General features: G+C 38.6%; 1 long non-coding RNA gene across 1 annotated transcript; it reads left to right on the plus strand.

The window, feature by feature from the left end:
- Positions 1 to 17897: 17897 nt before the first annotated feature.
- LOC122175614 lies at positions 17898 to 27500 on the plus strand. The gene is made up of 3 exons (XR_006177453.1): positions 17898 to 17960; positions 24391 to 24528; positions 26988 to 27500. It is a non-coding gene; the product is annotated as an uncharacterized LOC122175614 (long non-coding RNA).
- The last annotated feature ends 44589 nt before the right edge of the window (positions 27501 to 72089 follow it).

Here is a 72089-nt window from a genome sequence, read left to right on the forward strand (position 1 = left end):
AACCATCCTTCAATCCTTTTCCCTTTCTCCATGTCCTCTTTTTTCATCCTGAAGCTAAATGAACTGCTTTCAGTGTCGTATTGTTGATACTCTCCAGTTGATCCTTATTGTCAAACTGAACTGCCTTTACCAGAGACAGACCTTTGCTGGAGAGTTAACTAAATTTTCTTTTATTTTTTCCTGTAATGTGCTATCTCCGGAAATATCTGTGGGCTCAGATTCAGTGATGATGCAGTTAGCAAATATAAGCAAATATTGTAACGTTTTGGACAGCACTGTTGAAGATACAGTTTAAAAATAAACAAATCAATCTCTTACCCTTTTCTCACTAAAGGGCAATTCCTCCAATTTTTCCTGCAGACCATGAAGATCACTATCTTTGCTTTGGCTTAAACTGTGATGTAAGGGTTGTTTTGGCATCCCTTCATCCTCACATCCTTTGTCCAGGAGGTCTGTACTCTGCTGTTTCATTCCGTGCAGCATCTTTGTGTCTGTACAACTCAAATTCTTATGTTTCCTTACCTGTTCAGAATTACCAAGGAGAACACTCATATTAATATGTGTTTAAAAGATTCTTACCAAGATTTAGTTCTAGCATTGTTAATTTAAGCATTTTATCACCATGTAGTTCTCCACAGGCTTACTTTTTTCTCTCCTACATGCTGTAATTCTTCACTCAATAGGACCCTTCTAGGCCAGCCCCATGAGGCTAAGAAGCTGTTGGCTCCTGTTTCTGCCCTGACAATGTTGCCAGTCCTCCCAGCCTTTCTGTTTGACTTTTTGTTACGTTGCTTGTCAGGGGTAACTGCATGAGGACAGGTCTTGGGTTCCTCCTGGGTACCCTGAAGTTCCCCTTGGCAGTAATGCCTGTATGAATTTTGACAGCAGAGACCACAGTTTACTGCCTTGTTTGGGTTTGTACACACGCCCCAGTGCTGATATTTTGCAGCCAGTGATATTTGAGGGGACAGTCCACCTTGTCCTTGCTAACTAAGAATGACGCCTTGGTAGCAGTATAGTTCTACAATGTGAGTAATGTAGCCTGCTTCCTGTGAAGACCCTGTGATATGTGTGCACAAGCTCCCCCCATGCAAGTTGTTTAGACTGAAAGTATCTACATTTTATAAATGTAAATCTATAAATCAAATCAACTTCAGATCGCACTTTCCTTTTTTTGCTCTTTGTTATTTGAGGGCATATGGTAGCTTTCTGTAAAACGTTTCCTTAATTGCCTTCTGGATATACCCTATAAATCCTGACAAATGCATTTAAAAGTGGAAACAAAGGCGTATTTTTCTTCTATTAGAGCTTGCTCAACAAACTGTCTGTAATTTTTCCGTGGGGCCTTGCAAAGTGTTGTTATGTCAAGAAGAATAATGCTCTTTAATTTATGAACCATTAATATTTATTGCACATGCAGTCACTGGCATTTTGTGTGTGAGAGCTGGGCAGCAGCTAATGAAATTGGGAAGAGGTTGTATATTTACCAGTGCTACTCAAATGATTCATACAGAATAGTTTTTTGATAAATTTATTTCCTCATACTGACAAATTCCCTGGTAGTAACTGAGTTTTTTTGTTTATTATATTTTTTAAATTTTCTTTGCCATCTCATGCATGAGGAATTACTCAATAATTACTACAAATAATTAACAAATAATTAAAGCCCTTTATTGTTAGGGATTTATGAGGTTCTAGGAAGATGTGCTTTTTCCACCATATAATCGAGCAATCAGATTTTAGTCTTCTTTCTGAGTTCACATCTGGATTTGTCTTACAAAGACCCAGACTGGGGATTCATTATACTGGATTTTGTCTAAGCACATCCAGAAACTGATGTGTACGATGCTGTTGCCTCAAATCACGCATCTGATTTCTCAGTGTGAGGAGTTGGTATTGCAGAACTTGTACCAGCATTAAGTTTTATGCTGAGTTCCACTACAGAACACCTGTGAAATACTGGCCCAAGACGAAGGTCTGATTTTGCAATATCTGCTTGGAAACATAGGGATTAATTTCAGGGTATTAATTAGGTGCATCTGTTTGTAGAACAGGTTGCCTGAAAATAACCTGTTGCAATGCTCTCAGTATCAGATTGTGTTGATCTCTTTTGATATGTTCTTTTTGGTTGCTGGTAGTGAATAACATTATTTTATTGCATCGGGTTCTGGTTGCAATATAGGTTTTACTTCCCTAAGTATGATGTGTAGTTCAGTTAGAATTAGCTGCTTCTGAGGATGTGTCAGCCAATAAATTAATCTGGGGGACGTTCACGGAAGTGCAAGAGTACGGCTGTTAGCTGCAAACAAAAGATGGGGATTCTGGGCAGTTTTGATTGTTTTCTTTTTAATACTGTAACATTTACTTCTCTAGCAACATGGAGTCTGTGAAGGTGATTGCTATATTGCAATTGTATTGTATTGTGCCTAATGCACCACTACAAACACAATTTTTTTTCCACTACAAATTGGAAACCTAGGAAGCAGCAGTACTGCAACCAATTAACACTCAGAGTTAGCAGTGAGGTAGTCGGAGCTGAAGTGCTGCAGCAGAACAGCTCCAGCTGATGCTAATGTAAGGACACAGAGATAATGGAAGATTTCACTGCATGCTTGTGTTATAAAAGGGATTAATTGTGATTGGATCTGTGGTATTATTCAGATGAATTATTCCCAGTAAGATATTCACGGAACAAGAGGAACTTCAAGAATGATGAAGTACAACAGAGTGCTTGTATTAGCCGGTTTTGAGAAGGTATAATTTAGCTTTGTCTTCTAATTTAGTCACTGGAGTCTAGGAGGGTATAAATTGCTGCTCAGGCCATGGTCTGGAAGCAAGCAGTCATGTTGGGCACAGTGTATGTAAGCAAAGGGCTGCTCCAAGGCTGTGCTCTACCTCCCCAGTGTGGGTGTCATGGGTGGCTGAGATCCTTATGTAGAACACTGGAAGCAGTCACCTGAATGCATAGAAAGGAGATGGGCATACAAGGAAGCGATTGGATTTTGGCTACCTTTTGGACTACAAATGTATTGCCCTACACAGAACTCTGAAGCACACTAGGATAAAGCCTCTTGCAGTTTTTCTTCTAGTGGAGCTGGAGAACGTTGGGGAAAAGGCGCTGTTGCTAACAATAGTAATCTTAAGCATGTTTAGCACATCAGATTCCCTCTGATTTAGAACTTGCACTGAAATGACAGTAGTTATGAACTCTGTGTGGTCACTCTTTGTGACAAGAAAGTCAGAGCTTTTAAATACTGGCTGATGTATGTACAAGATACGTCATCTTTTTACTACCAGAAGACATGGTTTTTTTTTTTTTTTTTTTTTTTTTTTTTTTATGCTGTGGAGCTGGTAGGTATTCATTGTCAAGTCTGAATAGGTAAAGCAATGCAATGTAGTTATTGGCCTTTTTCATGAGCTGATTTTTCTTATGTGGGTAAGCAGAAGCATCAGCACCATTTTATTTGTTTTCATAATGGTGCATCAAGAGCTGTGCCTTTGAGTTATAGAGAAAGGCGAGCATAAATAAACAGGCAGGTCAAGAAACCCCACAATACAAAATTTTTGTTATTCCTTCAACATTTGTCATTCAGTGTTAACCCCCCCAATAAATCTTGCTTTGAGAAATAATTTTCAAGTCTTATTTAAGTCTGACAGCAGTAAAAGTCCCCTGTGAACTCTGAAAAGGGTCTCAATCTAGTTGCTGATGTTTAGAGCTAAGCAAGATGAAAAATGCTGTAAATGACAGAATCTTTCTTGTAACAGATTTGACAAACACGGAGGCTGAACCTGTGAACGATGGAAGCTTTTTTTACTGACTAGACAAAAGCAATGGCTTTTGCAACTTGTGCAACTGAAATGAATAGTAAAAACACATCATGATGCAAGTTGCTGAATAGTCACGTATCCTTCCAGTAAGTAGAAAATACATTTTTGCTAACTAAACACTATGTTCACAAAAAACGAACTGTAGAGAAGATGTACTTACAGACTTACTTTTAAGTAAGTCTGCTGTCCGGGTATTCAGCACCTGCAATCACTGTGCGATTTTGGGTGGACTGCCTACCTCAGGTGCCTTGGTTTCTTCATTCAAAGCAGGTGGTTCATAAGATCCTGAAGATCACTGTGTGAGGGATTATTACTCATCTTTGTGTATTTTCAGGAACTTGCTAGTTATTGTTGTATTAATAGGGTGATCTCTCTACTTGCTCACTAAAATAACTTTCTGCTTTCCTAGAAATCCTTAGTAGAAGGCAGGTGCTTGTCAGTCAGCACTAGTAGTTTTTTCTGTGGTAAATGTTTTTTGGTTTGTTTTTAATTTTCTCAAAGTGACCAGCTCTCTTAATCAGCGTTTTGGGAACAGTGCTATTCAGGTAGTATAGTTTACCATTACTGTCACCAGCATTTCATCTCCTTGAGAAGCAATCCTCAATGAATTTATTGAAGTGTAATCAGTTGAAAACGGAAATTCTCACGCTATCTGATTTTCATCAGAAACCCCTGATACCAGAGAGTATTGCAGGGCTGTAGCACACCCAAAGATCCCAGACAGATTGCATTGCCCAGCAGTGGCTGAGTAAGCACTGCATTGATGGAGAATTGGATTCTGTTCGGATACGGGAAGTTTGGTGGCATCTGCTGCTTTACTCGCTGTGTACCACAAGACATCCACTCTCTCATCATGCTTAAGGGTCTGGACCACCTGTGTGGGGACACTGGGGATAGCCATGCAGCTGCTGCCTGGAAAACCCTAGTGTTAAAACTATAATTTATAGATTAAGGTAGGATTAAAGTGTGGGGAGATGGACGGCAAATGTAGTGGTAAAGGTGTATGGGAGATAACTGGTCACTTTTAACAAGTGCTGATCATCATGAGAGATTGCTTACTGCTTTCTGTAATCCTTTATTTTGACTATTTTGAATAAGGTTTGAACAGTTAAGGTTGTAGATGAAACAAGCAGCCTTGACTTATATATCTCTGGTAGCTGCCTGAGGCTGCCCACCTGGCCAACAGCACAACTCCCTGAGCAGCATCTTCCTGGGCCCTGGTCCCTAATGTGTTCCAGCTGACAAGGAGGGCCCAGCTTCTCACTGCTATGCCCTGGTCCAGCTTCTTTCTGGTGCAGAGGAGTTGAAGTTGTCCCTGGGGATGAGGGGAACACCCCAGCTGCCTCAGTGTCTTCCTCAGGAGCTCAAGTTGGCAGCAGCAGGGGAAAAGGGAGAAGAGGGCTGATGCAAGCCCTCCTGTGCATCACAGCAAGTGAACTTCAGTAAAGCAGCAAAGACTCAAGATGAGGAACAGAAAAAGTCCTCGGGCAAACATTAATCTTTCAAGGGCACGCTCTATTGGAAGCCACACAGAGAAATCCCCCTTTCCTCTAGCAAAATAAATCCATTTCAAAAAAATAAAACCTGTACTTAAACCTTGATAACAAAATCCACAGGGCTTTTTGAAAAAGCCAGTTGCTCCCCCACATGTCTTTCTAGCCAGAACTGTGGCACTAAAAAGATGAAATCTTGTCAGTCTGCAAATCTCTAAATAAATTCACTGGTTGCAATACATTGACATTAGGTCAATGTATTGAAAGCAAAACAAATAGAAACAGTAGTGTCCCCTTTTCAGCAGATACCAATGGCTGATTATCTGACAAAAAGATCTCAGTCACTGACAGGCATGTTTAACTCCAGCTGAAGCACAAACTGCCTCTTGCATTCACCCCACAAAGGTCCCAGTGATACACAGTCTTAATAATGAATCTGTGCCCTTGATGCAGTGTATTGTTTCCACTACAAGTTTTGGTATAAATTGCTATCTACATAAACGTAATTTGCATTCACTTTCTTTCCATATTTTTTTTTCTTTTAGTTCTTCATGCCTTTAAAAAAAATAAAATCTCCTTTAGTATTTTTCCCTGCTAGTTCAGAATTCTGCAGCAGCAGAGAAAAGATTTTGTTTTAGTGATTGTGAAGAGTCTTTTCTGTATAGGCGTCACTGAATGTAATGGCACCATCCAAGCTGTACTTTATTTTCTAGATGATCTTAGATACTCTTAGGTCTCTCTGCTCAGTAGTACATCTGAGATCCTGCAGCAGAGAGTTGGAGGAAAAGCGTAGTATGGACAATTCAGCAGACAAGGAAACTTTGGGGTTAAATGCTGTAGCTTGTTCCGCTGTGGGCAGATAGAATTAATTGCCCAGCTGTAGTGGGGCACACAGGGATAGTGTGACTATTTGCAGGAAAAAAAGATGGGATCCTTCGGAACATGCCCATCCTCACACATTCAACTATGGCAGTGAACTGCTGTTCCAAGAGTGCTTCTACTTGACTGGCTTAGCTGTCCCAGCTGGTTAGTACCCACTGCTGGGCAGAAAATCAGTGTGCAAACAGCACCTACTGGGTAGGGCCCTAGGATTCCTTCTGATGACTCTTACAAGGCACTAAGTAAAAATGTGTGAAGAATTAGTATATATTACTTCTGCTGTTATTGGTATATGCGATCACAGATTTTTCAGAAGTTGTTTTCGTTTGCAAAGTTGGCCCCTCAACATACTTGTGCAACCTTAATAAAGCCCTCTATGTGCATGGCATTGAGAAATTGCTCTTAATTACATAACCACAGACCAGAGGGAAGTACAGAGTGGGAAGAATAAAGGATAGAAGTGGACTGAAAGCCGTTTCTTGAGCAGATATTGGAAAACCAAGGAATAAATGTTAAGTCAAAAGAGAAAAATGTGTCGAGTGGACTAGTAGCCTGGGTAGTGTACATGGCCCAAGACTGCAGGCCAAAGAGATGTCTTACTGCTACAGGATCACCTGAATGGTGCACTGGTGTGCTGCTTTGCACAGTACCTTTGTCAGCATATTCTTCTGGAGGAGTTCTGGAGGAACTAAGCCCTTTTCTTATGGTTGCTTCTGTGATCTTTCATCATTATGGACCCTGGGGTTTGATTTGCTGCAGAAGTGCTGAGTTGTAGCTGTGCATCAGATCAGTAGTAAATGTTCTTTGAATGGATGACAACAGGGTTGCATTATTTGGTTCAGTAAAGCTAAGCGTGAGATACTCTGTGTGGGCACACTCAATTCCTGTGCAGTACTGGCATAATCTTCCCCTAGTCCTGGTTCTTTGCCTAGAAGAGTCTGTAGTGAGGAAAGTCATTCCTTCTTGAGAAAATGGCATTTATTTCACAGCGCCTCTAATATTTATGAAGTACTAATATCATCCTGGCAGGTGCTATAGAAAACCCCGAGGAAATTAATAATTCTATCTTGAGGGCAAACTGAGCAGTGTGCAGTAAATTATGGCTTGGTGGACAAGAAGGATAGGGGTACAGTGAGAGCATAAATAGAAGTTGGACTGAAATGGACACTGCAGTGATATTAAAACAAAGAGTGTAAGGCTGTTTAGGTTTAGTTAAAACAACAACAACAAAAAAAGTGGACTGCTATAGAGAAAGAGGGGAGCAAGTTATATGTTGATTGATGTGTGGTCCCAGGCTAAATAGGTCCTTCCCCACAGTTTGTCAGTTAAGAGATTAACATTGTAGAAGGGAAAAAGGGCCCAATGGGTTGTGGAAGTGAATGCATGGAGATGAGAACAGCAGAGCAGACATGGAAGCTGTGAGGAAAGTAAAGATTTGGCAGCTTTTAAACACTGCTCTGCTGATCAATCATGTAACTGATGTTCTGATCTTGGAGGAAGGATTTACTCCAGAGTTGTGAAGGCTGATCAGGTGCTCTGTGGCTTCAAAGTGGTTAAGAACAAAAAGCAAAAGCAAAACGCAACAAAACTACTGGGAAGAAGGAGAGAGGAAGGTAAGCACAGCCAGCAGCCACAGGTGTCCAGCAAGCCTGAGTACAGGAGTGCGCTGGGAGAGTGAGGAGGCCAGTTGTGGTCATGGTCAGCTCTTGGAGCATTAAGGACAGTGCTGAGACCCTGGAGTTAACTACAGTTTCCTGTGGCCGTGACCTGGGTTTGGATTAAGAAGTCAAACTGATCTTGTGCTGATCTGTTGTGGAGGGGTTAGAATTTGCTTCTGGCTATGGAAGCAAACAGATATGCTACAGAAATGTCTAATCCTTTCTTGTAGGCACTTTCCACTATTACTGGCAATACTTTGCAAGAGTCCTATGCTGTCCTTTTAAGTTGAGCAGAATTTTTATTTTTTTAATCATTAAGAGGTATGTTTCTCAGTTTTAATGCTTGATTGCTTGTTTTGCATCACAGGAGGATTAATTGGAGCAGTTGGCTTAACTTCTTTATGCTGTGCACTCATTTGTATCCAGCATGTCCCTTCTAATTCATATTCTTACTAGAATAAGCAATCCCTATTGTTCTTTATCTTTTTTCTGGCAGTTTCACTAGATGAGCCATGGACCCTTATGAGACTCCTGGGATTGTTCAGGTAAATAGTACTTTATATACAGATCACTTTCTGGGACTTCAGTCATGTTTTTTTTGGAGAATAGGTTCTATTACTAGATAAAGTTTCATAAAGTTACTACTTAAAATTTTAAGGTGTGAAAAAGAGAAAGGAAAATGACATATGTGGTAAAATTTTTGAGTGGTTAACCTCAGCCCCAGGAAATGTTCTGGGGAAAGTTATTTATCAGACAGTTTATCAGCTGCAGAAGATGAGGAAGTTATTAAAAACAAACAAACAAACAACTAAGGACTGAACCACAAAACCATCCACTGTATGGATTTGTGAAAAACAAATTGTGTCAAACTAACCTGATTTAGACTAGATATTAGGAAGAAATTCTTTACTGTGAGGGTAGCAAGACTCGAACAGATTGCCTAGAGAGGTTGTGGATGCCTCCTCTCTGGAGGTGTACAAAACCAGGCTTGATGGGGCTGTGAGCAACCTGGTCCAGTGGGAGGTGTCCCTGCCTATAGCAGGGGCTTGGAGCTTAGATGATCATAAAGGTCTTTTCCAACCCAAATCATTCTGATTTCTTTTTCGGGCAGGACAATGGACACCGTGTGTGTATATGTATGTATACATGTAATTTGACAATTTGACTTCTGTAAAGCTTTTGACATTTTTCACATCTTTATATACAGCACAGGGAAATATATCCAGCATGAAAACACTGCACACAGTGAATTAAAACCTACTCACATGTGGTTGTAGTTTAGTGACAGAGTGAAAGATTATTTAAAGTAAGGCTGAACCTCCACTTCTATTAAGTATTTTCATTAAGGACTCAGATAATGAAATAGAGGTTGAATTGGTCAAATGTAGAGAAGACGTCAGGCTGTTATGCTGTAGGGACAAGAGAAGACAAAATTGGAATTCATAATGGACATCTTACTTTGAAGGTAAGCCCTAAATCAACAAGACCAAGTTCAGCTTTTCAAAGCTCTATACCTAGGGAGGGATAAGGGATGAGCAGGAGTGAAAAATGGAGAGTAATAACTGCTTGCACACTGTGAACATTGAACCAAGATTTTGGAGTGGACGGTGACTGAATATAGGTCAACAATGTGGTATTCTTATAAAACCACCTGTTCTGTCATGTAATAAGAATGTGCATAAGTTAGAGGAAGTCAGAGAAAGAATGACAAGGGAGATAAGAATTTACAAAACATAGAATATAAATGATGTTGAAAGAATTAGTAATGTTTAATATAGAAGAAAAAATAGACAACATAATTGTACCCCTATTTGCAACATTTTTCATGCAGATGGTGATAGCAAACTGTTCTTTATACTTTGGGCAGAATAACAAAACATTTTGATGTGGAAGAAAATCCAGGTTGAAGGTTAGAAAAACCTTGTAACAAGTTATGTGAAAAGGAAGCTTCTCTTTTCTGGAGATGTTTACGAGAAGACTGGCCAGATATTTGTTAGAAATGGGAGTTAGGATGCACATAACCACACAAGACTGAAAAGTAGTGCCTTGATACTACCAGTCTGACACAATTTTTCTGTGATTGATTTCTTCCCTTGCTCCATTAGGAAAATAGACTCTATTTTTCTTTTAAAATCTTTTGTATAAAATCACTTAGCAGTCTGAACTCCCTATACGGATTTAAGTCTACATTAGTGTCTCCCTTTCCAGAACTGTTATTCTTCTGGTGCTCTGATAGCTTTTCTTCACTTGAGGTCTTTCATCTGTGGGGTGGCTGTTCCAGCTAGAACACTGAAAAAGTACTCAGGGAGAGGATTTGAAGAGTTTGATCCTATACAATGCTCATCACAGTTTTTAACTGAAGGGTAGGCCACACCTTGATGAAGCCAGGGTGAGCTACTCTGCCATGTGAAGTGCTTTGTGGGGTGAATGGTAGAAAATCCCAGCAGACTTCACCCAGAAGGAAAGACTTCAGTTATGCAGTCCAAGGAGCTTTGTTTTAATGTTAGCATATCACAATTAAGGGAAAGGAAGGGACTGTACTGAAATAACATCTGAGAAGAGCAGTAAGGTACCATCATAGTACTGGAGCATTCTAAGGAGCAAAAACTAGAGGGGTGTTCGGTTCCAAACAAATAAGCAATCCGCTACCCTTTTTCTGCTTTAATTTATGTGACCTGATACAAGTAAGACAAAAGACACATGCAATCTTTTTCTTGGGGGTCTGAATATTTCTTGCATTTCACTTACATTTCCAACTGATAAGGAATTAGAAAACTGAAATATTTTCAGTCTTGTAAAGTGCTGTAATGGAGGAGTGCAAAGTTATTTTTTTCTCCCTTTATTATGAAAAGGAGCATAATATTCTTATAATTGAAGGAGCAGAAAGATTTCACTTTGATTTTATGCACTGGCATGTATTCTTCAAGAACACATTAAAAGCATGATTTTTCAGTTACATTTAGAATTCCATTTCTACTTCTTGATTTTTTACAACAGCTTTCTTGTGGGCAGGTCAGTCCGTAACATTAACCAGTGCCTTTTCTTCGACCATAAATGGCAACATTCTTGTTTTTCAGTGAAAAACTGGACGTTGTTTTTTTTTTTCAGCAGTAGCTAAGTCTTGTTTTGTGCATTGCATGAGAGAATCAAGCACATGCAGTGTTTTGAGAAGGTGATTTTTGAACTGTTGTTGTGTTTGAAAGACCACAGAGCCATCCAAATATTGTCACTGCACTGTGGCGTCTTCTAAGTGAGGGATTTTTAATTGTAGAAAAAGGTAAAAGGCATCAAATTTCCTCTGTAGTAACACCTGCATGCCAAACATGTCCTGACATTAGTGAAGTGGTTGCCCTGCTCTTTCAGAAATAGTGTAGAGAACAAAAAGCAGGAAAACCTGACCTTTTGCCTATGATAATGCATTTGCAGGTCTGTTTGTACAGCTTAAAACGTGGGTCCTTTATGAAATTCTTTCATATGAGTGACATATGTCAGATGATGCTCTTAAGGGATGTTTGGCTTCATATATACAATGATTACATTTTTGATTGCACATAGTATAGTATGAAATGATGCCATCAGCACCTATTAGCTTTGAAAGATAAAAACAAGCTCAATCCCAAGCATATTTTAGAAATTTGTTAGAGCTGTAATTCTATAATATTCTAAGTCTTTGTCTTGGTTCATTTTCTGACTAATATAAATGTTTCTTTTAGCTTCAGCTGAAAAGTGTTTTCAATTTGCATAGTGGATATTAAGTTAGAAACCTCTGTATGTGATTCCCATATAGGTCAGTAACCTCTCAAGCTGCCATATTCAACTTACAGTTACTTAGAGCTGACTTTCACACTTCTGTAGCAGCTGCCAGTCACAGGCAATGAACAACAGTACCTTCATATCCCACCAGGCAATGCAGTACTGGTTATTCTCATGTGTGCCATAAGGAGTTATCGACACCAGAATTCATGTGACCTGTCAGCAACTTCTCTGTGATGTGGGTTTTCCTTTCAGCCTAGAAACCATGAAGTTGCTTAATAATTTTGGCAAGGCCAAAAACCAGTTTGCTGTAGAGTGACAATTATTAGCGTAAGAGGAAATGATTATGGAACTAGAATGTAATCCAAGAACATACTTACTGATGTTCGAGGGAAAAATGTGTGTGTGCACCTTTATGTCTGTATGTTAGAAGATAAAGCAATCCTTCACAGAGTTGCTTATGTTTGCTTCGTTTTCTGTCGTGCTAATTATTTATATATTACAAAATTGTAGAAGCATTTTTCATATTCTAGTATTCCAGTATGGTGAGAAATACAAGCAGTCAACAAGCAAGAGTGAAATAGAATATTGGGCTTGTTTAAGGAAAAGCATCAAGCCCTCAGCGTGCAAAAATCTAGAAAAAAATGGAATATCCCAATAATGCATTTGAAAAAACAAATCCCACAGTCTACTCTAATTGCTTATTCCTTAACCTTATGATTTGGTATCAGGTTCTAACTAGTGATGATTTTATTTTTTCCAGCATTAAAGAATTCCTTCAGCCTTGAAGGAAAGCTTTCAAAATACTTCTGTTATGTTATACCATATAATGTTTTGGGGATCTCAGATTGTTTTATTTTCTGAACAGGAAACTTCATTCAGTTCTCACTCAAGGCAAGTACCCAGACAACTTGTTTTTGTTTCTTAGCAGCCTGACAGCAATATATGCTTCCAAGGCTTCAGTTAGATTGACATTCATGAGCAGAAGGTATACATTTCACCTTCACCATGCCCTCCTGAAAATCAGCATGATGTTGTGCCATATAGCTAATTTATCTCTCATCCCATGACAGTAAAACTACACAAGGATGTCTCTAGAGCTATTCAGGGTGACAAGCAGATTAATTTTTTCTGTCACTATTTCCATCACGCTCCTTATCACTATGCAGACACTTTGTCCATGAAAATCTCCTGACCTGTTTGATAACCTTCTGCAGAATGTTAACCAGACACCTTAAGGGGTTTTTTAGAGCACAGTTTTGTGATATCCTTCATCTCAACTTGCTAATAACTTCACTGTATCAAATGACAGACACCCATGCAAAGAGGTATCGCTTACTTGGTATAAATTCATTTTTAAAATTCATTTTTAATCCCCAGAACGTGATCATGAGAGGCAGGACACAATCCTACTTCCTCTGAAGTCAAAGGGACGATGCTTTATTGACTTTCTGGCCTCTCCTTTTCTCCCAAAAGCAGAGATGAAATGTACTCGCGTATGTCAAACCATTCTTGTGACACATCTGGAGGATTTTGGAAACTGTCTCTCCTTTCTGCTGCACTGCAGCACCTGTATAGAGCTTTGAAATTTTGAAATTAGTTTTTCGGAGAAGGGAAAATGAACAATGTAAGTTTGGTGTGCAAGTGTTGTTTGTTTTACTTAAAAATATATACCTGGCCTGGAAGAGATGGGGTTGTAAACAGCCATGCTGTTTTCTGTGCTTTCATAGCCAGGGCTTGCAAACCAACTCCTGTTTCCCAGGAAACTATTGAGTCACAGTAATTACCTAATTATTTCTGGATAGTAGATAGGTGTGTAAAACTCCTGTGCTCTGTCTGTCCCCTAAAAGGGCTGTCACATAAGAAGCAAAGATGTCGTATTAGGGTTTTCTTCAAAGATGAAAACATCCATCTTTTAAACACAGTTTGTGAATAAGATTATTTCAATCCAAAGAATTCAATCTGAGTAGCTTATTTTGTGTTTTTTTTTTTTTTTAACCAAAATAAAATTGGAGAAAATACATAATTTTTGGTTAAAACACTTTTAACTTCAGTTAGGCAGTTTTTATGAAAACACAGCCAAATAGAAAGTTTATATAAAACAAACATAGAAATATATTTTAGAAATTAGTTCCTGAAATCATTATCTATCTATCTATCTATCTATCTATCTATCTATCTATATATTATTCTGGATTTCCTTTTTGTCCTTGTTTTCTGTTGTGAATGAAATAGCTTGACAAACTCATATTCTTTTGTATGACTGAACCACGCGATTTTAAATACAAGACAGTGTACCATTTTTTCCTGCACATTGCTCTTTGCCTAATTGAATGTAACATTGTTTTTCAGTGGCACTTGCTCTCAGAATTCAAAAAGATATTTCCTCTTAACAGTGTCTCACATTTAGATGGCTATTAGATTATTATGTCACCTTGGAAATTTCTGTGTTTCTCTGTAAAAGAAAGAAAAATTAATGTTTTTGTAACTGGCAAATAAAGTGATCTTTTAAAGTAAGTTCTTAAAGCAAGTTCTCACAGAGGTTAAAAAGAGTTGTATTTATCTGCAAAGTAATTAAGAAAAATAAGAATACCTCCATTATTAACAAAAGTTTGCTTAGTGTATGAGTCAATTATTATTAGCCAGTACTAGAGAGAGCTTTTCAAGTTGAGTTACGTTAAATAATTTTATGATGACTTTATAAACCATAGTAACATCACCGATCACTGTGTAAGAAATGACATTGCTGGGAAAGTAAATACATAGTTATGCCTCAGCAGCTGCTAAATGTCTCTGTACTAAGACCAACAATCTCCATATCTTGGAGTTCACATAGTTAAGCCTGTGTTGTCTGTGATGTAGAGAGGAAAATGTCCCTAATGTCACTTCCATCCTGTGCCATTAAAGAGGAGGCCTATGAAAACAGATTAAGCATGGTACTTAAATTGCAAAGGCATCACTGTGAAGTGTATTGACAGTGAAAATATCTTTTGGTCCACATTCAAGGACCGATATACCAGTTGATATGTACTTTTCTGTTTAGAAATCTTCTGCAGATTATCATGGTAGGATGACCTGTTTCAACTTAATTTGTAGTTGTTAAGTAAGCACTCTGAATATTATTTACTGAACACTGGCAAACTGGAGAACCAGAGCAATTTTTCCATTGATGTATCCAAAATTTTTAACTACGTTTCAGTTGGCATAAATTATGAGGAATTCACCAAGGTGCTTGGTGGTGATCTGTGGTATGCTCATGCCGTGGGGTTTGCTCTGCAGCAGCACTGGCACCAATTGAGACCCATCTTGATCTGATAGGGATGCTGTGAGGCAGCTGGCAAGGTGCCCCTTCATGGGAGCCTGGGCCATCTGTGCACATGACTCAACAGAGGTTGTTCCTAGAAGAAAGGAGCTCTCAGGAGGTGGTTCCTGGGGCTTGAGAGTCCAAGGAGAGGTGTGTAATTGGGGATTCCCATGGCAAGAGGCTTGGGGGAGCTGCCAAGGCAAAAGGGGAAGGTGAATGCAAGGTGAAGGACAGAAAATGCCTGGGAGAGGTGGCAGGAGGAGGCACCAGCTGCAGCCCACATCTCCTCAGGAACTAGTCCTGGGAATGGTGAGTCTCTTGATATTTCTTGGATGGAAAACTTCAATTTTACTTGGGGAAAAGACTGCCCTTTAGCCACAAGTTTACATATAAAGGGTAAAGCAGCCCAGTGCATCACTTGGTTGTAAGTGGTGGAGCTGCTCTTTTAAGAGTGCTAGGAATTTTATTAATGCGGAAGATAATTTTTACCTGCTGTTAATTATTTAAAAAGCACTGATGGAAAGAACAAAAAAGATTGAGTGCAGTAGGGGAGTTAAAGATTTCCCTGGGAAGACTTTAATATTTTATGCTGAGATTTGTTTTTATGAGCCAACTTACAGTCACAGCAGGTATTAACTAAAATGTCCTGAGAAAGGACTGAGATTTCCTCCTGTTCCCCCTTGTCCTTGGAGCTGGTGCTTCTTGTTTGAAGTTACATTGAACAGCTGTGGAAGTACACAGTGCTGTTGGCTCTCTCCTTTTAGATGTGGGTTATGTTTCCCTCTGGTCACCATGGCTGTGGGTTCAGCCTCTGGGATTGGAGTTGATCTCCACAATTTATCTCTTAGTTTCCAGTTTACACTGTGGGTTTGCAGGAACAGGGGTGGCTTGTTTCAGGCTTGCTGATGTAGGCCTCAAGGCAATTGGAAGGCAGTGATGCTGTTAGAACCAGGAGCCTACCAGAGAAGCCTGTGTGTGGGGAGCCCTCTGCCCATGCTGCAGAGAGGTCATTTGCAGAGTTAGCCTGGACCTGGCCTGGAAGCCAAGTCTTGCCATACTGATGGGAAAGGAAACCTCCCTCTTTTGGGCTGGCTGATTTAATTGTGTCTGCAACCTGTGATACTGCAGGGCACCTGGGCACAGATGGGTGCACATTCAAACTGCTGTTTGCCTGAGGCAGTTGCTGGCCAGTGATTTCTCCTGCATGGGGCCATTTGGCTGAGGGTCTTGATGTGTGGCAGCCAATTGTCTGAGGTGGCCATTTGCAAAGGCCAGGCTATTCTTGCATTGATAACAGTTTCATAGACTATCATGCCTTTGTTGAACTACTGAGCAGAAATGCAGTATGAAGAAGAGGAAGGCTGAAGAGGCAGCTGGAGTAGCTGGCACAATCTGTCTGACGGAGAGAAATAATGGGAGATCTTGAAGGGAAAAAATTCCCTCTAAAATGTACCTTTAAGTCCAGGGTATGATGTAGCTAGGCCCCCAAAAACATAAGAAATGTCAAACCGTTGTTTCTTTTATTTTTATTTAAGGGAAGGAAATGAACTGCTCTGAAGCGGTTTTCCAACGTGCTTGTACTTAATTTGACAAGGTAGACTTGAATCAAGATAATTTCCAGTGTGAGAAAGAATTGAGGACTATCTCATAATAGTAAAATCATTACCAACTTTTAAGAAGAGTAAAGTGATTTAGAATAAAAGACATAAAGTTAAACACAGTTCAAGAGTAAACACTGAAATACGTTTTGGAAGCACTGATTTCTACAACTAAATCACATATTTCTTGGTATCTGAAGATAAACAGGGGTTCTGTTGAATAGAGATATGGTTGTCATTTGCAACCATTTGGGTTAATCTAAATTTCAATCACCTGCAGAAATAAGTTATAAATCAATATCTGTGCAGCCTCATTTTTTGATCTTTTAAAAACCTTGGGCCAGGCAGCATTAAAACCCTTTGAATGCACATGGAGGGAAGAGATCACTGAGGAGGGTAGAGAGAATAAAGTATGAGGCTTCAGTAAATAAGACAGAGGGGGAAGGAATAAAGGCACATGTCCATAAGGCAAATTAATCAACAAGAAGTTGAGAATGGATAGCAGTATAAGAAGAAAGATATTATCAAATAGGAAATCACTGAAGTAAAAAGTCAGCTAAGGAATGGTGCTGAGCCATTACTAAGGAATGGTAGCTATGTCACATGTGAGTCAGACTGCCTTGTGGTGGGTGAGAGAGTTGAATGCAGGTGCTCCCAAGAAGGCAACTACAATTGCCTGCCATGCTGTCTTCACTTCTTTGCTCAGCACAATATTTATGATTGATTTGTTGCAGTACTTGCCTCTGTTATCTAGGATTGAGATGTGTTCACTCAACTAGTCCAGCTTTGCTTGTATGTGAGACTGCTTTTGAAGACTTCTAAACTGCTGCAAAACATGATGATGATTGGCTACCAGTTATTCTATATCACTGGTTTGGAGAGTATGACATACAGTTGTGTCTGACACACAGCCTAAGTGCTTTTGCTATACTTACTATTGTGAGCAACCTAAAAAATAACTGATCTGTTTGGACAGTGTGAAATTCTTATCCTTGTCTGGTGTAAGGCTTATTTTGTAAACATAAATAGTATCTCAGAGCTATTCATGGTGCAAAGGCTGCCTCCCAACCTTTTTCCAAGAGAGAGAGATAGCAAGAATCCCATTGGGACAGGAGAAAATGGTGCTCTTCTGCCCTCTGGGAAATCCTTCAGTGTTCTCAGCTGGCAATGGACTTCCGCAGCTGTGACTGGGACCTGCCTCTTCCATCTCTAAGGAAGAAATATGAAAGCTTGTCTGTAAGAGCCCTGTTATGTCATGGCCTGAAATGGTGATTGAGCACCTGGTGAAGGGGGTGGCTGGCCCCAGGGAGCACAGGTGCAAGCTATTCACCTGGGCTTCCCACATGACTTGAGGGAACTCACTGGGTATAACCTTCCAAGGGAGATTGGTTGAAGCCTGCTTACTGAGAAGGTGTGTTCTGTAGCTAGAGACCCTAAAGTTAGTTGGGTGAGTAAACTTTTTAAATATATGATTGTTGATAATCTTAAGAACACTTTGCCTGGCATTGCAAATAGCCTATCAGAAACAATTGCATCGTTTCCAAGGACCAACACTTTATTCAGAAAGTAAGTAAGGTTAGCTGAGGGGAAGAAGGAGAAAAAAAAAAAAAAAAAAGGCAAGTAAAGTCATCAGGTAGGAAAAAAAACTCATCTTACTCTTTCAGACACATGATTTTCTCTAATACCCAGGCAGCTTTATCTGAGCTTATGTGACATTTTTGGAAAAATCTCCTGAATAAGCTACTGTTTTTGAGTGTTTGGGTAGTTTATCTCTAGAGTTACCTAACTTTGTGGATGCTTCTGGGAGGGAGAAAAAAATCCTTTCAGATCACAGCAGCAGTAGTTACACAATTATAATTTTGTTTATGTAGTAATTGCAAATGCTATATTGAAACGAGGTGTTTCTTTCACTACAATAAGCTCCAAAGCCAACTTCTGTTATCCAGATTTATAACAGTGTTAGTTCTATACTACTGGTGCGCAATCACGTGGAAAAAAAAAAAGAAGTAGAACAATAAGAATTGGGTGATTATTGGCTGGTTTGAGACAACCTTGGTCTCAGCTTGAAACAAAGAGTGCCTTCTTTTGTACTTCAGTGTTTTCAGATACCTATGCAGGTTACTGTTGTCATCTTTTCTAATTTTACTGTCTAAAGAATCATGAAAGGGTTTAAAGAATGCTGCATTACATTTTTCCTAGCTTCATATATATATATATTCATACATATTTGTGTGTGTGTGTGTAAAAAAAAAAAAAAAAAAAAAAAAAAAAAAGGTGTGAGGTTTTTTCCCCCTATATTCTGCAGCACAAAGTAATTCAAGCAATTTGGGAGGCTGAGAGCAGTCATAAGGTAGCTTTTCTCATGTCTGCATATCTATTTGATATAGAGGTTAGACCAACACAAATTCTAAATCCATCATCTTTCTTGTGCCCCAAGAAATTAGTGGAGATTTAAGACTTCCAAATAAAATTACTGTGTATGTGAAAAGTGAGTAGTAGCTATTTTTCTCTTTCTTTTGCACATCTTTGTGTAATTTACTGATTTATTTCTTGTTTTTGCTCCTTGCTTTTACATGGCTTATTTTTCTACCCACAGCAGTAAGTAGCTATAATGCTACTATCGGTTATTTTTTTGCACATGGAATACTTTCTCTTAAGATGAAAGCACGCTTCAGTTATCTATCAAAGGAGCATATGATGCTATCCCCATTGTGTAGTGGAAATCATCTATTTCAATATCTTCTTCCATGTTTACCAGGGCTTGGTTAAATTACACTGAAATTAGGTTATTCCTAGGCAGTCTGAAACTTCAGCATCAGAATAATGAGATACGAAGTGAGGATCACAGAATGGTTTAGAGTGGAAGGGACTTCAAAGATCACCTAGTTCCAACCACCCACCAGATGAGGCTGCCCAGAGCCCCCCCCAGCCAGGCCTTGAGTGCCTCAAGGGATGGGACATGCACACATTCTCTTGGCAGCCTATGCCAGTGCCTCGCTGCCACTGAGTAAAGAATTTCCTCCTGGTATCTAATCTGAATCTTCCCTCTCTTAGTTTTAAACCCTTTCCCCTTGTCCTAGAACTTTCAGACTATGTAAAAGGTTGATCTTCCTCGTGTTAATAAGCTCCCTTTTAGAACTGCAAGTCTGATATTAGGTCTCCCTGAAGCCTTCTCCTCTGCAGGCTAAATGAGCCAGGCTGCTTCAGCCTTTCTATGTAGAGGAGAGGCTTCAGCTCCCCAGTCATCTTTGTGGCCTTCCTCTGAACCCACTCCAACAGCTCCGTGCCTTTTTTGGGCTGGGAGCCCCAGTCCTAGACACAATACACTAAATGAGGCCTCAAGACAGTGGAGTAGGGGAGGACAGTCTGCTCTCTCTCCTTGCTACCCACCCCTCTTTTGATGCAATACAGGACGCAGTTGGCCTTCTGGGCTGCAGGAGTACACTGCTCTCTCATATCCAGCTTTTCATCCACCAGGACCCTGAAGTTCTTCTGCACAGGGCTGCCCTCAAAGCGTTCTTCTCCCAGTCTGTGCACATATTTGGGATTGCTCTGTCTCAAGTGCATCACCTTGTTCTTGGCCTTATTGAACTTCATGTAGGTCTACTCAAACTTGTAAGTGGGAAAAGGAATTGGCATACAAGCTGTTCATCTCTAACGTCTAGAAATGTAATAACTTCTATTTCTTCTTTATAAAAGTTTTCTTTTAGAAAACTAATCATATAGAGAATCAGTGGTAAAAAATTTTCAGTTTATAATACTAAAAGTATGGTCAAGAAAAGATCACTTCCAACCCTTAGAAAAGCCTTTTTCCTGTAGCGTGAATTCTCTGTGATACATAAGAGCAAATATTTAGTCTTGTATATGTTTGTATACATTTCTGGTTTGCCAGAAAAGAACAAGAGAAGAGGAAAACATCTAAGTGAACTCTAGAATTTACTTTATCACAAAATCAGCTAAATATGAAATAGCTCCTGTTTAAATTCTGTTTCTTGCCATATGCTAGGTCTCTAAATGTCATTCTTGATTCTGCACAATCTTGAAAACTGTATTTTCTACCCAGCACTTAAGCACACACTTAAATCTTAGCAATTATATGCTTTTGTTGAGGTCTATGAGGAATATTCGTTAACTTCGAGAAATGACAGATGTGCTTTTTTAGTTCAAGGATAGAATATTTGTAACTATGCAGGATCAAGTCTTTGTCTCATTTTGTGCTTTTTCTTTTTTGAATTTAGCCATTATAGTGTAGACTTTGATAATCTCTCATGGGACTCTAGGATTAAAACCAAAAAGATTATTTTCCTTTCTAGAGAAAAAGTGATGCTTTCCCCTATGTATTGTTACAGTAACTTTCCAGGAAGAGGTGGACGTCAAGTTATTAGTCTGTAGCTTAATGTCTGCTTGCCACCACTGGTTTTTTTTAATGCATTCTAGTCTGTGTTTTTTGACCATGCTTTAGATGCAATTGTTTCTCGGTGACTGTGTGACATTGCAGTTGAAGCCTCACTCATGCTTTGTAGACAAACGCTTATTTCTTTTCAAAGCTCCTGTTCTAAAGATTATAGGTGTATTATTGTACTAGATGTGAGAGGACTATCCATTATCTAAATTAGATGGCAGACTGCTGATGTGCCTAGTAGTATAATGATATCTCAGTATGGCAAAATATGGCATTGACAAGAAACGTCGTATTAATGTAGTCACATAATTTCTGGTGATAGGCAAGCCCTGTGAAGAGTATAGTGGAGTGGGATGAAGCAAGGACTGGTCTTCCCATTTCACATTCTGAGATGCTGGAAAAATCAGCCCAGTGCAACAAAGAATGTCAGTTGTAGATCAGAGAATAGAAGAGAGAATTGTGAGTCACAGGTTATCGTCTTAGCCACTGCCTTTATTTTTGCATTGGAGAGTATATATGTCTTCTGCCACACAGCCGGAGTGAGTTTTTGCACCCACCTGACCACATCTTTCTGAACTTAAATGAGCCACTGCTCTTAGCGGGGCTTCACAAAGCTGCAGGTAGGTTGAATTACTAAAGAATTGCATCTGGAAAAGTTTGGTCAGAAATGACTTTGGATTTATTATAGAATAGCACAAAAGGTAAACTGTCTCTACAAAGTGGCTCAGCGTTTCTCTGGTTAAGTTGTTAAGAGAAGGCAGTGTTTATTGCTGACTCTGGAGATGGCCTGATTCTCCTGCTGTTTAGTAACAAGTGGACATGAAGAAAATCTAGTGACATGAGTCAAATATCTGCTAATAGTGTTCCACTGCATTTGACAAATGTTCTTAGGAAACAAAGCAAGCATGTATTTTGAGGTTGAGATCACACAATTACTTTGGGATTGTCAGAATGGACTTCACATTAGTTGTCTGTGCACATCATATCTGTTTCATAGATTACAATGTCAGTGTTCTATAATTCTGATTCTTATCAGTAAAAAGAGACTAATAAGAGTAAGTGATCCCTGTATTGCTTTACGAAAGGGACTTCAGAAAGTTTATAAGGTGTTAGAGGCTGAGATTTGGAAAAGATCTTGAATCAGAAGTTCAGAGGCTTCTTCAGCCCCTGTAATAAGCACATGTTATTTCAGGTAGGAGGAAATAAACTGGAGGAAAAGGAGAAAAGAGATCAGAACACGTTGTTAGCTGCCTTCTATCAGTGCTTGTTCAGATAACCATCTCAGTTAATATAGGTACATCAGCCAAAGACCACTGGAGCTAGCAAAAGAATTCAGACCCCTGTGGCTTCAGGCTTATATTTGGAAATGGGAAATTTAGTCTTTACAATCAGTTGTTTTTCCTTTCAACTTCTGTTGAATTCAGGATGATTTATGATTATTTGACAAAAATATTTTAAAGCAATTCTAAGAAGAAAAACTGAGATGTGACTAATGTCTCAGCATGTGCTTAACTTAGCATATGGTTTATGTTTCCTTTGGGTTTCTTTATTAGCCCATAAAGGAAGATACTGGTAGTTCTGTGGATACACATTTCAGGAGGTTTAAATTCAGTCTTTTTTGAAGTCAAAGTACAGAATAGTTCATTTAGTAGTGTTTTCCTAAAAAGATGGTAAGACTGCTTTGTTTGTTTTTTTTTCTTCAAGTCACTGAAAACTGAAATAGGCTGTGGCGTGAGCCAAACTATAAAACATGTATGGACGTTTATTGATAGCAGTCTCTGTGCTCTATTCAGTCACAAAGATAATGGAAGTGCTTCACAATATAACCCGAATTTTTTTTCTGACCCTTTGCCATTTAGGAATTGCCCAGCCTCTGTGGTAGATGTTCATTTATCTTTCCCATTCCTCTGTAGGTTTTATATTACCTTTTTTTTTTCTTTTCTTTTTTTTGCTGTATAACATAGTACCCTTTATGTGTATAATAGAGATTTTTGACAGTTTCATATATATTGAAATCTTTCTGTGGGGAAATGATTTAGTATAATGGATTTTATGTTGTTAGGATAAAAATCGAGCATATACTTCTGCTCTGTTTTGAAACCAGACCCATGAAAAGAATTCTCCCAAAAATGTCAAGAACTCATTTTGGAAGTTCTATATTTTCTTACTTCTTTAATTTTGAACACAAATTTTTCACTGTAAGAGGGAACTAAAAAATTCTATTACTTCCAGCATCTTTTTAGAGGTTGACATTTAACTCTTAACTATTAGGAGTTGTGTAATGTTCCAATTAGGAACAGAATATAGGAGAGGGAAACTCCAAGGTGGGTGAATGTGTTGTTACCCAAGGCTGTGCTGTGGAGGGCTGTTGTTGTTATGAGCTTGTTGTTTATTGAGAACACCACAATCATTTTGTTATGTCTGTGTGGGTTCAAGCTGACCTTGCTGCAAACACATGTAGATATAAGTTGTTTGTTTTGGTTGTGTTTTTTTTTTTTTTTGTGCCCCCCTTCCAAATACTTCCACTCTTTGCTCTTGCATTCTCTATTGCATGCAATGAAGAAAGGATCCAGAAGGAAAAGTAAGACTCCTCCAGAGTTTGTCCAGGATAGTGCAAAATGGGGAAAAAGAGCTGGATTTTGTCACAATGCTTTTACCACTTACTGTGCTCTGGGTCTGTCAGAGATCTAAACTGTCTGACTGATCTTGCTGGTTATGCATTGCTAGAATAAATGAAAATTCTTGTTGTGCTTCACATACAAAACCTTGGAAAGATCAGGGAAAATGCGAGCTATTTCAGCAAAGAAATGGCAGGGTAAATTGAATGAAAAGTCAGAATTTATTTCCTTTTTTTTTCAGTTTTTCCACTGGTCACTATGGAGGGAAGCAGTTGTGTGAATTGAATTGGCCACTAAAACAAATTTTTAGTTTGCTTGCTTTTTACTATCTGCCTCCACAAATGCAGCTGTTAATTCTGTGCTTGAGGCCCTTTGGTTTTCTTTTAGCAATAACAAATGGTATTTTCAGTATTTGTTTGTACTTTTACCACACAGCTGCTTTATTTCTGATAGAGAAATTTTGGAAGCCTATTTAGTTCTTTCCAGGCATCTTCTGCCATGAAATAACTGAAATGCCTATTACTATTGTGAAGCAGTAAGGATGCATGACTGAGGATCTGTGAAAGGACAGGACCCTGAGGAACACTAGGACACAGTTCTGCCTTGTTGACCTGATGGAGAGCATTAGTTCTGTCCTTCTGCTTGACTATGTGCTAACAGCAAAAAACCTGAAGTGTATTCTTAGCAGCAGTATGATACAAATGCTGCAGTGAGGCAAAGTTGGAACAGAAATGGAATGAAGGTGGAGTTCAGCTGAAGCTTTTGAAGTATGTATATAGCACTTGAGTAACTGTTTGCAGGAATATATGTTGTTGGGTGTTTAAAATGATATGCTTCCCTCCCGCTCCATGTACCAGCTCTGGCTCTGCAGCCATGCACTGGGAGTAGTGTCCCTCTGCCAGACAGGGACTGATGGAATGCTGCTCAGCAGTGATTCAGAAGAGGGACAGAAGCACTCGGCAGTCCACACCTATAGGCATCATTGTGTAACAGAGGTGAGTTTAAAACTAGGTCATCTCCTTCTGTCTGATTTAATCCTCTTTGTCTTCTAAACTGCGCTCACAGTCACTTGTCACTGTATGACAGAGCGTAGTAATTAGGTGGTAGGTGGATTTAACTTGGGGTAAGGACTAGAACCATTTGAGAGCTGAATTCTTCTTTATAAATCACAGCCTTAAGAACTGATAGCAATATTCCTCAGTGGAGTGATAAGATGTGGAAACAGAAACAAAAAATCCTGGATCATGGCACAGATTACTCAGTGGTGATGGACATCTTGAAGCAGAACTTAACATCAACTTCCCCAACCAAAAAAAGCCGTAGAATGAACAATGTGAGTGATCATAACATATGGTATAAAGTTACTTTTGGCTGCTGAGGTGCCCTAAATGTTTTATTTATGTTAGTGCTTTGTAGGTAACAGTGTAGATGTGCCAGAAAATATTTTGAAGGGGTGCCAGATTGCCATGTTACCTTTGGGTTTGTATTTTTCTTGTTAAAGTTTGTGTAGCTGAATACCCCAGTGTTGCCAGTGCTTAAACAAATTTGATTCTGTATGGAGATCTAGTTGCATATCTCTTTGCAGTACCAGGCCTTCAATACCTGTCAGCTTTTCATGCACTGACTCTCCTTTCAGTGCTTCACAGAGTAAGGTATCCTGTGGTGAATTTTAACCTCTTTGCTCTTTGGCTTCTAGTTATTGGAAGTAAAAGGGAAAAGAGATTTTGCCTATTGAGATAAAAAAGAGATAAGGATAGCATGAGAGAATGGAGAAAAACAGAAAAGGCATTTCAGGAAGCAGAAATACTGTACGTGGTCAGACTTACCACTTTAAAGAAAAAAAAACGCCTGTAAAACATTAAGTATTTTGTGATCAGATTTAGAACTGGGAGGGATAAGATAATGTGATAAAGGAAAAAAGGCAAAATCAGCCATTGGAGTATGAAGAAGACCTATCAAATATTAATTCACTGATGGTCTGAAGTGTGAATCTAGTCTTATTTTCTGTCATCAGAACAAAAATGGTTTTGATGCTGGTTATTTTGGTATGATAAAGGAACAAGCTTAATGGAAAGATGGAGATCTCTCTCCTTTCTCTTTTTTTCCCTTCCTGAAATACTGATATATCAATACCAGTAAAAAACCACACTTCTGGATTTTCCCTGGGTTCCTTTGTGTACTACAACCTAAGAAGTAGTTACTTGCCCTGTGTGGAATTATAGTAAATTGTGACACTGTGCAAACATTTAAATCTTGAATTTTGTTGCAATACATGAACAACCTAGAGATTATACAGTGAGAAAAGTGAGAAAAACAGTAAGTGGTCTTGGGCTTGGAAATACTCCCAAGGAATGCCGTGTCGGTTGCTTCTGCTAAGGAAACCTCCAGAAGGTGGGGTGTACACCTTGTCAGTGATGAGGATTTAGGATTCTACCTGTAAGAGTCAATCTGTATCAGAGAATCTGATCTAAAACTTGTCAGACTTGTTTGTAATGGCAAAAAAATTCCATTTCATGTGGTTGACTTTTCATTACTTCTGTGTCACAAGAATAGTTCACTTCAAATCTCCTATATTACTGAGCCGAATTAAATCAGCTGAGTTACAATATGATGTAGTATTTACTCTCTGTTTGTTACATGGATCCAAACTGCTGCTGTCTTTTATCTTTTAAAGGAGCTTAAAGTGAAAAAGTAACTGAATGTGCTTTTTGATAATGACAGAGAAGAAATTCATGCTGCATGACAACAGAAAGCAATCACAGGAAAGAGCAAATTCTCCCTACTCAAAGAAACTGGAAGAAAAATAAAAAGGGGGGGAATGTTTTCAGTAAAGGGAGAATCATGCAGAATCACAGAATTGTAGGGGTTGGAAAGGACTTTGGGTGATGGTCTAGTCCAACCTCTTGACAAAGCATGTTCCCTAGAGCTGGTTGCTCAGGAAAGCATCCAGGTGGGCTTTGAATATCTCCAGAGAAGGGGACTGCACAACCTCTCTGGGCAGTGTGTTTCCCCTAAAGAGGATTGGTGCATGAAGTAGGTTGAAGGGGCCCAGGTTTATTATGTAAGCAGCTGCTGGACATGGAATACTAAATTCTAGATTTCTGTCAGGCTAAGGTACAATGGGCTGAACTTGTTATTTATCTGTTTTCAGTTACAGAACAGGCAAAATTGCCTAACTTCATTGGTAAAATTCAATAATGGTAATGTTATCTTGGAAAGCTGCATGAGCTCTTATGGATTTTTAGGAGCATGTCAGATGAGCACCTGGTGATGTAGACTTATTTGATCCTCTATTAGTGATGGAGTCTCAAGAAGTCATTTGGAGCCATGTTCCTGTGATTTAGATTGCTTGCAATCCAAAAAGTGGAAAAGTATGAGTAATGTGAAACACAAATCTGATTTTTGGAGAGGCTACGACTTTAATGCTCTCTTTCGTCTTCTGTTTTTTTTTCAGAGCCCATGGCTGCTTCTAATGAGAATTCTACTAATTTTGTGGAAGAAATTAACCTACATTAGGGCCAAAGTTGTTGATGTTCTGTTTAGTCCCTCCTTAATCCCTTGGTGTTTTTAGATGTGAGAGAACTTTTTAAATTGGCAGAAAGTTTTTAGTGTCTTGAGCCTCATCTCTTCTCCCTCCAAACTGATGAAGGAACAAAAGACAACCTTATACAGGTTCCACACCCAAACAAAATTTATCATAGTTCGACTGACAGGTGTATGCCAAGAAAGTCTTTCTATTCTTTTAATTCAGAAATTGTTTATTGTTTAGTGGTTCAGTAATTAACTGAGAAAAGTCACGAAAATATTGTTTTCTGATTCAAAAATTGGGTGCTCTGGACCACTTGTGCCCTGAAGGCTAGTAGGAACCTGAATTCTAAGGAGGTATCTGTGACTTTCAAGACAAGATACTTTTAAACTTAATGCCAAGGTATTAAAACTTCCCTGCATTGGCCTTCTCTGATCTCTCTCTCTCTCTCTCTATATAAGTCCACCTTTATTCTCACGACTTTTGTCTAAAATTTGTCCTTCTAGTCTTTACAAGAACATTATCCCACTTACCTGAAAAAACAGAAACCTGTCTTATGAGATTTTCATGCATAACTTGAAGCAATTTACATAGAAATGTCAAGGTAAAGCTTGCAATTGCTTTACCTTGGGGGCTCACATATGGTAAACAAGATACAATAGGAGTTGGGTTGTAAAATATGAACTTTTGTGAGCTCAAATAAGGATTTTTTTCTATCTCACTAGTACAAGTAAAAAGCTTTTTTTAAATTAATAATTTTATGAACTGTTATCTGCCGTGAAATGGAAGCTGTAATATGTGTTGAGAATTGAAGATAATGTATGTGATCTATTGTAAAGCAAATTAATATTATCAATCTGTTTATTTTTCCATGTAATTAAGCAGTGGTGATCAAAATTCAACAGTTTCCTTGGAGATTAAATGTAGCTTTGGAAATAAACAGCGAGGACTGTTAGCCATAACAAATTGTTAAGAATCCAGAAAACACACTAAATTGAGTCCTTCTCATTTTTCTCATGATTATTTTGTATACTGCTTTTTCTTTATTATTTTTTTAGAAGACAAATTGATATTCATACATGCTAAATAGTCTTCTAGATAGGATATTTTGATAGTACACAGCAAAATAAATATTAAGGTTCAGGTTCCAGCTGTGGTCAGCCTTTGAGAACAACCATAATGACTGTTTCTGTCTCTGACACCTGAAGCCTCTGCTTCTCATTCTTTCCACCGTATGGATTTCAGTATTCACTTGTGATGCTTAGTCATGCTGTTCTTGCTCATGAAATTAGCCCTACTAGGTGATTAAAGGAAATCTACCTTGTGGTGTTTGCTGGATTAAATCTCGTACATTGCCTTTTGAGTGCCTGGTGAAAGAAACACACCAGTCCTTTCACTCTGCTTATGCACAGTGGGTGAGACGTTTCTGACATAATTAATTTTCTTTTTGAGAACTGACCTTAGATAGTTAATAATTCTTTCAGCTCAAACAATGGACAGCAAATACGTCTCAGCAGAAGCAGGTCACTCGGGTCTTTGCTTTAAGGGAGCTGCAATAGGATTTAGTAGATCTTCTTAAGACTCTGAGTTGAATTTGGCACTCACTGCGGTCTGAATTGCTATTGAGTTCTCCAACCCAAAACCAAGATGAAAGCTCTTATTTCTGTCTCACTTTTTTTTTCTTACAATAGCACAATCAGAACTGATTTAGTTGAAACCAATGAAATTACATCTCAGAGAAAGGTGACTCAAATCTGAACTATTGATGATTCACATCTCCTTCATGCTACACTTTCCCGCGGGAATATTTGTTTTGATTACGCATGCTCTAGGAGAAATTTTTTATGAAGACTTTTGAAATGGTGGAAATAAGTGAGACTTTGAAAATGCTTTCATAATATTTTACAGAAGTTTTAGTAGGCAGACATCCTTTGCTTCTTAATTTATTGTGTAGGTAGTAAGTGGACACACTTGGCAGCACTTGCACTAGCCTTACTTTTAGATATACCCTTGTACTTATAGCTGGAAACACTTCTAATAACCCAATAATAGCCAGAAAAATCAACTGTATGGCTCTAGTACAAAAATGTAGAAGTATTGCTAGAATTAAAAGATGTGCTTTTTGCTTAAAAATGCTGAACTCATATATCCTGCTTATTTCTGCTGTGAGCAGATGAAGTTTTGTTTCTAAATGTTTGAGAAATTAAAGAGAAGCCTGTTGATCCACTCTGCTGCTTTAAAACTATTATTCAGCTAGAAGGTCAGAGTAAATCATTAAAGTCATGTCTAACAGTGCCCTCCATAACAAGCAGCCAAGCACTCTGCAAAGCCAGATGGGTGGATTGGAGAGGTTTTTTTCTCCTTGAATGAGTGTTTCATTGTAATTTCTATTTCTGTATATTCTGGTTGGAGATTGAGACAATGGAAACAGTCTGTAATTTTCTCACTGAAAACCAGCTGACAAACCCAAACTTTTATTATCTTGATAAATTTTAACTTTTGCTGATCTTTTATGTATTAGTGGAACAGAATGCAGGTTTTGAAAAGATAGTGCATTGCTGGTGTCAGAGGAGCAAGGGCAACGTGCGGCACAATGAATTGTCTGTAGTAAAGTAAACTTCAGTTTCACATCAATGTTAAACTCCTTTGTGGCACATTTTCCAGCAGAGTAAGAAATAATGGGGGAGTGGGGCAGAAAGATAAACCTGCATTACAGATATTTTACATTCTGCTGCCCTGCTCCATGGTATTAGGGTGCCTAACAAGTGCTGTAAGCATTGCACAAAATGCAGTGCAATAAAACAGCAGGATTTGAGGGACAGAAGGAGAATCTTCTTTCTCTAGTGCATAATAGTGCTAAATTCAGAGTTCTCTGACAAGTAAATCTGTTACCTCTACGCTTTTTTTTTTTTTTTCTTCATCTTAACTGCATTGCTACTTTAGTCCCACCTGACGTGGTGGCTGTACTTGTTACACAGAAAGACTGCAGTTTTTAAGCTATTCATTCTGGGCTACCCACATAAATTTTACATGTAACATTGCTCAGAGAAGACAAAGGTTCCTAATAAAAGAGAACATGCAGACATCTGTGTTCTGTCTGCTAGTCACTGAATTCAACCAAGCAATAAAAAGTGAAGGTTAATGCAACTGCTTTTCAATGTAATGCATGTAGAGAAATTCCAACTGTCTGCCTGCAGCATCCCATGTGACATGGAGGCAAAATGAGCAGAAATAATCAGAGTGGTGCTGCTATCAGTGCTAATACACATAGCTGCTCCCAGATCCTGTCTTCTTACTGTTGAGGTGGTCAGGATACAAGTTTGCTGTGAGCGCTGCCAAGACTGCAGTGACTCTCCTATAAAGTGAGATAAAATCTGCTTTTGTGCTTTATAAGCAAGCTGTGGAAGAGAGGCCTGAGAAGAACTGGTGTAGCTGTGTGTTACTAGGTGAAAAACTTGAAGGTTTTTCAGTGAACACAGTCTTCCTTCTGATCCCGAGAGATCTGATTTTCAAATCCCTAGACTGGCTCTATTTTAAATATGGATAATTAGACTGCTGTATCACTCTCAGGGACAACTGCTAGGTCCAAAGCAACTTTGCATTTTTCTTTCACTGAAGCTTTCTGCAGGAACAGCTCCAGAAAATCTTATGCCACAGAAATACTTATCTTCACTTCCCTTCACCACAACTGTCATCTCTCAGCTCTTTGTGGAGTCAAATCAGAGATTCCTGCTCCTCTTGTCAAGCACCATAACTTGTTCCCTTCTAGACTCTTCTCAGCTTAGCGGGAGAGCAATACAAGTGTCTCTGAACTGTATTTTGTAGTTGTTGCACAGTGAAGCGAGAGAAGAAAATGGTATTTGGCTGTCAGAAAATTGGACTGTCTGCAGCTCATTGTTGAGAATGAATGAGTTATCTGTGAAATCTGTAATTTAAATACAGTTGAGATAATGTCTTGACTGCTGTGGTATCCATCCTGATACGTGGTGGTGAGAGATTTGTAATATACTATTGCTTACTCAGACATTCACTACATTGGGTAATGCAGAGGCAAATGTGCTTTGTTCCTCATTTGTTATGTTGCTATGAAATACAGAGATGAATTTATCCAGCTACTGCAAACAGAATCATTGCCTCTCATTGAATCTTGCTCTTTTCTAACTCTTTTCTGAACTCTTTTCTAACCATTAAGTTTTACTGCAGGAACTTCCACACTGGGAACTTAATGTAAGTTATTATGTAGTTCTGCTTTTCAGTGTTTAAAAAAAAAATAGCGGTGGCTAATCCTTGTTTTGTTTCTTGCAGTAAGTGAAATGAATGTTATATAACAGTATTTTTGAAACAAAACCTCTTTGAATCGGGCGGCTGTGATTAGAATGACTGGTGTGTGGGTCTAGGCTACTGGAAATCTGTGCTGTTATTTCAACGCCTGTAAAAGTTATAGAAACACATGCTAAACTATAGAAATACCAAAGCATGACCAGCATGTCTGCACCAAGTGAGGCAATTGCGCTTCACTTGTGCCCCCTATGCTTTTTATATTGAAACAGAAATTTGACTAGTTATAATAGCTCTCATACTTCCTTGTAATTAACAGCTTGTACAAAACTGCCACAAATTCTAGACTGGGGTCAGACTGCATGGACTGTAGTAGGTAGAAGGACTGTTTGGAAATGACTTCTTTAGTTGTCACTCTTGATGAGCTTTCTAAACTTTCTTGAGGGAAGAAGAGATTTGAAAATATTTGAACTACTTTTCTGAATGAGTAATGCAATAGGTCTTTTCAAAAGCCTCATTAACTTTAAGCAAATGTTTGAAAGTTCTGTAGATCAATGTTATAGGAGATTTTTTTTTTTTTGTACAAGTTAGAAAATTAGGATGTTACTTTGGGTAATTGTGCAAATTTGAAAATGAAGGCTTTTGTATTCATTTATTTATCTTTTTGTGCAGGTTTGAGGTCCTGTTGCTATTGAATCAGTGATGACAGTAGAACTTCTGGATTTAATTAGGTCCAGGCTAGCATCCTGTCTAGTATTGCCTGCCTGCCAGAGTTGAGGAAAAAATCCATTTAGATCATTTTCTTCTTTGTGTTGTGACAGCAAATACTAACAGAAACTCTAATTTAGCCATGGTAGTGGTTTTTAAAATTTGTTTTATTCTTACAAGTGATTATATTAGAAGGAAATCCACCAGTCATCTTCTACATTTCTGCACAAATTGACATCTTTGAGTCATCCAGGTATTTCAGTAATCTGCTTAAAGGCTCCCTAGTCAACGTTTGACTACAGCTTCCCTACCCGAAAACTGAACAACGTGAAAAGAAAAAAGGTGGTTGCTGGAAACAAAACCTGCCATTTGAGAGTGTTTGGTTCGCGTGGCTCAGGAGTGGCTGTTGCTGGTGGCCTGCTCACAGCAGGTGGGATACAGCCTGGGAAGGGAGAAGAGGATGCCCAGGGTCACTGTGCTGGGTGCTTGTGTCTGCTGTCATGAACTGGGATTTGCATTAACTGATTATTGCAGATTGCTACAGGGTGCTGCTCTGCTTTGTTGCCTGGAACAATACTTCAAGCTCACTATTATATGTGACTCTTTGCAGAAATGAAATGTGACTTCTGAATGTTATTTTAAAACCTAATATTTGTGTTTAGGAGTTGCCCTTCCATCTCTCTTGACATCTTTTTCCTCAGAATTGAAATACAGCATTGCTGTATTTCGTCACTTGAGTTGTTAATTAACAGTTTCATATTTGTAAGTGACCTTTATGCTACAGGGAAGATTAAAATCTGAATTTGTTGTATAATTCATTTCTAGAAACTCAAAGAAACAAGGTCAGCTCTTGGAGAGAATGCCATGGCAATCAGTGCTTTCTTCATGGAGGAATATTAATCAGATTTATGTGTGTATTGGGGGGGGGGGGAATAGAGGGAATGTTACAGGCAAGTTGAAAGGGATTTTACCAGAGGTCCTGCACAGCGGAATCCCTGCCTTGGGCATAAGTGGCCTCAATAAAAAACTGCAAAGATGGAGGTGATTTCTTCTCCCTTGCTGTGCCAGATGTGCCCACTCTGTGACCTTCAGGGGCATTAAAAAGTGCTGATGTAGTCAGCACTTGTGGCTGGAGAAGCAGCCAGGCTTTTCTCTGTTGGAGCAAGGTGTTTGCTTCTTGGATCTGCTGTGCATCTGTGGCCCTCAGGCTGCTAACACACTTGAAGAAATAGTTGCAACATGAGATATTTGTACAAGAGCAGATGGCAAGGGGAAGGACAGCTTTATGAAGGCCTTGAAAGTGAAAATAAGTAGCACACGTTTGTGCTAGAGAAGTGGGAGTGGAGGAAAAATGTGAGGCAGTGACAGGTGGGGAAAAAATCTTTACATGTATCAAACAAGGAGGAGAACATCTTTAATACACAGATGAATATTGAATGAGTGTGGCATTTGACTATGTGATGTTGCAAGTTTTTATTTAAAGATGCTACACAGGAAGAATTTGTAATGTTTAGATGTAGTCTGAGTGCAAAGATGAAGAATGATTAATTTCTGCTGCAATTTCTCAGAGCTCTACTTAAAACCTCTTCAAATAACACCCTACATAGTTGTACAAAGTTGTGGCTTTTGCTGACAGGTGAATTACACTTTTCTGCTGCTGTCCCCAATTCTTTTGACAGTGTCATTAGAATCGAAGGATGGTTTGGGTTGGAAGAGACCTTTAAGATCATCCAGTTCCAGCCTCTCTCCTGTGTGTGGGCAGGCAGCACCAGAGCAGGCTGCCCAGGGACACATCCTGCCTGGCCTTGAGTGTCTCCAGGGATGGGGTACCCACAGCTTCTCTGGGCAGCCTATATGAATGCCTCACTACCCCCTGGGTAAAGAATTCCTTCCTATTATCTAATGTAAACCTATCCTGTTTTAGTTTATAGCTGTTCTCCCTTGTCCTGTCACTATGTGCCCTTATAAAAAGTCACTCTAGCTTTTTCAATAGGCCCCCTTTAGGCGCAGGAAGGTTGCGGTATGTCTCCCCAGAACCATCTCCCCTCTATGCTTAACCAGCCCAGCTCACAGCCTGTCTTCATAGGAGAGGTTCTCCAGCCCTCTGAGCATTCCCGTAAGTTCCTCTGGGATCATCCTAACTGGTTCAACTGAGGTCCCAGGCCTGGATGCAGTGCTGCTGGGGGGCTGTCATGAGAGCAGAGTGATGTCACCAAGCGTTAAGCAGTAACACGTTTTAAGATAGGTTCTCCTCAAGCAAGTACTGCATTTGCTAATCTTGTTTCCTTGCTTAACAGCAGATGAAATGGCCGCTGGCTTCTTGAATGCAGGAGGAGATTGCAATTGTAACTCTTTGCTTTATTAGCAAAATTAAACTCCTTCCCTGCGTACTTGATTGTATTTACAGTGAAGTTTGCTAAGCTTGTTCTTCAGCAGTTAGGATATGCTTGTGTCAAAATGAAATGTTCTCTGAAGGAAAGGGAACCTTCATTCCTCAGGCTGCTTTTTTAAATTATTTTATTTATTTTATTTTTTTTAAAATTCTGATTTGGTTCCTCTCTCAAATTTTGACTGTGCTTCGCACAAACAAATTTTTGACGGCGGAAATGTTAAATAGGAGATAAGACTGAATACATTAGGACAATTAGGTAATGCCATGCATCAATGTCAGCTGTTGCTAGTAATTCAGGGGTCAGAGACAAGCAACTCCCAGCTTTTCATTCAATGGGACAGTTACAGATAAGCTATGGTTCTGAAGTCTGTATCAGCATCTGCTATTCTTCCAACTTGAATGTTTTCCTTTTCATCTTGTCAAGTGTGGGAGCATGTAAATAGTGATCTTTACTGGAGCTTCTCTCCTCTTTAGCTGATAATTTTATTCTGTTTGCCTTGTTTTCAAGGACATATGCTTTGATTTTTTTTATTTTTTTTAATTTTTTTATTTTTTACTTCAAAATGTTTTACTCAATGAATTAAATGCGAGCTGGAAGAGTTGTTGACATAAAAGTTCACCAAGGCGTGAATTTAGTGATCTTTGATCATGAACCTTGTTAGACTATTTCTCATCAGCTCAAACTAAGAATGTTGAATCTATCTTAAGGGAATAGCCTCTTAAATAGAAACCTTTCTTAATAATCAGGAGGCAGAACCATGAATGCAGTAGATGAAATGAGTCCTTTGGTCTCTTTTATTGAAAGATTCAATCAATTCTGTGCTTTTTTTCTTCTTACTGCACAGGCCAGATTTGTCATTCTCTCAGTTATCCCTCTTTTCAAATGCTTTTTTTCTATTTTTCATTTTTTTCTGTCTGTATGTCACAGCTCTAGAGACTATGAGACCAAATGAGACATTGAGGCAAATACTGATGTACATCTAGAAGTGCAGGATGCAGCCCTGAAGCTTTTTGCATCTTTTTGCTTGGATAACTCTTCAATTAATTTTCTAAAAGTTATTTAACTCTAGATGTAGAAGTGTTACAGCATGAAGTCATTAGTCATGGGCAAAATCCTGGCATCATTCTCATGTCCCAGATGTTAAAACTCCTTGCTTAGAGAGTTGAAATTTCTACTGATGCTATTAAAAACTGTCTGGAATTTGTGCAAAAAAAGGTAATGTGCCATTTTGCTTTCCCTTGAAAGCACTCAAGAAAACTGAGACCTTTGTTGGTGCTGATCTCTGCTTTCTTAAAAGATTTGGTGCTGTTTGCTCTCTAGAATGCTGCCAAGGTGTATTTTAGGACAAAAATGTGTACATATGTGTCTTAAAGTCTTCTCTGAGTGTTGCAAGGTAAGTAAGGTCACCCTGACCATACTATTATGGTGGAACAATGTATCTTTCAGGAAGTGTTAGCCCCCATTAAAGAGGAGGTGGCTCAGATGAATACCAAAATTTCATACAAGAACCTGCACTGCTTAAATTCTTGACTGCAGTGCATAAGCTGAGCACTGAGAAATGCATTTACGTTGCTTGTGGTTTGTGCTAGAGCTTTTTTAAGCTGCCTTGGCCCCCAGAAACTCTCTATTGTTTATAGTCTTATTTAGTTTCTTTCACTGTGTGGATCTTAGAGGTGCTTATGTCACATAAGTCTATAAATCCACTTGTGATTTGCAAGTGCTTTGATTTTCTAGTATGGCCCAGTTCCTAATGGAGATGAACACATTGTGTGTTAAGAGGGGTACATATTTTTTCGAAAATATATTTGGAGAACTGCATAGACAAATCAGTACATTTGTAAGTTGGAGTTACAAGTGTACTACCCCTAGGTGTGCTGAAGTTATTGCTGCATATTCCTGCTGAAAGATGTCTAACTAGGAAGACAGTAGAACTCGATCATGGTCTGGTTCTGTTGCCAAATAGTATGGAATTGCTTTAATGATGATTGAGACTGTCAGAACCATGTAAGAGAGATGTAAAAAAGATTTAAGGTTTCTTAAGAGTTTAGCTTACAATACACTTTTTTCATAATAATGCCATCTTGACCCCTTTCTCCTTACATCAATTTAGTCCATGCCCAGGGAAGTGCAGTGTTTCTGAAATATGATCTTCAGTTGCTTGAAAAAAAAGCAAACAAAAAACCCAGTCAGGGTGATCAAAAAGCCCAATCCAGGCTGAAAATGTAAGATCATTTGCATGATTAAAAATCTTTTCTAATTAAAAAACACATATGAGAGAAGGGACTGAGAAACATGAAGAGTGTATGTTGAACACTGAGTTCTTATCTGAAGTTGATACTCTTTTGGGATATTGGTCTCTTTCAGGGTTATTTTGTTTGTTTTGTTTATTTGTTACTTGTTGAAGTCAAAAGTCCAACAAGGATTCTGGTCTTCCAATATTTGGCTTAAAGGTAAGATAAGCAACTAAAACTACATGCTAATCTTTCCTTAAATAGTTGCGGTGTACTTATTTTTCCAGTAGCAGCAAAATAAAATCTGAGGAAGAGGCATGAGTTATGTACAGCATGGTGATATTTTTAAGTCACCACTGTACTCTGTGTTCAGTTAATTTTGCCCAGAATTCAATTGCTGAAATGACAACTATACCAGTGTTTTGCATATGTTATTTTTGCAGCTTGGCCCTGGCCTCATAGTTGAGTGAAATTTTAAAATTAGTAATATATTTTCAGATTCTTGTTTCTTCTACTGCAACTAAAATTTCTGGTAAGTGCATTACAGGAATTGCATAATATCTGGCTTTGTGGTTCTTTTTTGGAAATTCAAGGGTTTAACCCTCCAGTTGGATGCTAAGTGAGACTTTTCAAAATTGTGTAGGTGTGCAGCTTCTGTCTGAAAACAGTTCCATAACTTCCTTTAGCAATCACTTGTTTTTTTCATGCTTATTCCCTGTTTAAAATATGCCATATCAGCTGTCATTTACATTGGGAAATTACCATACGTAAGTGGAGTTAGTAGTGTAGGATGAGAGTGGATGAATGCAGACTGCAAATATCAGATAATTTGTAATTACTCATGACATAGAGGTTGTTGGAGGATTTCTGAAATGGTGCTAGGTTGGAGGCCTTTATCTTTCATCGTTTTGTAACTCTATAAATATCTAGAAAAAATAACTCCTGATGCAAGGCCAATTGCAGTGGTGCTTCATACTTTGATCTCATTCTGGACTGTATTTTAGGAGCATGAAGGAACAAGAACCAATGACTTTGGTGGAGCACGAGTTCAATCCTTGCTACAGGGATCAGCTTTATGACTGAGCCCAGTGAATTATCCTTAATAACTAGGGTCTCTGATTTTAGTCTGTGACATTTGGTTCTCTGAAAATATCGGGGCTGCGTAATAGAAAACTAAGCTTAGTTTTCAATTCCGATTCTTTCAAGTATGCTGTCAGATCATCTGAGAGTGTTTATGGGGCATAATTTAATAATAGTCTTTCCATCTTTGTACTAAACAGTAGATAAATTAAAATGAAAGTCTCAAGGTAAAGTTGTCTTCACTGTAACTAACTGAAACAATTGTATTTACAAATCTTTATTTTATTTACATGGTGGTAGTGGTATCTAGAGATTTGTTAATCAATTTCAGTTTTATGTTGTTCATATACTGAGATTAATAATGCAATTATTAATAATATATTTTCTCATGCTCTGCTTCTCCAATTTCCTAACTTAATCTCCACGAAAACCTGCTAGTTTTTCTCTCAATTAATATTTATCACACATTCTCTTTATTTTGGCCTTTTTACTAGTAGCATAGGTACCTGTAAAACCAGGACATGGCAAATGGGATGCCACATCTCTCAGACCCGTAGTGCAGCAAAAATAGAAGTGCATTGTTGTACAGTGCATGATTTCTCCTAAGTGAAAAGTGACCAGATGTCCCTGCAAAAGAACTAGTCACGGGTTCACAGGTATCACTATGTTAAAGAAAATTGAGCCTGCAGTTAATGCTGATTATCAAAACTTGAATTTCACCCCATCTGTTTCTTCTTTATGCATACATGGGGTCACAGGCTTATGGCTTTAAGATGGGAAGAGATGAGAAGGCACAAATGTGGCCTGAAATCATGTAACCTTCTTGGCCCTATTTCTTCATTTCTTTTCCCATGTGTGTTGTTCTGGGGAGACTGTGTGTGGGTGCCTTCAAGAAGAAAAACTATTTGATCTGTGTGTCCTGAATTGAAGCTTGATTTGGAATTAATGTTTTCTAAATCATTAATTATCTTTCCAGATGAGATACCCATGTATCCCTGTGCAGCAGCAGAAATTATGTAGAGCATCTTGTGTAGCTCCTGTTGCTGTTAACATACTCATTCATTACTCCATACTGCAAAGTGTAAATGGAAAATGGCAGGGCTGAGAAGTCTAAAATGATTTTTGCATTGGTTTATGCAGTATGTAAGCGCATCATCTCTATAATACTGTTGCTGCACAGGCTCTTGTTTAAAAATGCTTCAGTGCTCTCATCTGAATCAGTAATATGAAAGAAATAAAACACAAATTTCTCATTTTTTGCCATATGGAGACAGGCCGTAAGCTCATTTGTGTGTCTCGTAGAAAAGCATGTGATGAAAAGATGTGGTTCCATTTCAATCTTCCCATCCATTAACACAGTCCAACAGTCATGTTAAAACTGTTTTCTTCTTTCTAGACATCAGTTTCTTTAAAGGCTGTGCCTTTTGCTTCAGGGCAAGAGTGACTTCATAGTCTCTGTTTTTAGCTTGTTCTCACAGTTCAAATGTAAAATATTAATGCAGAAAATGAACACAATAGTTCTATGGAAAGTTGATCCTACAACTCAGTCTTTTTGTTCTCTCTTTTCCCTGCCCTGCCCGTATGTGCCGAGGTTGGAGTGCTAACCATAGCCTTTGAAGAAAGAAAAGGAAAAACTTGAGCTGAAATGCTGCATGAAGTCAGCTGCATGCATTTTTGCTTTCAGAAATCCCTCTGGACAGTGAGTTTATAGGGGTGTGCTAGTAGTTCTTGGGTTCAAATGCAATGGGTCTATTCTTTTACTCAAACCTAGTATGAATGGCATGTGTTTTTAAAAGATATTCTGGGAGTTCTCAGACTTTTAGTTGAGACTGAAGATGATTAATGCCTCCCTTATTTCTATTTTATTGGAGAGAAAACTGTTTTATGCTTGAATTTTCCGGCACCAATTCCTGTGGCTTTAAAGAAAAGGTAATAACTCATTCTAGAGCTTATTTAATACTGATGAAACTTGGATTTTAAAATTAGTTTCCCGTGATCAGGCTGTTCTATGACTGTTGCAGTGTTGTGCGTTGATCTGAAGGACGTTGTCTTCTCTTGACTTAAAGTGTTTTGGATTTTCCACGGGTAATTGTAGGTAAAAAGTTGATTATTTACTTTAGAATAATAAACTTGAGGTGAAATCTTGGGTCCTTCGAAATGAATGTGTAGCTTGTCATTAACTTCACTGGGTTATGATTTCTTCATTTTACCCAAGGTTATTTGGCTTAGTCATGTTGTTAAAATGAAAAACAAAGTTTGATATAATTAAAGTAGCTTGGAGTACTATAGAGAGATGGCTGCTCCTGTCATAAGGTGATACTAAATGGACTTTTATTATTTCAAGCTAAGAGAGGAACTTTTTGATGATGTTTGCTAGGAGTAGGCATCTAAGTTCCTGATGAAAAGGTATCTGCAAAAAAAAAAAAAAAAAAAAAAAGGATAGGTGCTCTTGGGATGAAAATCAAAGGCAAGTGGAAAGGATTCTTTTCTTTTTCTCTCTTAAAACACAAGTAATGTTATGGAGCTTGCTCCTTGTTTGTTTTGACTGGTGATTTTTCTCATCTTCATTGTTAACTTGTATGAAAATTTGTATTACTTTGTGCCTATTTGTATTATCTAAGGAAATGGCTGGCAAATTCTGACAAAGTTTTTTTTCTTCCCTTTATTTTGGATGATTTAAATTCCTTAAAGCATTTTTCTTGAGGCAGCTAATTCAGCTCTTCAGTGAAGTTTGGTACCACCTGTGTACCATGCAATTATGAAAGTGTTCCTCAGTCCTGCCATTTGAATTTGGAAGGAAATCCATTCCCTAAAGGAATAAAAAGGGCAAAATTGGTGGCCAAAAAGTCAGGGTGAATTAGTCACCAGAAATATCTTTTATTCATGGAATTAATAAATAAGTGAGAACTTTAAAAGACGCGCTGCTGGGTTTTGTCACAAAAATGAAATAAAAGGAATTGAAAACCTGGCTTCTTGACAAAACGTCACTTACAGTTTTAACAATGCACATTTTAAAATCAAATGCAAAAACTCCCTATCAGTTGTGTGCTCTTTTAAATTTGTTTATGCCTTTTGTGGGTATTTTTAGATCTGAAGGCTGTCTTTATGAGCAAATCTACTGGGAGCTGTTCTCCATGCACTAAGTATGGCCTGCAGAATCAATTTCATGTGAGGGTGGTCTTATGCCACTGTCCTTGGCTTGCTGGATCAGTAACTTCATGGATGGGGTGCCTGATGAGTAGCGATTTGGGTAGGAGTGTTCCTTAGTCAACCCTGTTCTCTCTCTCTTTTATTAAATGCTACTTGTGTGATGAAGTTTGTGCCTTCTGGCTTTAGTTGGACTGTCTGAAGAGAATTTTTTCAGCTTCAAGCAACCTCTGGTATTGCACGTGACAGTTTACTTTTAGTTTGCTCTTTTTTTTTTTTTTTTTTTTTTTTTTTTTTTTTTTTTTTTCTTTGCTTAAAAAGCATCTGTCTAGATGCTGTGTGTTTTGGATCCCTGTGGACTGACCAAACCTGTTCTGAGAAACAGGTGAGAGGAAGAAGAACAAAAGGATCTTTTCTTTCATCACGGAAGCATACTTAAACAAAACCTTAAGCCATTAAAATCACTGAAGGTTTTGCTGCAAGAGTACCATCTTAGTGAACTGCTTTTAAAGTAGATTTCTGAGAGCCTATGAAGCGTCACTTCTGGGCTGAGATGCATGGACTCAAGCAGTAAGAATGAACACTTGCAGTATGAAGGGAAACAAATTGCCCCAGTTTCCACTTCAGAACTCTGTGATAGGATCAGAGAATCTGGTAGGGTTTACTCCAGTATCCAGATGGGTTCATGTGAGAATAGTAACTCTGTTACCTTATTCCTATCATGTAAAGTGTTTTTTTTTTTTTTTTCAGACAGAGAAGAATCAGACCAAAGTCTCTAAAATTTGAAAGATTTCTAGGTTCAAAAATTTGTACCAAAAGGAAGCTCTAACATATTTCAGTGGTACTCCTAACTCTCTTTATTTTTCACTATGCTACAGCACACTTCCTGAATGTTCTTTTTCTAGAAGATATGAACTGTTAGTTTGTTAGCATAGTAGTTCAGAAATGTCATATATGATACATATGATGATAAATTATTGTTTACTCTGTGCTTCCGATCTTAAAGGTTTAAATGAGGAAAATTAAATTTAAAAATTACAGTTTTATCCACTAGATAATGGCACCAGCATAGCATACAATGTCCTAACTATATTACTCTGAATCAGCTTCAGTCAAATTCAGCAAAATAATCTCTGCAATTGTTTTGTAAATATAGCAGGCAATGGATCTGTTTTGGTCTGCACTTGCTAAGCATCTACCCAGGCTCCAGCCTCAAGACATAATAGCTTTATTTTCTTCTTCTATCAGTTTGACCTGATGCAATTATAGTACCTTCAAAAGACTGTCTTCTCTTTTTATGTGAGCAGAACGTGAACTAGACTTAAAATATAATTTAGGATAGATAGAATCCAAATCCAATACAACTGTATAATTAACATATCTTTGTATTTCTGCAGGAAAGATTCTGTTCAGAATGAATTTCTATTATGCTACTTTTATCGCAGCAGAAAGGGTGAAATGCCACTTCTGCTATCTCTTACAGCCACAGAATACATGAGCTGTGTTTTTGCTGTCGAAACCTGAATCAGTTTTGCTGTTTGAAAAGGTACTGGTCTGTGGTAATAACAATTTGTGATGAGTACCTTGCCTTGGGTAGGTACCACTGACTTGGGTACAGCCTGATCCATGTGGCCAGTGCCTCCAACCTCAGATCTGCCTTTCAGCAGTGAAACCTGGGTCTGGATTCTTTGAGCTGTTTAGGATTATTCACAACCAGGCTGCAGGTGCACTAGCTGACTTGGTTTTGCTAGTACAGGGTAGATTTGGGTAGTGGTAGTGTTGCTACGTGCACTGGTAATTATTAGCATTTCTTTCTACTTGCCACAAGTGCAACAGAGGTAAAGGCATGAGGATTTATATGCCAATGGTGCCTGTGTCCTTTCCTCTGTGCTATCTTCTCTCCTCTTACTAGCTGCTCTAGTCAGTAGGAGACAGTCCTGTGGGGATGAGTTCTGAGCTGGCAGAGCTGCTGACCGATTTGCTAATTTCCCTTCTGCCTCCTTATATTTAGTGACAGGAAAGTCTTGGATGTGTTTGCACCATGAAATTTAAGGCTTCCTAAGATGCTGAAGAACAACAGGTGGTGTGATTTGTGTCATGTTGCATTCTCAAATATGGCTTTTGAGCAAAATGTTTATTATGAAGTGTCCTTCATTTCTCGTGTCTTCATTTTCAGGATTTATCCTTCAGATAAATAGTTAAATCTATTTTAATGCTGTCAAATATTCACCAGCTACTAACAAAGGCTTTTTTTTTTTTTTTTTTTTTTTTTCTTTTTGCTTAGGCCTGAATTTACTGGAAAGGTGTGAAACAGAATTTAAGTGGGCAGGTCTATGCACTGTGTCACAGAGAGAATTTTTGCTCAAATTAAAAACAGAAAAGTATGGATTTTTGATAGGATGCAAACTGCAACTTAAGCAATAGTGGGAGAAATATTATGGTTGACTGTAAATGCAGAACGACACTGATTTTTGAAAGATACTCTTCTAGTCAGCCTCCACTGCTACTGGTTTTCTACAGACCTGTGCCTTTAAGAGTTATGGAGCTCATGATTCCTCCACTACAAATCACCTTATGCATGTATAATTAAAGTGAAAAATCAGTTTAATAAAGTGAATTAAATGACTGAGTTTAAGCTTAATGTCAGCAGGGAAGGATATTGAGTTTTTTCCTCCAGATTTGCATATAAGAGTCATTGTCTGAACAGCATAGTTGTCCATTTCCAGACTCTGAAGTCCTAATTTTGCTATTACCATTTCACACAATAGATTGAGTTTGAGGAAATACTCCTGCCAAAATCTGGAACTTTTGAAATTCAAACTCTATAAGGAATGTTTCACTGAAAATATTTTTCAAAATTTTAAGTTAGCATATTTATTACTTAAAGAAGCTCTTAACTTTTAGTTGGTGCATATCAAATTTGAGACTTCCCATTGATCACTTGGCCCTCTATTACTGTGCTGATCAGAAAAGGAAAAATTTTGGTTCATTTTCCTTAGGGGAGTGACTTTGTGTTTGTTTATCACAAAGTTATTAATACCATTACTGATTTTTTGGCAGCAGCTGCAAGTATAGTGCATGGAATATGATTGTATCTACTTTGCCTTTAAGGGTTCCAGAGTAAAACAGCTAATTTTCCCAGAATAAGACAAGTTAGGCATAGCATAAGGAGTTTTAGATCCAAATCTGCCACTGCCTGTCCTGCTGGACACGGTGTCTTAACTGGTGTGTGAGGTTTTATCAGCTGCTCTATGAAGCTGTTTTCTAGATATAAATCAGAATAATGAAAAGCAGCTCATGGAGTATTTCCATGCGAATTTTGAATAGAAAAAAGCTGTATGAGAAATATAGCTTCAGAAGCTGATTTTTGAAATTTCTCTTTAGTGCAAATGTCTTTTCACTTTAAACATTGAAGAAAAGCTCAACCACAGTGTTTTGCTTATCAGTTTCATCTTGGTCTAATAATTATTTAACACTTCAATAGTGCAATGGCATTAAAAATATTCAGCAACTACAGTAGAAGCAATAGTTCATCTCAATTTATCTAGTAAGAATGTCCTTGAGTTTTAAATCACTCTTAGTATTTGACATTGCAATTGTTCTTGGAAATGCTGTAGTATTATTAGCTAAGTGTAGAAGCCTTCATAGATACTCAAGTTTGTCATGAAAGAAAAACCCCTCCAAATATGAGGAAGAACTGGGTGGTCCTTGGACCCTTAGGAAGGACCTTGCTCAGCCATACCATGAAACTGAACATGAATTTGCTTCTGCTGAGCTGACTGCCCCTGCCATTAAGTGTCCCATTTTCAAATCAAAGTAGGGTGGGAGGCGCCAGGAGCGTGTTTCTGTATCCTTGTCGCTGCCTTATAGTTCAGATCTTCATAGCATCGCACCACTGTTGCTTATGCAATGGCCTTTTCAGCAGCAAGGGAAGTGTCATCAAGTGATACCAGCTAAGCTTGTGGGAAATGCAAAAGCACTTTAACAAAGAGAAATACTTTGTATCTGTTGTTCCCTTTTTCTCATGCTCAAACATGCATTTCAGATTGTTGGTACTTTATGCATCTCACATTACTATGTATAGGTAGAAGCTTAGTCAGTGCATTACCACGATTTATATTCTATCCAAGCAACACGAATGTTTTCTGATGAGACTCGGGACTGAAGCATATTAACGCATTTGAAATGTTCCAGATTTGAAAACAGAGAGAAAAAATAACCTGTTACAAGGAATAAAGCTAGAGTAGCTAATATTACTCTCTGTAGAAGTGTGGTAAAAAGATTGGCAGTCTGTGTCCTTGTTGCCTGGCTCTGTGCTCTGTCAGTGTTTTTTTCAAATGAGCTGTGCAAGATGCATCTGAGCAGAACCTGCTGGCTCTTGGTGATGTGTTTCAGCTGCTGTGGTTCTAACAGTGACAGGAATGGGATGATCTGTCAGCGGTGCTGGTCCAGTCAATGGAATGCAAGAGTAAGGTTTTTAATTCCTTTGGTTGTTAGAAGAGTTTTAGCAGAAAGTGCTGATGAATTCTGAGGTGAGTAACAAGACTATATTCACCTGTTAAGAAAAGCAGACAGGGAAAAATTGAGCTTTGCTTAACAGCTTTGTCTACAAGCATTGCTTTCCCGTTCCACACTCCACTGCTGTGCCCTTCCAGTCAGATAAGAACTCCATCCACCCCAAGTTGGTTAAATTATACTTTTAAAATAACAGTAATTAGCTAATCTTCCTGTGCAGGCTGGAAAGAACAAAATTGAGTTTTTTTTTCCTCTACGTTGTTTATTTCTTCTCTGAGTTTGTTGCATTGTGTACTGTGCCTAGTAAAAAGACTACTGCAGTGCATCAGGGAAACAGATGTATTTCATTTGTGATTTCAGTCATTTCTACATATGAGAGGATCCTTAGAGATATTTCTGCATGAAATGCAGCTGCTCAGGTTGTTGCCTAAAAGAACAAACAAACAGAAATTAAATATGCCACCAAGATGCTCTCATTTTCTGCTGCTTCTCATTGACGTAGGTTTTCCACCTGTCTGCTCAGCCCTGAACCTGCACTGTCAGTTACCACAAATACCTCTCCTCTACCTTCCTGGTCCCTACTGCCAAATGCTTGCAATACTTGCTCCTTCCACATTCAGCTAGATCACTACAAACTGGCTATGCATAAGGAAACCCCAAACCATTGCTCCCTCTTGCATCAGTCTAAAGCTTACTTCCCTACTCTGCAAACTGACCAAGTGAGAGATAAAGAACTGAAAAATGGTTTGATGGGACAATTTAATAAGAAAGAAGAAACGGGAAAAAAAACAATAGCAACAACTATCACATTAATAACAAAAAGGATAAGCAAAGCAAATGATGCACAGTGCAGTTTTCACCAACCACTGACCAGTGCTGAGCCAGTCCCCAAGCAGTGGTCTGCCTTCCCAGCCAACTTCTTCCAGTTTAATTGTTCTGTGAGATGTCATACAGTATTGTTTTCCCCTTTGGCTAGTCTGGGTCAGCTCTTCTGGCTGTGTCTCCTTCCAGCTCCTTGAGCACCTCCAGATCCTTAGTGGCTGAGCAGAATGAAAAGCTGAAACTGCTCAGCAACTGCTAATACATCCATGAGTTATCAACACTGTTTTTTTCCCAAGTATAAAACATAGAACCATAGCAGATGCTAGGAGGATTAACTCTACCCTAGTCAAAATCAGGACACAGGAAAAAGAGATCTTAGACAAGGACTTTGTTCTGTGTGCAGCTATTTTCTGAGGTGCTCTCTGGTCAGACTGTGGCTTGTGTGTGCTGGCACAATGTGCATCACTGCATATGTAAGGACTGAAGGAGTTGCTTTTTTGCTGTTGCGCCCTGCTAGCACGGACATGGCTGTATTTCTTACTCTGACAAATGTGGGTGCAGTGGTGGAAGGACATAGCAAAGGATCCCTTTATTCCTGTATTTCTGCCTCTCCATTCTTGCATGCTCTGTCAGATTTGTTTGGTGCAGGGGTCACGCTGCATGCTTACTGTGAAATAGCAGGGCAAATGCTTTTTCAATGCAGCTAGCAACTTCAAGTAGGAATAACTGCTGCCTCATTGTCAGTGCAGTAACCAGAACTGTAATGCACGTGTGCATTGCAGCAAGCACTGACACTGAGATTCTGCCAGCTGGGAATGTGTAAAATTTTTGTTTTTGTGGGATTTTGCATCTTTTGATACATCTGGTTGCTGGAGAGAGGCTTGACGTGGTCTTTGGTTCTTCTGACGTAATTCTTTTTGTTCTTCTGCAGAGGAGTCTCTGGTGATACAAAAGCATCAGATTCTGGTTCCTGTGCTGTGTATGGCCTCTGTCCTTCCTGATGCAGTTAGGAATTTGTTGTGATTTAACATTGAACCCTCAAACTTTTATCTAGCTGAGAGGTACAAACACTTCTAACTGAAGAATCTGTTGTTTCCAATTGATCTGAGAGAGAACTAAAGCAATCCCTCAAGTTGGCTAAGTACTGCATGTAAGTTGGTTAATGCAGATGGGTTTCTTTCAACAAGGGACAGCAATGCTCTAGAGGGCAGGCTTGGCCTGTATTAGAAAGAAGCATTTCCAGATAGAGCCCAAATTCATTCAACCCAAATAACATTTCGACTACTTAGCTTTCTTTCTATTCATAAATCAGACAAATCAATAATTGTTTAAAATGTGAAGGCTTTAATTTGCTGGTATTACATGAGAAGTAAAGGCAGCATTAAATTAAAGATGCTGCTGTGATGAGGTCATGATGTCCCTGAATTTGCAAGATGTCTTTTTAGTGGTGAGGGCTTTTCTTCCCCATTGGTATTAAGTAGGTTTTGTACTGAAAATTAGAGAAAATCAGTATCTAGAGATCCAGTTATCATAAGGTTTCTTCTAGAGCTTGTCACAGATTCTGGCAAGCCAATATCTTAGAAGCATACATTAACTCTTACAAAACTGTTGCATATAATTTGCTGGGAGGCCTCTGGTCTCCTCAGCATGTTCTTTGTCACTGGTCTTGCCTTAACAGTAGCAGAAAAATTCTGAGGTAAATTACACTGTATGGCTGTACACTCACATATTGACATGTGGCTGGGGGAGTAAAAGTACTTGGATTATTGAAGAACTCGCTGTGTTTGCACGAGGTCACAAGTGGTACACCTGCATTGTGGACCACAAGCTAGTACTGCCTGCGTTCCTGGGATCTGCTCAGGTCTGCTGTGGGCACAGTTGTGTCTGTGTGACACAACTTGTGTGTGACTCTCGGGTGGGCTTGCCAGTAACTGAGGTAGAAATACTCTGGTGTGGTGCAGAATGACATGTCTCCTCAGGGTTGTGAAGCTGCTCAGCCTCTTCTTGTCAGCTCTGTGTGCAGCTGAGGTGAATAAGCGTGGATGCAATTGCCAAAATGGGCATCCAGAGTGAGTGAACCTGGAGAAGGGAGCTGGCAAGTAGGCTAAAGGAAGCTGGCTTTTATTCAATGTTTTATGGTTCTCTTTACTTTCACTTCCCATATAAAAAAGCTAAGGGGAGGGGAAAAAAAAAGAGTGATTAAAAAGAGTAGGAATGATCTCTAAATGACTAAATGAAATTCTCTCTTTTTTTTTTTTCCTCCTGGGCCAGTCAGTGAGGTTAGAGAAATAATTATCCTTGTTGGTGGCTGTGTATATCAACCCAGTGAGGAGGCTGAGATCTGTAAGAAATGCAGGTGAGACAGTGTATAATTTAATCATCAGTTTGAAATGTGTCTCCTAATTGTGGTGTGTTTATATAACGATTTTGCTTCCTTGCTCTCATGTCTTCTGTTTGTTTTTTTTAGTTGTTGTTACTTTTTCTCTTCAGACGATTACAGCTTACCTTTTGAAGCATTCACAGCCTATGGATGTGGGGTGAAATGATTAATAGCCTGTTTTGACTTCTTAAAATGAGGAGACAGAGTAGCATGAAGCAGGGAACAGTCAACTTGAAATTTTCCATTAAGTTCACACTCCTGGAATGGGTGCTTGGAAATGACTATTGCTGTTGGAACATAAGTGAGTTTCTGAAAATTAAGTCTTTTGTTTCTTTTTAAGCTGATAAATGCTTCCGTTTACGTTTTTGCTTCTGCTAAATTCTTATTTCTGTTAGGAACTGAGCATATTAAATGGGATTATAAAACAGTGTCAGAAGAAATGGATAGTTGTCTGTCTGTACAGAGGTACATGATTACCAAATGAACTGTGCATTACAATGGAGGAGCAATGGGGCATAGAGTTGGAGAAGATCATTTTTAAGGCATTTGTGAAATTTAGAAAGCCAATTACTGTTCTGCCAATGGAGATTTTTTCACTAAACACCTAGTAAAATTTTAAATGCCTATTAATTAATATTTAACTGATTTCTAATGGCAGTGATGTCTAGTGACAGTATGACTTCCACATGAAAATTAGTCTGTTGTGGAACGGGGAGATCTATCACCATTAATGTGTCGGTCCATTTGTTACCCTGCTGTCTTAATTCAGCTGCATTCAAGGGCAGCCAAGTGAGAATATCATAATCAGTTTGAATAGAAATTCAAATTAGAGACATGTCAACCTGGTGGCCGTGCACCAGTGTGAAGGTCAGCAATAAGGCAGGTGCTGGGGAGCAGGGAGCTGGATGTTCCTGACTGTGTTTGCCCTGGGCTGAGTGTTGGCACTGCCTGCGTGTATGCAGGGCTCTGGGGGGCCTTGTGCTGAAACTATTTGTTGTAGTTCTGCATGGGACAAAAGTGCCCTCTAGTTTCATCTTCTCCTGACACTCTTTGTTGTAATCAGTGCTGTTAGTGAACACATAAACATATTTAAAGCTTCAGATCTTGCCAGAAGCCAAAGTCGGCTGCTGATAAGGAGTTGCGTTGTGTCCAGTAGGCCTGACTACTGTTGACAGGAATGAGGAGAACAGAGAAAAAACATTCTGCTCTGCCACCTGGTTTCCAATAGCTCATCTTACATAGAAAGTACAGGAGCAAATGCAGACCAGGGCAGACCTTCCAGCAGCCACGAGTCTGTATAAAGCATAGGATGCAAGCTTAGAGGGCTAAGCAGTGTTCTTAGTTGTGTGGACACTATTCCTATCAAAGTGAACTTACTTCTTTGTTGTTATAATAAATCGTTCAAGGCCAAGTAAGTAGTTAACTGTACCTGTAGATCAGGTACCCATTACAGTCAACAATAAGAATTCTTCTGGTTTTCCTCTACTTATTTTGTGTGGGCCCTGATTGTTAAATAACAGGGTAGGAATGAGTGTGTCTGTATAAAATTCAATTGGACTGTGAAAGATAAATTGTTCATATAAATTGTTGTAGAGCTGCATTGAACATCTTTGATTTAAAGTACCATGCATGGGAGCTTGAAATATGACTGGTAATTAATACACTGGTAGAGAAAGTGGAGGATTTCAGTATTACTAGTTAGTGTTCTGGAAAAGATGTTGAGAAGCTGAAGCTTTACTGTCTGTGAATTCGCTTCCTTTTAATTTTTAAAAAGGTTACCCCTAAGCCCTGCATTTGAGACAAGTAAAATGATTTTGACTGAATTAATATGTACCCGATTTTTTTCCTTTGAATAAGACAGAAATACAGTATAGATTCTTCCTTGCATTTTTCTTTATTGTAGTATGCATACCAGTCTTCGTCTCCCGTGAGATATTTCTAAAGTTTGAGTAAACTGCCTTTATGTAGTATTGCCAAGGAGAAAATATTCAGAAATCAAAAACTATTCCTGAGTCAAAGTATAACAGGGCCTACAAATTGAAATTTCAACCATGGTAAATATAAATTTTGTGTTCTGTCACTTCATTATATTTTAGGATGTGTTTCTTCTGGCATGTACAGTATCTATGCATTTAAGTTATAATAGAAGCTAAAATCCTTTGCAGTCTCTTAACTCTAGCACTGAAGCTTTCCCATTTAATTATATTTAATTATCTTCTTAAATCACAAGAATTTACAATGATAAAAATAGTTTACAAAATGTCCTGGCTATGTTGATCAAACACCTATGGAAAGTGTGTTCTTGTTAGAGATCTGCAGTATGTCTTGTTCTTTAAAGCAAAAAAAAGAAACTGTGGGAAGTGATAAAGAGTCTGTTTACACTTTTCAAATGAAGGAAATGAGACACTGTGCTAAGTGATAGGGAAGAAACGATTTGATTCTTCCCTGTTGCTTGTATGTGATGTACGAGTGATGAGTAGATTTTTGATTCAGATGCCTTAGGCTTTTCTGTGAGGCAAAGTAATAAATATTTTCCTGTAAATGTGTGGCTAAAACATCTACTTTGCTGTGCTTGAACTTTTCTCCAAAGCCTGAAACATGCGAATTTCTGTAAGTGTATATTTTATTTCATTTTATTTTCAATTTGTCTTTTTCCCCAAAGTTGGATGCTTCACGTGATACCAGGGTGTGTGGAGCCAGCAACTGGCCAGGGAAAGACTACGTCAGTAAGCTCTTGGATTCCCATGTTTTAAGGAGAACACTGAAAAGAGGGAGAGACAAATAGGTTGGGGTCTGAAGAAAATACCTTGCTAAAAGAGACACGGGGCTGTATTGAAAATGTGGAGCAGTGATCCTATATCTACGCATTGCACTCTTTGTAGCAGGAAATAATAAGCATTAACAAGTGGTTTCTTCTGGGGGATAATGTTGCAAAAAGGACTACTGGCTGGATGCCAAATTCAAGTTCAAATAAGAAATCAAGCAAGCATGGTAGATTATGTTTACAACAGCAGAACTGGTCTACGCTCTGGAGCAGACTTGTGGCTAGAGATGACCTCTCCATCCAGTGAAGCTCAACTATCTTACTTTCTTTGAGGCAAAGCATAGCAGTGAATTCTGTGCAAGGCGTCTGCCTGATGCCTGTGCAAGTCTTGTCCTCCAGGCTCAGAAGCAACCAGGTATGCTGTGCTGTATTCTGCTTGCTGGGTGGGACTGCAGCTCAGCCAGAAACACGGGTGCTCTCATTGCTTTCAGTGGTAGGTCAGCTGGAAAGGGAGCAGTAATTAATTGCAATAGAGATGTGTGCACCAGCTAAGAAAGAAGGGCAAAATTACGGAAAATCTCATCTAATTGGATTATACTTGGCTGTTTGAAACTCTAAGAAATCTTACTCTGTATGGCTAAATCTAAGCCCTTTTTTAGTCCTGTCACAGACTGCATTAATATCAGAAATACGCTGCTGCTGAGCATTAGGTTATTAAATTTAGCTGTGCTGTAAAGCCATCACTGCTGTACTTATAGAAATGGTAAGTCCCTGATACTTTGTCAGTTATTATTAATAAATACTGGAATGAAAATTGATCATTCTTAATAAAAGAATTGATTGTGCAATTTATATCAAAGCAGTTTAAATAAAATACCCTAAATGAGCATAATTAGATTTATGTATTCACATCACTTCAATTATAAGTTGGTATTTAAAGGGCACACTTCTTGTTTCACATGCTTTTAATCACTCTGCTTGAGTTTGCTTTTGCAAATTGCGGAGTTAAGACCAACATGCTTGTTTGCTTTATTTTTCTCAGTCATGTGACTTTTTTTTTTTTTCCCACTGGAATGAAATGCATATATTCATTTTGGCTTGTGCTAATCCTTAAAAGAGAGAAATAAATAAAAACTAATCCCATTCAGCAGTGGGGACTTTCAAACCTTTATAACAATGATGTAGGTAAACATTTTTTTTCCCCAAGTGTTGAAGTACTCTGGCAACACAAATGCCCTGAATACAGGTTAAGCCTCCTCTATTCCTAACCATTGTCTGCTCACTAAAGCAAATACCTTAATACAATCTCTGAAGAATAAATATCAAGATTATGGATCGTCTTATCATCTTCTGAGACTGCACAGTTTTCTCCTTCCCCTCTGGTCAAATTTACCCAAGTGGTTTTGTGAAAAACAGTTGTAAAGTCAGTGGGGTAGCTTTTGAAGTAAGAGCTGTAGCATGTCTGTGGCTTTTACTAAACTGGAGTCTTGCAGTGGAAGATGTAATTGCAAGCTATCAACTGTATGGTAAGCTGAGTGTGCTGCAGTGCTATGCATATCATGCAGGGATAGATGTCTCAGCAGTCTTGGCTTGCCTTTGGTTTTGACAAAGTCATAGCCTTGAAGAGAGATTCCTCTGAGCAGACAGCTGCCTCCATCTGCCTCTAGGTCTCCTGCAAGGAGAGTGAGTCATCCCACTGTCCTGGCTGCGTTACATTCCTCACTGCATTGCTAAAACACTGGTGTTTCCTAAAGGGACAATGCAGCCTGCTCTGTATGAATTCCTGCAGGAATGCATCTGCAGTTGTGTTGTGATGGGGCTAAACAATGATTTCATTTCGTGAAGTTCATTGTCTGGCACTCCAAGTAGCCCTGTAAAGCACATCTAACTCAGGCTACTGCTTCAGAGCCCTGAACTTCTTCAGGCATTTTATAAAGGCTATGGTGAAGGAAAAGAGAAAAGATAAAATTAACGACTAGAAGGAGATAAATAAATCAGAACATTGAAATGAAAGATGAAAATAAGGCAGGCAATAACATAATGCTCATATTCTGCTAACCGTACATGTTTTGTTATGAAATGCTTTCTCATCATCTGGCAAAAAATGCTAATGGCAGTAGTACCCTAGTGGTACAGTTTCCCTTCTTTTGTTCATGGAAGCCCTGAGAATAGGTTCATCTATCTTTTTAGGTGCATATAGAAAACCATATTTGTTTTAGCTATGACAGTATGAAGAAATAGAATTTCAATTTGTTTTTCATTCTGGTCCTCTCTTCTGATCTCTACAGTTAACATCTGGTTTCATTAAAAGGATGTTGGCCTTTCATTTTACTGCTTTCCTCTTATACTTTCTATTTTTTCCCTTTCTGTCTTTCTTTTTTTTTTTCTAGTTTTTTTTTTTTTTTTTTTTTTTTTTCCTCCCTGTTTTCCTGATTTTTGTCATTTCTTTTTTTCCTTTTTCTTCTTTTTTTTCTTTCCATTTCTGGTAAATTGTGCATGGACTTTGGCCAGGTGAGGACTGGGTAACCTGTTGTGGAGACAGTGGAAAGTTCCTCAGCATCCAGGCATATCTGCATCTCATGTAAAGCACAAGTGCCCATGACAGATGGATAGAACAAAAGGCAGCCTGGGTTCTGCTGGGTCATACTGAGGGTTGTGGAGTGGCAGCCTGGCTGAAGTCATCCTGCAATCCCTAGCTGAGAACTCTCCTCTTGGATTTAGGTGTAGTAATTTTTCTAGCTTGATCCTAAGTGTAGCAGAAACAGTGCATGTCATCTTCCCCTTAAACAGAGGGACAGATGTTGATTCAGAAGGAAAACAGCTATCTGTTGTCACACGGTAGTTAGCTATGGGGTCACCTTTTTCCTTGTTGAAAATCTCATTTTGCAGCTGTTTATGGAGTGAGAAGCTCTCACCAAAGAAAAAGCTACTGCAGGGAAGTGAGAAAGCAAGTAGGAAATGTAATGTATGTTTAACTCTATTTATTTGTTGATGAGGAACCACAAAATAAAAGACTGCCTTGTAACACCCCTTCAGTTTCCATTGCTCTTGTGATCCCAGCCCTGCTCCAAAATATGGTAGGAAGCAAGATAGTGTACATTTCCCTGCAAGTTGGGAAGTGAGCACTGAGGATGTAAATGCAGAGGGAACAGCTCTGGTTCATTTCTATCTATGTGGCCTGAATGTTGCATCCCAGGAACAAAGCAGAGACTGGAATCTGCGGTGTTATTTGCACATCAGCTTGGCAAGAGGGGGAGGTCAGAGAGGCCAGGACTTTTGGCTTTTGGAATCTTGGTTGCAAAGCTCTGCTGGCCAAAGAGAATGTGGAGGTGGGAGTAGTGGGGGAGAAGGATGTGTAGTGCAAACTCCAGTTTAGATAAATGTGATGGGACTGTAATCTTTGGAGCACAGCTTTACTGTCACTCTTGACGAGCATGGGGATGAGTTAATTCCTCCCTCCTGTCTGTAATGCTGCTTCTGTGACTTTTCACTTTCCCTTATAAAAAGTGATAGCAGATTTACTGATAGAGCAGCAGTTTTTGCCTTGAGTGTAATTTCATAGCATGCACTGACAGTATGCATAGTTTTTCATACTCTGTTCTGAATACGATATTCTGAAGAGCTAACATCCTATATCCAAAATCAATATTTGTATAACATACCAATGAAATTCTGCTAAAATGGTGCTGCTTTGGGTCTGAACAGCTTAGAATCACCAAATAGACCATGAGATAGAGAATTGCAAATGAAAATTAAATATGCTGTGGGAGATACTACGTTTGGTAGAAATGTGGCTGTTTCAACACCTCTATTATACTTTGTAAGTCTGAAATAAAATGGAAAAGAGAGATAAATAACATGTTAATGGTATCCCCAGTACTGCATTTTATAAATTGTATTTCTTGACCTAGGCAGCATATGGTAAGTCTGATCAGATTAGGTGAAATGAATTTGATGCACCTAATTCAAATCATAATGAGCTCAGTTCTACACTACAGTGAAATGAGAAATTTGATATATTTGGCAGCCCTCTATTTATGAAAGGTTTCTACTGTAGAACAAGCAGAGCACGGCATCAAAAACACAGATACCCTAACCAGAAGCTGGCTCTTACACAGATGAGAAATAACTCCTTTTGATCCAGTAAGCTAGCGAGGGAATAATATTGTTTCTTAACTTGTTTTAACTGGTGACAGTACAGTCAACTACTTTAAAATGTAGTTTTACCTAGCTTTTCTTTTGCTGTAGGTGGACGGAAGTCTTGTGTTCCTTACCTTTAACTGTTAGCTTAGTGTTGGATGGTTTGTAATACTGGTTAGGACTTTGTAAACAGTTATCACCGTTTTAAAGGAATACCAAAATGCAAGAATTGGACGCATCAGTCAGTCATCACAAGTCAAATTCATATTTCTAAAGAAGAGGAACTTTTTAGAGTAAAGACTTTGGTACCAAAAGATAGCTGGAGAAAGTGTTCATGCACGTAATTTATTAAAAAAAAAAAAACACAAAAAAACAAACAACTATGATAACCATCAAGTTATTCTCTCATTATTGTTTACTTCACATACCTTGGACTTCACAGAATCACAGAACTGTAGGGGTTGAAAGGGTCCTCCAGAGATCACTGTGTCCAACCTTCCTGCCAAAGCGGGCTTCCTACATCAGGTTGCTCAGGTAAGCATCCAGATGGGTCTTGAATATCTCCAGAGAAGGAGACTCCACAGCCTCTCAGGGCAGCCCATTCCAGTGCTCAGTCACCCTCACTGTGAAGTTCTTTTGCATATTGGTGTGGAAATCCTTATGCTCCAGTTTATGACCATTTTCCCTTGTCCTGTCCTCATAGCACACTGAAAAGAGGTTGGCCAATTCCCTTTGTCTTCCAAAGGGAAAACTTTTAGGAAGATGTTTTGTCAGAAATATGTAATTCTTTTTCTAGGTTCAATAGGATATTGGCATTTAGGAGTGGCAAATCCTAAATACTTGTTTAAATGTTGGCCCATATTGGTACTAGTTATATCTGATAAGTTGTGCTGTCTCCATTTTATTCTGTAGCACAGCTGGGGAAATATCCTGTAAGTTTTTCAACATCCCTTGAGTAGGGCTATGCAAATCATTCTGAAAAAGTTACTACTAGGTGACCTGAAACAAATGATTGTTGTTCCATGGCAAAACATAAATCACTGGGAAAGAGGAAAGAAAGATGTTTTGATTGAATAAAACATCTTATTCAACACTAAATATTTAAAAGAAATAATGGAAAGTGCTACACTGGGTCCCAAAATAACACTTCAAATTAAAAGTCGAAGTGCTTAACTTAGAAAATGTCAAAATAAATATCCTTGCCATGCACATTGCACACAATGCATATTTGCACAGATTTTGGTTTCCCCAAACAACATTCCAGAGCAAATGTGCTATTTAAAAGAAAGTAGAAATTCTTTCCTTCTGTCAGAATATCTTCCAGAGTTTGCTATATTTTGCAGATACTTAGGAAGTTATACAAACAGTCTTTCCTATCCATCATGATACAGAATTTTTCTATAAGTTGGTTGTACAAGACTGATATTCAGTCATACATTCTTAGAGTATGGGACTCATGCTGCTTTTTTTCCTTTCCATAAATTGAAGACTCTTTAAAGAAGGCTAAAGGTTTAAATTCAGCTTAATTTCTACCTTCATTTTTGTACTTCATGTTTCCTTGTGTCCGGCCACAGAAATGATCATAGAATGGCTTGCTTTGGAAGGGATCAGACTTCCCAGAACCCCATTCAACCTGGCCTTGAACACATTCATGGATGCTATATCCACAGCTTCTATGGGCAACCTGTGCTGATACCTCACCACCCTCTGAGTAAATTAATTCCCTAAAACATCTAATCTGAATCTTCCCTGTGAAGTTAAATCCATTCTGCCTTGTCCTACTGCTGTCTGCCATGTAAAAAGTGAGTCTTCTTCCTGATTATAAGCTCCTTTTTAAGTACTGGAAGATTGCAATGAGCTCTCCCCAGAGAACCCTTCTCTTCCCCAGGCTGAACAAATACATCTGCTTTAGCCTTTCTTTGTAGCGTATATGCTCTGGTCCTTTTGTTATCTTTATGTCCCTTCTCAAGGCCTGTTCTAACAGTTCTGCATCTATCTTGTGCTGGAGACCTCAGACTTGGATGCAGTACTACAAATGGGTCTTCATGAGAGCAGAATAGAGGGCAATCACCTCCCTTTACCTGCTGGCTATCTCTCTTTTGCTGCCAGGATACAGTTAGCCTTCCAGGCTGCAAGAACACACTGCTGGCTCATTTCCAGCTTTTTCTCCATAAGGACCCCCAAGTCCCTTCCCACAGGGCAACTCCCCGTGAGTTCTTATCCCAGTCCATACACATACCTAGGATTGCCCTGACCCAAGTGCAACGCTTTGCACCTGGCCTTTTTTGAACCTCATTAGATTCACATGGGGCTGTTCACAAGCTTGGCCAGGTCCCTCTGGATGGCATCCCTTCCTTCAGTTGTATCAAGTTGTACCACTCAATCTGGTGTCATCATCAAGCTTGCCAAGGGTACACTCAATCCCACTGTCTATGTCATTGATATAGATGTTGAAAAGCATCAGTCCCAAGATAGATCCCCGGGGACAGCATTCATCACCAGCTTCCACGACATAGAGCCCTTTACCTGCTGGCTGTCACCAACTGGCCAGTTCTTTAACTACTGAATAGTCCAGCCTTCAAATCTATCTCTCTTTGGTTCAGAGATAAGGATAGCTCCAGGAAAGCTGGACATTCTTCAAGTTAGAAATTGGAGAAATGAACTGACCCTGTATGCTGTAAGACAAGCTGATGTGGAAGACCGGCCAGCAGTGTGCCCAGGTGGCCAAGAAGGCCAATGGCATCCTAGCTTGCATTAGAAATAGTGTGGTCAGCAGGAGCAGGGAAGTGATTGTCCCTCTGTATTTGGCACTAGTGAAGCTGCACCTTCAGTACTGTGTTCAGTTTTGGGCCCTTTGCTACAAGACATAGAGGTGCTACAGCATGTCCAGAGAAGGGCAATGGTGAGAGGTCTGGAGCACAAACCTTATGGGGAGCAGCTGATGGAACTGGGATTGTTCAGTCTGGAGAAGGCTCAGGGGATGCCTTAAATCTCTGTACAACTACCTGGAAGGAGTTTGTGGCAAGATGCTTGTTGGCCTCTTCTTCTAGGTAACAAGCATTAGGATGAATAGGAATGGCCTCTAAATGCACAAGGGAAGGTTCAGGTTGGATATTTGAAAAACTTTATTCTTCAGAAGAGTGGACAGGTATTGGAACAGGCTGCACAGGAAAGTGATGGATTCACTGTCCCTGGAGGCATTCAAGAAACCCTGTAGATGTGGCACTTAGGGTCATGGTTTAGAGGCATGGAGAGAATAGGTTGATGGTTAGACTTCATCTCAGTGTTGTTTTTCAACATTTGTGTTTCACTGTGGTACGGGACCATGTTAAAGACCTTGCAGAAGTCCAGTTAGATGATATCAGTTGCCCTTCCTTTATCTGCCAATGCTGCTGCTCCATCATAGGCCACCAGTCTGATTAGGCGTGATCTGCCCTTGGTAAAGCTGTGCTGGATGTCTGGAGACCAGAAAGATTAGAATCTAAATTTGGGCTTACAGTGTCTTCATGTCACAAATAGAGTACCTAAGGCGCACATAATAAAACAACTTGTTAAAAGTCATGCTCTATAAAGGGGAAGGAGAAAAGTAGTAGCTGGTTCTTCCAGCTTTCTCCTCTTTCCCCCCATAGGATTATACTTGTATTTCATATGACATGCTGGCAAAATACAGTCTGCCTTTACCTGAGGACACCATATGGGCCTTCTGAGCTATAAATTCTTCAGACTGATACATTTAGGATATTAGAATGATCGTATTTTTTTATTGTAGCACCATGGCCGTACTTTGAAATCACATGTGTCTTGTCTTTCATTACAGCTATGTAGGTTCAGAATGCCTAGAGACTAATGATATGGAAAAAGCCTCAGTGAGACATAGGTCCCTACTGGCACTGACTATACAAGTGGAAAGATACCTAGACAGTGGGTTAAAAAACCAAACAAACTCAAAAAAGCCTCCTTTAATTTTTTAACTTCACTGATGTAAAGCCTAATGAGGTGATTTTAATTTATTTGGCTACCAGCAACAGTATTTAAGTGAAGCACATAATTTGTTAAATACTAACAAATATGCTTCAGGCTGTAAAGCTAATGTAATTTTTTGCTTCACTGGTAGCCTTGGAGGCATTCTATTTCCCCTTGCCCAAACTTCATCTGTAAGCAGGCCATAGTAGCAGATTTGATCAAGCTTTTTTTGTCACGTTTCAAATTATGGCATTTTAATTTCTTCTTCAGCCTGTTGAGCCCCTTCCAAAGCCTTTCCTGTCTGTCCGTCTGCTATTTTAAATGTGCGTGTCTCTGTAGTAACTCTGAGTGAGCTGTGCTCTCTGCTCAGCTCTTGTTCCATTGGATATGTCACTTGAATATGCTTCAGCTGCTCATTTTGTTTCTTACATCACATTCTGCTTAGGCAACAGAGCATTTTTTTGGCAACTGGACACTGAAAACTTATCGTTCTGTCAAACAGGGACACACAGACTTTAGCATCTTATCGTAGTTTTCATGGTGGATATTTGTATGTATACTATTGTGTTAATTTTTTCTTGTCTTTGACCCTGTGATTAGTGATATGTGGAGAAGACAGCATGGAATCCTCTTGAAGTACCATAGAACTAAATGCTTGTAGTGTTACACTTGCTACCTTGCTCACAGAAGAACATGAAATAATTGAAGACATAGTGGGTTATATGTATTATTTATTATTTAAAAATATTTTGTGAAGGTTGTGTAGAGATTTTGGAGGAGAGATAAAAGGGATTATTGTTTGATTTGTTTCCAGACAGAATGAATGTATGAAGCTCCAGAGAGCTATTTTAACCACCTGATGTGCATAAAACTGGACTAAGAGGCAGGATGAATTATAGGTTTTTTTTTGTGTGTGTGTGTGTAAGAGTTCTCCTTTTGATACAAAGCCATGTAAATATTGGGGTGTTTTATAATGACTGTAGTTGCAGAGATTTTGATGGACGTTTTTAATACATCAAAGTAGATTGCTATTATAGGGAAAAATGAAATGCTTACCAGCTATAGAAACCTGAGATGAATGTGCATCTGTGGGGATATTGAGAATGGTTGTTAGGAAGCAGGAGTAGTATTGAAAGACCAAAGCAATGTAGATTGTAATAACGGTGTTGAGTAAAAAAGAAAAAAAAAAAAAAAAAAAAAAAAAAAAGCGTTAATACACCAAAATGTCAAGTAATATACAGAAAGAATATACTTCTTTTCTGGGAAGATTTTTGCCAGGAAAAAGAGAAAATATTCTCTTACTCCAGATATCAGGAAAAGTATTATTCGAATCACAAATCTTCTGGAAGAATGCTTAGCTTTTCTGCCAAATATATGCAAACAAAATGGTATTTTAAATCTTTTCACTGGATTTTACTGGATGAAACATGTCTCAAGGGCAATCCAAGGAAGAGGAGCATTTGATAAACATGCATGGCTCCAGGCTGAGCTCTGTACTTCCCCACAGAGCCATGATGCCAGCGAGCTTTCTGCTGTGCCATGTTTTTAACTCCTTCTTTAGGCCCTGAAAAAAAATCTAAATCTATCTGAAATCAATGGGGCACTTTCTGTTCATTTCGAAGAGCTTTGGATCAAGTATGGCATAGGAAGTGTAGATCAGAAAGTACTAATCTGAGCTGCATTTCCTTTTATTTTCTCTTTCCCGTATTTGCCTTAATTTCGGAGGGGAACATGCTATATTCCATCTGTTCTCAAGCAGTCCTGGGCTGTGAGCCACCAGAGCCTGGCACTGTGTCATTGGACTTTCAGATCAGCAAGGCACAGTTTTTCTTCTGTTCTCTTGGCTCCCTCCCACCAGATGTTCTTTCCCTTTCTCATTATGTGATACAGCTAAGAAATGTATCTGGCATCATATAGCATCAATTTTATGAGATGAACCTCAGATGCTTACATGTTTCTCTGCCCACAAACATTTCTAATGTTTGTACTTATAAATTTATGCTATACCATTGCTGTTACAAAATGTTTCAGAATTTAAAGACAGCTATGACAAATGAGGTCCCTGTCCTCCTGAAGGGGCAGCTACTATTACTTAGCTCTGATGCAAGGACAAAAGACTGTCTGGAATCCTGTTGCTGAAAACTGAATCAATTCCTGAGGTAAAACAATCCACTTAAACTTTTTCCCTCCGCATGCAAGAAGAGTGCTTTTCCAGGCAGTGCCAGACAGGGCTCTGGCCATTTGAAAATCAGAGACAAAATATTTCATCTACATTTCATCTACTTCCCTTCCTGCTGCTCTTCTTCCCAGTGGTGCCAGCTTAGTGCGCTTTCTCCCCCTTCTCCCCCCCCCTCTCCCCCACACACATTCCCTTAATTTTTATGTAACTGAACACAGAACACTTCTATTAATGCTTGCAAAGGGTCAGGGCAGGCTGGACGAATGAGATGCTGGATTAGCTGGAATTTAGGGTTAAGCACTCTCATTAGGGGAAACCTGAGGCTTAGCCAAACTCTTCTTAAGGGCAGTGTATAAAGATTGGATTTCATATGTGCAAATAAATAAGCAGTAGTGATGCTCTGGAAAGAGTGCTTTAGGCTCTTTCAGCAAAATCTCCCTTTTGCCAGGTTTAGGTCTGTATTTGTGATGAACTTCCTATAGCAAAGAAATTCTTCTTCAGGGAACATTTATCAGATCAAAATTACTCCAAACTTCTTTTCTGGAAGAATGATGAAAACATGCTCTGAAACAAAATGCTTACAGAAGATGGAGTCTCAGACACTCTTCCCACCTTTTCTTTCCTTCGTGCCAAATTAATAATTTCTAACTGATACAAGAATCTACATTTTTCAAAGCACGTTTACAACTAGTAGTTTAATTTATTTGTGAGATAAGTGACGTCTTCCATCCTCTCCCCAGAGAAAAAGGAGGAAAAGCTCATATGCTACTTCCAAACTACATAAAGCCTCAGATAGGGCGTACAACAGGTGAAGTCCTGTCACGCATGAAGTTTAAAGAAGATACCCCAGCAAAGTTTCATTTTAATCATTTTTAAAAACATGTCTAGTGTGTGGTCCTGCTTTCTTGTGTCTGTGCTTTGTTCCAGCTTGTCATATTTGAGTCCTTGGCACCAGCCAGAGGAGAACTAGGAATTCTTGGGGAGACCAGCACCGAGAGCCCACAGGGGTGCCCAGGTAAGCACTGTATGCTGTGAGAGAGTGCTGTTGATGTTCCCAGTAACAACTATGCTTCTTTACATGATACAGTGATAAATCTAAAATTTGTACTGAATTTACATATGCAAGATGACAGGAATTGGGCTTATGTCTGATTATATGACACTCCTGGTTTTTTTTGAAACTGTGATCTCTTAGGATGGTTTTATATATTCTGCAAAAGAGGAAAAGAAAAAAAGCATGAGCGTAGTGTTTAGCTGAACAATGAAAGAAATTGAACTGGAAAGTAAAATACATATTTTTTGCTATTATATGTGTTCAAAGTTTACCTAACAGATAGCTGGTTGCTTAGTAGCTCTAAGATGCTACAGGTTTCCATGATGGCAGACTATCAAGAAAAAAATATGAGCTGGCATTTCCTACCCCCACAGTTCTTAAAAAGAGGAATTTGTTCATGAATTACATGTTGAGCTGCAGGCTGGTATAGCTGAAAAATATTTTCTTCCCAAGCAACTTGCTGTTTATGCCCAGATATCTGGAACAGATAGGTAATGAAGTAGGGATGCCAGACTAGTTTTGTGCCAGAAGAGTTTTGTGTTGTGTTCTTGGTAGAACCTCAGAATTTTTTATAGCAAGCTTTTTGTAATATGCCTGTATTTTTTGTGGTTCCTCCCTTGCATCTCCAGAGCCTGAAACTCTGGATACACTAGCAAGAATAATATTTTTATAACAGAGCCATTTTAACATGATAACTGGGCACGAGGAGAGAGAATGCTGCATGAAAATCATAAAGATGCATTTATTTTTTGTCTGGAATGAGTGAAGAAAAATAATATTTGCAAATATGATGCACTGAAATCTCATGAGAGAAAATAAAAGTCATTGATTAATGATGCAACAGCAGGGAACAAAGCAAATATGCAGAATCCCTGGTATAGTCAAATTTCATAAGCAGGATTATATTCTTCTATACAACTCCAATTCAAAGCTTTTGAAGTATTCATATTAGAAGACTCTGGCCTGAAGTAAATAACGTGAATGATAAAACAAAAGAAAATTTTTAAAGAACTGGTATTCTGTCTGTTAAAATAGAAAAGTTGCACAGGAGTTCTCAGTAGCATTACAAGCTATAAACAGGTACAAAAGGCATATGAGCCTGATTCTATCACCTGTTTCTGGTATTCATAATTACAACCTGCTTATGGCAGGTTCAAATGAGGAACTCCATTGCCACCTCATTTTACTTCCATGCTGAGGGTCGATGCTTTAGGTGAAGTAAGTGAAGAAAGCTTATTTGGACCTATAACAACAGTCTGACTGAAGTCTGCTTGACTAGAGGGGATCCTCAGCTTTTACTTATATAAAGCTGCTTCTAAAGGCTATGTTCTACCTTTTTCTTCAGCAGTTTCAGTGCAGCCACCTCTCCTATGATTCTCAGGCAAGGGACTGATATAGATGTACCATTCTTGTCCCTGCAGTGTTCAGACCCTTCAAAAGAAGAAATCACTGTAGTTATGGAAAACTGTTCTTAACCCCATAACTGAAATAGCTTTTGAAGCCAGGAGCGCATCTATTCCTTAGAATCTCTCTTCCTCTTGTTAATGTGGTTTCATGTAACTGCAGATGGTCTCACTGCCATGTGCACAGACAGCCTTTTGCGAATGCCAGCTCACATCACACATCAGACGTTGATTTGGGAGTAAAGCATTTGAAGAACGGCATTGTTGGTAGTTTGGAAGTGGGAGTCTACTTTTGAACTATATGTGTATCTACATACATGTTCCACTTGGATTTTGCCTTTATTCTGGCCTTCCCTTGTCCCTCTTTGTGTCACTGCTGAACAGTACCCAGAATGCTATGGAGATTAATTGACCAAACCTCTTCTATTAATCTATTTTTTTCGTAAAGAATCATCACATAGAAATTTTTTACCTCTGTTGGCTCTGTTCGCTAACAGTATAATCCAATTTATTTTTATTCTATTGGCTAATTGGAACTGTTATGTATATTAAGTCTTTCAGTAAATCAACTTTAATGTTTAATGTTTTACTATCTGCAAATGAAAGTTGTTGCTGTTATTTCAGTGTCAATATATCTGGCTTAGACAGACCTTCTGCAGAAGGAAAAAATAAACCCATCTTTCTTTGTTGGAATTTTCAATAGTTTTCAGTGGAAATGATGAAACAAAGGCTGTGGAAAGTTTAAAACAAAAGGACTACCTAAGTATCTGTATGCATATGAAATTGTATCATCAGTTTGCAGATGAATCAAATAACTGCCATTTCCTGCTCATGTGGAATTCTGTGGCTACCTTGTTTTATTTTAGCAGGAGTTGAATTAGAGCTCTCTGCACTTCTACTATATAAACATGAGAGAGATTGTGAGAGATCTGTTTTTACATCTCTTTGATACAATAATGGGATTCAATGGTAGAAAAAAAAATTAAAGATTGAAAGAATGAGAAGATTGGGGAATTTGGATAACACTTTGATAAGCGATCTGGATTTTCAGTGGTAGATAGAGCTGCATGGAAAAGCCATCTGAGGTTTTGTTCAAAAGGTCTTAGAAAAACAAACTGTGAGTAGGTATCTGTAATATGAGAGAAAAGGGGAGGACTGACTATCTCAGTTAAAGGGAAGGTTATACGTCAGACATTTTTTTCAAATTGCACTGTGCGTTTAAATGAGTAAAAAGAGTAAGAAGTTGTACTTTGTGTGTGTGTGTACTCTAAGTGCAGTTGCAGTGCTAATTAATCCTGATGGTTTAATTTTTATTTCGAGAGGTGTTGACATTTTATATTTGGGAAAGAGAATAAGATTCTGAGCATGAGAATTAGATGGTTCTGACACAGATAGCTTTTTTCAAACATTTTTCTTTCTATTTTTAGATCTTTTTTTCTTTCTAAAGATAGAAAGAAACTTACTTATAAGACATATGGAGGAAATGCACCACAGCAGAGGGTAACAACTATTACTAAATGTCCTGACTGTAGAGCCCGGAACACAATGCTCGGCTGTTGCCTTATTCCTCCCACAGGCAGAATGAGGATTACCTTTGAGAAGGTGTGTCTTGCTAGCACTGTAACCAAAAATGTATAATTCCATACTCCTTTAGGCTGAGGAAGGGATTAATGACATCAATTTAAATATATTGAATTTATTTGTATATCTAAAGCCCAGTAACTATTTGGCATGCAGCCGAGATTCTCCATCAGAGAGAGGAAGGATGAGGATGGCATAATTATGGTAACTAGAACCCATTTCTGTATCCTTCCGGGTCTTTGGCGCATGGTGAAACTTAGGTGGCCAAAGAAATCTACTTAAGAAGACCTTAAGCTGTTCAGCCAGCATAGCAGCATGGCTTTCTGCTCAGGCTGTCAAACACCAGCCTAGGGTGGTCCTTCTCGGCTGTGCTGCTGTGGCAGGTGATGAGGCTCAGGCTACCCCTCAGGTACTCCAGGCTGGATCACAGCTCTCTGGAATTTTTGATGCTGTTAAATGGTAGAAAAGTGCCTTTATGAAATAGTGACTCCACTCACTCAGAGTCTGAATCTAGAGTTACATTTTTCACATAGATGCTTTGCTCCACCTGCCTAGAATAAATGGCAAACAGAAGGGACTGAGTCCTGTTTATCATACAGCTGGTTCTGACAGTAAAAGGCAGCATAGTGACAAGATGATGATATAATTTCTTCAGACCAAGCTGAAAAATGCAGCGATAAGGCAAAACAAGAAACCTGCATAATCAAAGGTATTCTTAGAAGATGACAGGATTCATATCCTTCCGTTTAGGATGTAACAAAACTGTGATTTTAGAACAGGAAGCTGCTTTCATGTACTAATGATTCACGTTTTTTTCTTCCTTCTGTTGCTTAGCTCTGTATTACAGGATGATCATAACATTATGAGTGCCAAAATTGATTCTAGAATATAGGAATTTGTTATGGCACACACTTAGTTTAACTGATGATTAGTTAGTGACTAAGAAATGAAACTAAGATGTCTTAGTTTCTGGATGATCCAGAAGAGAGGAGTCCCAGAACATTCCTATGTGTAAGAAGCTGTTTGTCATTTTCTGTTTTAATGCAGATGTTAGCAGAGACAGATCTGGAAATAAGCGTTTTTTTTAAACAGGGCATCTAATAGGTCTGAACCAAAGCGATACACAGATATCCCTCACTTGAAAGCTGAGATTAAATCTCCCAAGACCTGTAGCTTCAACAAAACTGTACAGTTGAAATCAGTACAAACTTGGTAAACAAATTCTTCAGATAAGTTATTGCCATTTGGTAAAATCTGCTCATTTCTTGAGCAACTGTTTTTATAAACAAAACATAATGATATACGAAAATAACACAATTGAATTGGAGGGTTACATAACCTGTATTTAATTAGGCCAAATTGAGTAAAAAATATGGGTTTGAGAGAGAAGAAGGACAAAAAGAAGAAAGAACAGGAAAGGTACCCCAGAACTGCAGAAAAATTGAAGTGAATGATTTGTTCTCTGTATGTTATGTGGATAAAGCAAGAAATTATTTCTTCAGGTTGGAGCAAAGCTGACTTATGTTAGCTCTTAGGAAGAGTTTTCAAACTACTGGTTTTAAAAGCATTTAAAATCCACAAACGTCTCATCTCCGTTCCAGGGAGAGGGCAGTGGGGAGTAATGTCTGCCAAGAACAATCTCTGTGTTTATACAGTCTTCTCATCTGTTGTAATTCCACCATGGGTTTTTCCTTGGAAAGAAGCGATATGAATTATCGTGTGAATATTCAATTAGAATGAAGGAGTTTACCCAGTCTAATTCATCAGCATTCTGTATTTATATCTCTGCAATTATTTAGTTTACTCAGTCGAAGAAGTACACCATTACTTTTTGTTGCTCTGTCAATACAGATGGGAAACAGTTTTGTTGATATATTTAAATAAGGTAAGCAGCAGAAGAAATTCAATGTGGAGGACACTGCCTTATCCAACAACTGAATCAGACTTTTGTTATGTAATACGACTGATCTGATGCTGCTGCTTGCTGTTTTTCTGGAAATGTGCAAAAATAGAATTAAAACAAAAAAGTCCGGGGAACTGTTTCCAGTATTTGAACACAAATTCTCTTAATGTACAGAGCGCTGAAGCTACATCTGTGGATTTTTTAACCTTAAGCAATAAACAATCTCTGGATGTGCTAGTCAGGACCAGAACTTGTAGAAGTTGCAATGTTTGCATAAACTCTCATCTTGCAATGAATTGCATGTGCTCAGCTTCATGCACATACAAATGACAGCCAGGTATTTGCAGATGGTGGCCAGATCTCAGGATCTCAAGACAGAGCTGAATAGCATTTGTAATTGATTGTAGTATATATAGTTATGTCTCTTCCAAGTGTTGCTATGAGAGTGCCAGATTTTTTGAGGATGTATATGAGCCTTTCTTGGGGTTTGTTTGTTTAATATAATGCTTAGACTCTGCATTCCGCAAAAAAGATAGCTGCTGAGCGGTATGCTGTATGATTGGGCCATTTAAGTCATGTTAGGCCACTTAGAAGATAAACTGAAGCATTTTTAAAGGTCTTTCTTAAAGTCTTTGGCCTGAGAAGTTAATGTGATGTATACTGAGAGTGAATTAGCAAATAGATATTTCATTTGATACACCTTATAAGAGTCTCAATAAGAACAATCAATTAAATCTCAAATTGGTCTTGACTTTGGGCTGCCGAAGAGTTTGTTGAGGCTGGCTTTCAGTAGCACTTCAGTCCATGGTAGTACTCTCTTAAATTATTATGTCCATAACTTTTATTAAGTATAATGTGAAATGCACTGAGAAACCATACCAAACTAAAATGCCTCTTTCATAATAGTAATGTTTCCATAGCACCAAAATCTTTGACTTGCTTCTTTTGTCTGTATTAATATCACCTTGCATATTAAGAAATAGAGTAGATTACCTATTAAAAAACAGTCCTACAGGAGAAAATTCAATATACATATATATAATCTGTGAAAATTATTGAAGTGCTTAAGTAGAGGTAAAAACTTAATCCATAGGAGAACAAAAACTACAAAATATTTGAAAGGGTGTTTTTATATTACAAGCCTAACAACAAATGCTAAGTTAGAATCAACCTAGCCAAGGAATAAAGGTTATCTCCCCATAGTTACTTAGGGGGCTCTACTGAAGGATAGGAACTGCTTAATGCGAAGGCTTCTGAAACTCTTACTAAGTCATTTTTTCTGAGGTTAATGTATATGTACTTGTGGATAAGAGAAACCAAAAAAAAAAAAAAGGACTTTCCATTTCTAAATGACATATTAGACATATTCCAGGCTGCACTTCTAAGCACTTTAAAGAGAAATTGGGTTGTTTGGAAGGTTTTAAAAAAGTGAATGCATACATTTATCTTTAGCTGAATTCTGTCTGCTTATAAAAGGAATAAAGAATATGAACAGAGACAACTATTTATTTTTAAGTGGCATGAAGACATTCCTGGCAGATGAAATGGCCATTACAGATAATAAGACAGGGCTAGGTAAAATATGTTGAGAAGCATGCTGTTATCACAAGCTCTCAGTTGGCAGTATATTCTGAGAACTTTAAAACTGTTTATGGATGGATAAAAAATAAAAATAGGAAAGTATACATGATGGGAAAAGAAAACTCAACCTGCCTTAAAATCTACAACAGCAGAGAAAGGATAAATATTAGCAGATACAAAGAAGCCTTTAGGGGGTGAGGCATTTAAATGAAACAGTCATATGTAGATCACTGTGTGCTTTTGATGTTTTTATCCAAATCTTTGCAAGGAAGATCACCACTACAGTATAACTCAGAAAGTCTAAAGCAAAGCAGAGCAATGAATGTAGAGAATCTGTAATCAGAGTGCTTGATCATTTCAGAAGTAAAATGTTTCAAAAATCCCTTATGGAAAACAAAGCTGCTTGTTTCCTGGAAACCTTTTCTTTTTAAATGCTTTCAAATCTAAGGGAGCTTCCAGAATACAAAAGAAACAAATACTTTGGAAAATGGGAATATTAGAAACTGAAGCCATAAACTTGCAAGTACTGTTCCTGTTCATGGGTAATTCAGATAATTTTAGGTGATTGTGATCAGCTCCTAATAACTGTCCCAGTGATCCAGACATGCAAAAAATGAAGAAAGTGATTTGAGGAGGTTGACTGGACACCTTTCTGTTGAAAACATCAGTGAGCAACTGAATTTAGATTGGTGGCTTCCTTGGTTTTGTGTTTAGCGAAATAGCAAAACAGTGATGTGATGGATAGAGTCCAAACTGTTTTATGGTATTTTGTCCATAAGCTCACATAGCTTTTACATGCAGAGATAAAAGTAAATATAGAATAACTTTCTTATATAGGATATTGTGTTTCTGTGGATTCTGAGGGTGAACTATAAAACCTAATCACATACATTTGTTATTCAGTTTTTCTTTGCTTTCTATATCAGAATTAAGCAACACTGAAAGGAAAACTTTAATGTATTCTTATGGCAGCAGACTTTGCTACATCATCTCTATTCAGCTCTACCCCAAGGATCCAGGAGGTTGCTCAATCAGTCTGATGCCCCACAGAAGATTTTACTTTAGTAGCTGTATCTAGTCAAACTATATGCCTTTTGTCAAATGGCATCTTCAAAACATTGTATAAGATAGCATGTAGAGAAGAGTCCTAGAAGGACCTGCGGGCTTACCTTCATCTAAGCTCTGGGCTTTGTTTTACTCTTAGCTCAGTGCGGCCTAACTGATTTCAAATGCCTTTGCCTTTGACTGAGTGAGGATTCACTTTGTTTCTTCACAGAACAAAACTCTTCCTTCTTCATTTCAGTGGTCAGGTTTTCATCCAGTCTGATGTCCTGTGACATCAGACTGTGACAGTAATACACAGAGCTTCCTACAGGGAAACCCTCCTCTCCAATGCCAAGGGCTTTGAATACTTTTGGAAGAGGAAAGACTTCAAAGGTATTTCTATTTATTTTAACTTTCAAAGACATTGCCATTTGTTCTGTGGATCTTTGGTGAACCGAGGTTCCTTCAGGCCCTCTGAGAAAAAAAAAGTCACAACCAAATGAAAGATAGAGATTCTGCTCAAGAAGTATACTGGGTTTTTTTTTCCACTGCACAACAGATTAAAATACAAAGAAAGATTTTTGTGTGTGTTTGTGTGTGTGTCTTCTCCTCCTTTCTTGCTGTAAGTCTCTTCATAAGCTTGTACAGTTTGGCAGATTTTCAGGATCTTTATATTTTATCTTGGTGGGAAAGTCCTGTATTGATTTTTAAGATCTTTCATCTGAGGTAAACAAAATTCTATCTCAAGAAAGAACCAGCTAGGACATATGTAATTGCTATGCATCCTATGCTCAGTTATACCAAAACACTGCACCACAGTGAAACTTGAACACACTGAATAAAGTTCAGGGAAAAATAAAACCAGAAAATCATCCAGCCTTAGTGATATCCTGTTTATAAACTCACTGTAGGTATTTTGGAAAGCTAATTCTAAAAGTAGTTATATTAGCAGTAGCTTCTTAAGAATAGTGCATGTATTTGAAAAAGCATTTAGCTAAGATGATTAGCCACAAAAGCTTGTACGAGTTATCAGCTGTCAGAAAAACCATTACCTTGGACTTCTGGAGTGTGGACTTTGAATTATTCAAGATGCTGGTAGGGAAAATCCCTTGGGAGTCTGTTCTTAAGAGTAAAGGGTTCAGGAAGGCTGGATGTTTTTCAAGAAGGAAGTCTTAAAGGAACAGGAGCAGGCTGTGTGCTTGTGCCGTAACTGGATGGGAAGAAGACTGGTGTGGATGTACAGAGAACTTTTGCTGAGATTCCAGGAGAAAAAGAGAATCTGCTTCCTGTGGAAGAAGGGATGGGCGACTCAGGGAGGAAGGAAGTTACTAGGGTATGCAGGGAGAGAATTAGAAAGGCAAAAGCCCAGCTTGAAATCAACCTGGCCACTGTAGTGAAAAAAGACTTTTTTTTTTTTTTTTTAAGGAGAATCTCCATCCTTTACAGATGAGAAGGGAAAAGTGATGACTGAGGATAAGTAAAAGGCTGAGATTCTGGAGTTAAATCCAGCTGGTGTGACTGGTCATGAGTTGTGCTACTGAAGGGTCAGTATTAGGGCCCATCTTATTAAGTATCTTTATTGATGATCTGGATGAGGGGATTGAGTGCACCCTCAGTAAGTTAGCAGATGATACCAAGTTGAGAGGAAGTTTCAATCTGCCTGGAGGGCAGGATGGTCCTACAGAGGAGCCTGGACAGGCTGGATTGCTGGGCTGTGGCCAATGGGATGAAGTTCAACAAGATCAAGTGCCAGGTTCTGCAGTTTTGTCGTAATAATGCCATGCAGTGCTACAGGCTTGGGACAGAGTGGCTGGAAGGCTGCAAAGGAAAATGACCTGAGGATGTTGGTTGATGCTCAACTGAG

The sequence above is a fragment of the Lagopus leucura genome, unplaced genomic scaffold, assembly GCF_019238085.1.
Source record: "Lagopus leucura isolate 7727_CA_CO unplaced genomic scaffold, USGS_WTPT01 Super-Scaffold_739, whole genome shotgun sequence".
Classification (NCBI taxonomy): domain Eukaryota; kingdom Metazoa; phylum Chordata; class Aves; order Galliformes; family Phasianidae; genus Lagopus; species Lagopus leucura.